General features: G+C 46.4%; 5 protein-coding genes, 1 non-coding gene and 1 pseudogene across 8 annotated transcripts; 4 read left to right on the top strand and 3 right to left on the bottom strand.

Annotated features, from left to right (window-relative positions):
* Positions 1 to 6,087: 6,087 nt before the first annotated feature.
* On the bottom strand, positions 6,088 to 8,150 carry LOC120692210 (cytochrome P450 94A1-like). Its single transcript, XM_039975452.1, has one exon. It carries the CDS (start codon positions 7,935 to 7,937, stop codon positions 6,372 to 6,374), a length of 1,566 nt encoding a protein of 521 aa, XP_039831386.1. The 5' UTR covers positions 7,938 to 8,150; the 3' UTR covers positions 6,088 to 6,371.
* A 6,731-nt stretch (positions 8,151 to 14,881) lies between these two features.
* On the bottom strand, positions 14,882 to 18,035 carry LOC120690807 (glutamine synthetase root isozyme 5). The gene is made up of 11 exons (XM_039973637.1): positions 17,809 to 18,035; positions 17,531 to 17,570; positions 17,324 to 17,427; positions 17,165 to 17,213; positions 16,802 to 16,908; positions 16,410 to 16,497; positions 16,023 to 16,151; positions 15,813 to 15,887; positions 15,674 to 15,727; positions 15,388 to 15,585; positions 14,882 to 15,282 (listed from the first exon to the last, which is right to left on the bottom strand). Exons 1-11 carry the CDS (start codon positions 17,880 to 17,882, stop codon positions 15,127 to 15,129), a joined length of 1,074 nt encoding a protein of 357 aa, XP_039829571.1. The 5' UTR covers positions 17,883 to 18,035; the 3' UTR covers positions 14,882 to 15,126.
* A 7,827-nt stretch (positions 18,036 to 25,862) lies between these two features.
* LOC120693664 lies at positions 25,863 to 26,001 on the top strand. The gene has a single exon (XR_005683120.1). It is a non-coding gene; the product is annotated as a small nucleolar RNA Z247 (small nucleolar RNA).
* An 8,236-nt stretch (positions 26,002 to 34,237) lies between these two features.
* On the bottom strand, positions 34,238 to 47,259 carry LOC120688576 (protein VAC14 homolog). Of its 2 annotated transcripts, none has more exons than XM_039970938.1 (20): positions 46,842 to 47,259; positions 46,636 to 46,749; positions 46,487 to 46,555; positions 45,435 to 45,524; positions 45,245 to 45,364; positions 45,124 to 45,152; positions 44,882 to 45,024; positions 44,714 to 44,808; positions 44,451 to 44,537; positions 44,237 to 44,344; positions 44,022 to 44,113; positions 43,779 to 43,860; positions 43,514 to 43,579; positions 42,054 to 42,169; positions 41,821 to 41,941; positions 41,580 to 41,741; positions 41,375 to 41,503; positions 40,902 to 40,970; positions 35,773 to 36,033; positions 34,238 to 34,726 (listed from the first exon to the last, which is right to left on the bottom strand). In XM_039970938.1, the coding sequence occupies exons 1-20, from the start codon at positions 46,932 to 46,934 to the stop codon at positions 34,637 to 34,639; spliced, it is 2,136 nt and encodes a 711-aa protein (XP_039826872.1). In that variant the 5' UTR covers positions 46,935 to 47,259; the 3' UTR covers positions 34,238 to 34,636. The 2 variants fall into 2 exon arrangements, with proteins under 2 accessions (XP_039826872.1, XP_039826873.1); XM_039970939.1 differs by having other exon boundaries at positions 46,487 to 46,552.
* A 392-nt stretch (positions 47,260 to 47,651) lies between these two features.
* Positions 47,652 to 63,016, top strand: LOC120688577 (phosphoinositide phosphatase SAC7-like). 2 transcript variants are annotated; one of them, XM_039970941.1, is made up of 20 exons: positions 47,652 to 48,810; positions 54,694 to 55,067; positions 55,148 to 55,239; positions 55,422 to 55,479; positions 55,921 to 55,977; positions 56,171 to 56,204; positions 56,326 to 56,406; positions 56,568 to 56,674; positions 56,813 to 56,899; positions 57,090 to 57,167; positions 57,627 to 57,697; positions 57,787 to 57,885; positions 58,594 to 58,693; positions 58,978 to 59,086; positions 59,185 to 59,257; positions 59,799 to 59,892; positions 60,469 to 60,561; positions 60,797 to 60,863; positions 61,719 to 61,879; positions 62,295 to 63,016. In XM_039970941.1, exons 2-19 carry the CDS (start codon positions 54,705 to 54,707, stop codon positions 61,847 to 61,849), a joined length of 1,794 nt encoding a protein of 597 aa, XP_039826875.1. In that variant the 5' UTR covers positions 47,652 to 48,810; positions 54,694 to 54,704; the 3' UTR covers positions 61,850 to 61,879; positions 62,295 to 63,016. The 2 variants fall into 2 exon arrangements, with proteins under 2 accessions (XP_039826875.1, XP_039826874.1); XM_039970940.1 differs by lacking the exon at positions 62,295 to 63,016 and having other exon boundaries at positions 61,719 to 62,225.
* On the top strand, positions 51,285 to 54,255 carry LOC120689344. Its single transcript, XM_039971633.1, has 2 exons — positions 51,285 to 52,833; positions 52,937 to 54,255. Exons 1-2 carry the CDS (start codon positions 51,285 to 51,287, stop codon positions 54,253 to 54,255), a joined length of 2,868 nt encoding a protein of 955 aa, XP_039827567.1.
* Positions 63,017 to 63,365: 349 nt separating the features above from the next.
* On the top strand, positions 63,366 to 63,906 carry LOC120688492 (annotated as a pseudogene).
* Positions 63,907 to 69,665: the final 5,759 nt, after the last annotated feature.

The following is a 69,665-nucleotide window of genomic DNA, read 5'->3' as shown; positions in this document are numbered from 1 at the left end:
GGATCCTTCGGCTCCCGCCCTGCAGTTTCGGGCAACCTCCGGCATCCGAGACGGTGATCCCCAACACACTGAATTCCCTCGCCGCTTCTGTTCCATGGCAGGTGGCTCTGTGTACGTACTTGCTTCTAAACAGTACTAGCTCTGAACTGCATACTAGTGCACAGGTGAAGGGGCCGTTTAGTTCCCAAACAAAAAATTTTTAGGTGTCACGTCAACGGTTTAACCAGATGTCGGGAGGATTTTTCGGACACTAATTAAAAAACTAATTTCAGAACTCACTTGGAAACCGCGAGACGAATCTTTTGAGGCCTCTGACCGCATCATTAACACATGCGGGGGGTACTGTAGCACTTATGGATAATCATGCACTAATTAGGCTCAAAAGATTCGTCTCATCGTGTACATCCAAACTATGTAATTAGTTTTGTTATTTAATTACATTTAAAAAATTTTGGGAACTAAACGCGCCCGAAGTGACCTGGATATGATCTCTGTGCGTCTGGTTCGAGTGAGCTGTGAAGTTCTTGCTCCCTTCATATGAATATGATAGCCGTGGCGGAGTATAATATGCAATCGGTTCGGTTGGCTAGCTAGGGATTGCGATTAAACATATTGCTACAGGTCAAGGAGTAGGGTGGAAGTGATCTGGCTAGTTTAGTATTTTATTGTTAGCTTAATAAGCTAGTTTAGGTATTTTATTAGTGTTAGCTTAAAATGCTTGCAAATTGCAGCTAGTCGTTGGTTTTATTCTTTTTTTTTTTTCTCTCCAGCGTGGATGTTTGGAACGAACAGGAGGATCAGAGCGTGATTTGGGACGCGCTATGTTTTGTGATGGGGAATATAAGACCACCTGGATGGAAAATATGCATGTGAAGGAGAGAGTTGACTGTTGACATCAAGCCGTTGCACACCTGTGTGTCCTGTGTGGAGTGCAGTGGGCTATTTGTTTGGGACAATAAGAAAAAACTACTAATGGGTAGCTTATAGAACATGCAGGTTCTTAATTTTTAAACACAGTTAAGTGTAGCCTAGCGAACGTTACGTTACGTGACTTGTACATACGAACATATATATAGGCACTTGCTTGCGATACTGAACATTATCGTTAGAAGTTTATACTAAGTGCCTCAGCTAGGTTGCCCTGTCAACGAAGCTAACAAGTAAAAACAGTGCCCGTTATTCGATATGCCAAACAAGTTGCGGAGTTAAAAATCCATATTTGCAATAGCATCTGCAAATGAAGAACAAAATTCCATATAGTCAGTTACTCTAGCTCAATTGTTGAATGCTGATCCCTCCTTAACAGAACTATGGTCTCAAGAAATAAAAATTGTACAATCACTACTAACTCATGGGGGTCCAGTCTCACGACATTCAGATAGTTGACTAGCTGATGGTTGCTGTCAGACGAGTACTAGATCTTTGTGCTGCTAACTGAAATGTGCTTGTCAAACTTAAGCGTCGTCAAGTAAAGGCATCTCTCAACGCTCCATTACTTGATCGACCAAGGAAAGGAAATGCGTCGCCTAATAACGAAAGCGATGCATGTCCAAACCCCTAGCTAGTGATCTTGCAGTAATTTGGACTCAAGGTTAGCACTCACAACCACTCCCTAAGATAACAATGTATTTCATTTCCATTTTTTATTTTTGTGCCCCTCCCATGATCAGTTGGGACACTATTCCATGACAGCTCTGACATCTACCCCGTTCTCTAATCCTACACTATAACTTTGCAGTTGGAGAACTAATGATAGACTTTTGAGACAGCTACGATAATTCTAAACAGATATTTAACTCAGAATGTGCGCGGTGATAACTTAGGGCTTTTTGGTTCCAGGGACTTTTTTCAAGTCCCTGGAACTTTTTAGTATTTAGAAGTATTAAATAAAGATTAATTATAAAACTAACTGCAGAACTCTGAGGCTAAATTGCGAGACGAATCTAATGAGGTATAGTAATCTATGATTAGCGGATGGTTACTGTAGCATCACTGTAGTAAATTATGAATTAATTAGGCTCATTAGATTCGTCTCGCGAATTAGCACTCAGCTGTCAAAAAACATTTATAAACAGATTTTATTTAATACTATAAAATAGTAAGATTCCTTTTGATGTGATAGGGACTTTTGAAAAAAGTCTTGGAGCCAAACAAGACCTTATAAATGCCGTAGAAAGTACATGTCAGATGCTTCTGCATCACCTATGCTGCATAGCGTCATGGTCCCAGCATCAGTGCGCTTTCTGCCTGTGCCACAAAAGACAGTGCAGTGTAGGCTTCGGGCAAACGCAAAGCACGGTCAGGTCGTCCTCATCTAGCCGATCAACATCGCTCACGGTTTACCTGCGCTCAGGCAGCAGGCCAAGGCAGGCTGCAGCTTTGTCTCGTTGTCCTTGGACGAGCCCAAATCGACCGGAGGCTTGCAAACAACGCAAAGCCGCACGGGTCTTGCGGTTCTGTTTCGATGGGCACGGGTCGAGAGCAAAGGCGAGCGGACACCGCCTGTGTGTGTTTCTTTGTGGAAAGAATAGAAAGCCGGACGCAAAGCATGAGCAAGAAAGAGAAGGTTAGCTCAGACTTGCTAATCGTATGGTAATCGGGGTTTACTTCATTCACTTGACACGCAAAACTGTAGGCCGGTGAAAAATTGGAGGCAGTTCTTCAGATAGAAGAGTTCTTCTGCTGTCCCTGGAATAGTGGGCAAGTTTTAATCTTCTCATAAATTTATTGTTCGAAAAAAATCTTCTCGTAAATTTTAAGTGCAGGAGCGTGGGATATTTGATTTCAAAGGCCTATGATGTAACACAAATGTATCCCAGACAATGAGCAAAGTGTGTCCTCTAGTTAAGGTCTGCCCATTTGTCACGTGTCGCCGAGTCAGGGTGTCCCAGTTTTGCTTGAAACCAGGTTGAAGAATTGGGGGCCCAAATGCGGACTTCCCCAAATGCTCCCTTGATTAGCCTTGTTTAGTTCCCAAAAAATTACATATAGAACTCATCACATCGAATCTTTGGACATATGCATGGATCATTAAATGCAGTTGAAAAATAACTAATTATGCAGTTTAACTGTAAATAACAAGACGAATCTTTTAAATCTAATTAATTTATGATTGGATATTAATTGTTAAATAATAACAAAAGTGCTACAATACCTAAATCCAAAAAATTTCATGAACTAAACACAGCAAGTTGCTTTGAAGCAAGTTAGAGTAGATTTATATGCGCTCCATTCATCCCCTCTCCAAGAAAAACCTAATCAAGCAAAGCAAACTTAACGCTCCTGGCCGTCCTTTCAGATGACAATGACTGCTTCGAGGTTGTTCAGTGGGCTGTCTTTTGCATCTTGCATCGGGCTCAATTCTATTCCTCTAATAATAATGTGGTAATCTCTTCATTCCAAATTATAAATTATTTTAATATTTTAAAGAGTCAAAATATTTTAAATTTAATCAAACTTATACAATAAAATACTAATATTTATGACATCAAATAAATGTAATTAGATTTTTCGTAGTATATCTATTTGGTGCTATAAATCTTCATAATTATTTCTACGATTTTAACTCTCCAACAAAATTAGAATAAAGTATTCCGTACACACGGCAGAATGGGCACCGGCGGAACTCGGAGGTGCGAGGTTCACAATTCACGACACGAGAACATGATGATGCTCCTGCTGCCGTGCCCATGATGGTTGATGTGATGTCATAACCTGACGATGCTGATGGTGATTAGAAATTCAGAATCAGAGGAGTCGAAGGTTGCAAGCGCAATGCCATAGTTTCCGGCCCAGCACGGCCATTGCAGGCCCAGAATCCGGGCGACGTATGCATGACTAGGAAATTATTTGGGCTCTTCATCTCCACACAAACTATCGTCTGCCCCGGCCCATCGTCTCTTTCTTTTATTTATTAGTTTCTTCCTTTTCCTTTGAGTTTGAACCGACAGGAGCAGAGAATCTGCCTGTGTTATGTCGTTTTAGAAGAATCCGAAAGTTGCAACCGCAGGAGGAAGGGATAAGTTTCCAAGTCGTGTACAACTTTACAAGTTTCAGGAGCAAAGGTGCAAAGGAACAACAGAATATGGGCGCCCACGGAGTTGGGTGAGTGCAGAAGCAGACGGGCACCGTGCCTAAAAGTCTCGACATAGTAGAGCGATAGAACGTATCTTTTGTGACTTGACGAATGATAAACGACAGAGGATGGAGGCAACTGCAGGAGACTAACCAGAAGGCCGAACAATGTCTTCCATTCCACGTAGTGTCAACTGTCAAGGGATGCGACGGTTCCAGCACTGTTCCGTGCTCTAAAGGATTTGGATCAGACGTTTTTCAGAATCTTCATTTTAGTTCATCGATTTTACATTGTAAGGCCCTGTTTAGTTCACACCCCGTAAACACAAAAAAGCCGTAAACGCATTAAAGTGAAAAGGAATCTTGCTAATTTGAAGTACTAAATGAAGTCTATTTATAAAACTTTTTGCATGGTTGGGCTGTAAATCGCGAGACGAATCTAATGAGCCTACTTAATCCATGATTTGCAACATTGATGCTACAGTAACCATCCGCTAATTATTGCTTAATCATGGATTAATTAGCATCATTAGATTCGTCTCGCGATTTACAACCCATCTGTGAAAAAAGTTTTGTAAATAGACTTCATTTAGTACTTCAAATTGTCAAGATTCCCACGCAAAAATTTTTGCGTTTACAGGTAAAACGAACTAAACATGGCCTAGATTTATGGATGGACTGACTCTATAGTCAAAACTCAAAAGAGTATGAATTTACAATTCTAATTAATAACGACCACGATTTTATTGTAAAATATTTCATCTGATTTGGAATCTGTGATTTTAACGAGCATGATTATAGTTACAATCTTTTGGAAGTTGGTGTGCTCATCAGAGAACAATGTTTCACATCGGAAACCAACATAACCCAAAACGAAAAATGTCAGCCAGTGGTTTCCTCGTCTCTTTGTTCATTTTATACAAATCAACTGTGAATCCTAGCAATCGAGGGGGTGCTGTAGGAGAACTTTTTTTTAGATAAAAGATAGATACTATCCGACTTCATCTATACAAGATAGAATCAGTCTACTTATTAGAAACAAGTAAAAGGTTCCACACACTCTCACAAAACAAGTCAAAGCGGGGTAAACAAACTACAACAAATTTCTCTCATGATTAATAGAAACCTAATCAACTCGACGATAAATCGAAGACGCAAAGACTCGAAGTGCTGCCTCCTCGAGATGCTGACATGAGAGGACTAGAGCGTGCTGATGCTCATGGTGCTGCACCAGAGCCCATTGGCATATCCAATACGTTCACCTGAAAAGTATCTGCAAACTACAATTAAGATTTTGGTTTATATTTATCAAAAACAACCTCATTTCTGAAAACCCTAATGGTCTAATAAATAGCCGAGGCTGCAGTTAGTAGCAACAAATTATGTTCGATACCCCCACTTTGCACCATTGATTCATCAGATCATCCATAGAAGATGGTTGTGATATACCAAACAATACATGAACTGTGCGCCACAAAAAACTTCATGTGAGCACAACTAAACAAATGTCGTATAGACTCGGGAACATGACAATAAGCACATGACTTATCTCCATGTCAATTGCGTCTAACTAGATTGTCTTTAGTTAGAATTACCCCTTTTAAAGATACCACATAAATACCTTAATTTTAGTTGGTAATTTTGCACGCCAAATATCTTGTGACAATGTAACCCCATTGTTGATTAACGTAGCATACATAGACTTAACGCAAAATTGACCTGATGAGTGCAGTGACCAATGGAAAAAGTAAATGGTTTTGTTGAACCCTGTTGCATACATAGAACTTTTGGAGAAATAGAAGAGTTACAGGATTTTTGTTCTTGTATGCCATTCGAGATGTTTGCCATTGCCCATCATCTATTTCTTTCATTCTTCTTCTTTCTTTTTTTTTCCTTGGGCTTGATCCGACTCTATGAGGTCTTCCTTGTGCTTTCCAGATAGATTACGGGAGAGGTTCTAGCGTACTAGTTGGCTCTTAAGGCTTCTGGATTTTCTGAAGATCTTCATTCGGGTAACTGAATTTATGGTTCAGATTGAATGGACTGCTTACAGTTCTAGATTTGAATTGTGGCGGCAGAATGTTTTACGCTATTATTGCAGGACTTCGGACCTGACTTGATTTCGACAACCTTGACTCTGGTTACCTTGATTTCGACAGATATCGGAATCTCCTTTTTATTTCTATACAGGGGATTCCAAAACGCAACAGGGTAACGGGCCCAAACGATAGCGAACTACCAACGTAACACCTTGTCATCTGCAACTACTTGTCTGCAGAGACTGATGGGTCGTCAGCTCAGCAGTCTCGTCTCGGCTTCACGGTCACGGGGAGCCCGTCCGCCATCCGCAGCGTCAGCGACGCGACCTTCCGGGGGCGGTACGCGCCGTCGACGGCCACGTCGAGCTCCTCAAGGACGCACGCCACGATGGACTTCATCTGGATGTAGGCCATCTCCTTGCCCAGGCACAGCCTCGGGCCCGCGTGGAACGCCACGAACCGGAACGGGCTGTCCGGCCGGAACGTCCCGTCGGCGGGGTTCAGCCACCGCTCCGGCCGGTACTCCCGCGCGTCGCGGCCCCAGATCGACTCCATCCGCCCCATCCCGTACGAATTGTACGCCACGAACCACCCCGCCTGCAGGGCCGTGCCGTCGGGCAGGACGTCGTCCGTCTCCGCCCGCAGCGTGTTCACCGGCACCGGCGGGTACAGCCGCATCGACTCCGTGATGGCCGCGTGCACGTAGTGCATCTCGCGAAGCTCGTCCAGGTCGAAGCCGACGACGTCGTCGCCCTGAGCGCGCCGGGCGCGCACCGCGGCGACCTCGTCGCGGATGCGGCGCTGCACGTCCGGACGCGGGGAGAGGAGCCAGAAGAACCAGGTGAGCGCCGAGGACGTGGTCTCCCGCCCGGCCAGTAGGAAGCTGATCACGACGTCGCGGAGGGGCACCTCGGACTCGGAGTAGGTCTCGTCCTGGCTCGCCATGAACCGCGACAGGAGGTCGTGCTTCTCGAAGCCGTCCCTCCGCATCTCCTCCCGGCGCGACTGGATGATGCGATCGGCGAAGTCGTGCACCATGGCGATGGACTCGCGCAGCCGCCGCTCGGACCCCACGTTCAGCGCCTTCTTGATCTTCCAGAACCCCGGGACGGCGTACCGGAACCGCCCCGCGCTGAGATTCGCGGCGTCGCGGAACGCGTCGGCGAAGCCGCCGTCCGTCGCGCCGTCCCCGCCGTCCGGCAGCTGGCGCGGGTCGTGGTCGAAGGCGACGCGGCAGATGTTGTCGAACGCGAACCGCTCGAGCACGTCCTGGAGATCGAGGCGGGCGCCGGACGCCGCGGCGCGGCGCAGCAGTGGGAGGAGGCGGCCGTGCAGCTCGGCGTGCACGCAGCGCGCCACGAAGGCGCGGAGCGAGCGCGTGTTGAACTCGTGGCTGGCCACCTTCCGCTGCGCGCGCCAGGCCTCGCCGTCGGCGTTGAAGATGCCCCGGCCGAGGAAGTCGTGGAGCAGCGACGCGAACCGGGGCCCCTTGGGGTAGTTGTCGAAGCTGCCGCGCAGGAAGTGCTCCACGTTCGCCGGGTTCGCGGTGATCGCGCCCCGCACGCCGCCCGGCCGGCGCAGCACGAACGTGCTCGTGGGATGGCGCTCGATCGCCTCGGACATCCAGTCCAGCACGCGGTGCCGGTTCGCCAGGAACTGCGGCAGGTGGCCGATCAGCGGGTACGGCTCCAGCCCCGGCGGGTACGTGTACGCCGCCGCCTTCCCCGCCTTCTTGCCGAGCCCTCGGGCTCTCCATAGGCTCCATGCTTGAAGAACCCAGACTGCACTGACGGCGAGCAGAAGCAGCAACCAGAAATCAGCCATGGATGCTGGACGCTAGCACGTCAGGTGACTAGCAGAGAAGCGTGTCCTGTATCTACCCGATACCAAATGGCTACAGCCTAGTACAGGTTTAGATGGCGGGGGTAAAAGATAAGGGGAGGAGAGAAAGGGTGTGGTGTGTGGTGAGTGAACACGATGCGCTCGCTGCCTGGAGCGTGGAGCCTGCTAGGCCCTTCGCCCCGTGCGATTTTGTTCTGCTGGCTGGCGGTGCTGCCCGTGTCTGTGCGGCCCTAGCGATGCAGTGGCGAAGCTGAGAGGTGCGCTGGTCTTGTCAATTGGGACCTATGCGTAAATTGGGACCGCATGAAGAATCCAGGTTTTGTCTGCTTTCACGATTATATTAGTAATATGGTTTTACTTTTTTACTTCATACCGTCATAGAGAAGCTGTGTTAGTGCAGCAGGCTAGTGTCCTTGGAAAGAGCTAGCGGATCAGGGTTCAAATCCTGGTTTCTCATATTTGCTCAGGTGGGATATTTAATACCTCCTCGTAGACCACAGCATTTTACTTAATCATGCCAATTTTGAAATCTTTACCAACTTACACGTGGAAAACATAATGTTATCCAGGTCAGTTCTTCTTTACAAACGGAATATCTGATTACCAACTTACACGTGGGAAACATAATGTTATCCAGGTCAGTTCTTCTTTACAAACGGAATATCTGAAACAACCCTCCAGTGCCTTTTTTTCGAGTCATCAACCGATTATTTTCTGTCCATTATTAGTCGTTATTTTCTGGTTGTATTTATTTACATGTTTCTGTTTTCAGTTCAATGCAGCCAGGCCCAACTTCGATTGTCTTTTGTTCTGTCTTCATTCGATATCCTTTTCTCTCTATCAGCAGATGATGTTTGGTGTGTGCTGTATTCTTTCTGTTTCTATTTTGATTTTTGGAATATCCTTTTGCCTCAATCAGCAGGTTCAGTGACAATCCAACACGGGTGCTGCACCCAGCAGCAATGGTAGTAAAATTGAACCTGTCAGCCCAAAGCGTGTCTTCGTACCAATTAGACAACAGACACTATCTAAAACTAGGTCCAGAAGATCAAGAAAATCTACTGAAAATTCATATGTTGACCCCGTTATGAATTTAAATACAGCACAACAAATTGATTTGGTAGAACCTGCATACTGTGTTCAAGTAAACATGGTTTGATGTTTCATAAAAAAAAGGTAAACAGGGTTTGATGTATGCAATTAACATACAAGCATTACATTTTTTGTTTTAAAAAAACAAATACAAGCATCTGCAAGATCCAGGTTTACCCAACTCTTGTTACCAATTCTGATATAGGAAAGGGATGTTAAATGGCTCGATCGACACGGTTTCAGGCTTTCAGCGGCGCAGGTTGTGGTGCGGACTGCGGACTGGCCGAGTGCTGCTCAACGGCTCAAGGCTATGCTCATCCCCGTTGAGACCGCAAGTCAAGCAGACTGCAGACAAAGCAGCAGGCGGCGGTTACAGGGAAGCCCGGCCGACGACATGCGCGGGAGCTGCGCGAGTCATGGGCTGAGCACCGGCGAGGCTCCAAGCCGATGCCGCTGGTCCCGGCCGGGCGACAGCTGGCCAATGGCCTTCCTAGTGAACCCCAGGAGCATCGAGGATGCTGGACTGGACGCAGAGGCGCGGAGCCGAGCGCGGGGCAGGAGGACGTGACGCGCGCTCAGGGGCGCGCCGGTAGAGATAGGCCGCGGCTTGCGGTGCCGGGCGACACGGTGGCCGGCCGCGCGCGGGCGGTGGACACTGGCGAGCTTGGCGGCGGCGGCGCGACGCTGGTCAGACTGGCGAGCCATGCCCCCCATGCGCCAAAGGTAATGATGGCGCGCTTCGTCGCGGCGGTGCCATCCGGACAGCGATGTCGGAGGTTCGAGTTCGATTCGATCACACTGTTAATTGACGCGATCGATCCCCGTCTGGCGTCTGCGACTCTGCGAGAGGCCTGCTTTCATTTCCCCAATTTTCTCGTGACATCCAGCGACCTGTATTCGACGGCGAGACGGGCGCCAAGGACCCTTCCCGGGCGAGTGCCAGCGCCGCCGCCGCGCGCGCGGAGGATGTGGATGCCAAGGTAGTTGCTGAGTGCACGGAGACGGACGGCAAGGTGAACGCACGGTGCGCCTTCCACACGGCGGCGTTGCCTCCGGCGACCACCGGGAGCGCGCGGCGGCAGAGTGGGCGCAGGCCGGCGGCCAGGTCGGGGTGGTCGGTATTTCATCTACCGTCCACCCCCGGTCGGTACTTCATTTACCGTCCGGGCTCCGGAGGTCTCCTGGGCCGTTGCGGGTAGATAACGCCACATGAGTCGGCCCAGCCCATAACTTGCACAGCCATAATTCAGACTTGGTTCCTTCAGACTTCTCTGCCGAATACTCGCCTTCTCGGATGGGCCATTTCGCGCCCCGTGGGCCTGCTCGGTTGAGCGGGCTCTTCGTTTGGCCTATATTGTTCAGTTGCTGTGGACTGGAAGAGGATGATCGGTGGCAAGCTGGAAAAAAAAGGCAGGGGAAGGATAATAAACCATAAATGTCAGCGCACATTATTGCTGACTGCCCTGCACGTCGTTGGTACGAGTATTTGGTACCTTGATCTGCCCCAGATAAGGAAGGCTTCTTTTTTTTTTTCCTTTCATGCAAAGGTGAAAGCGGCACACACGTTGGTATTTGGTATTGTCGCAGAAGCTTCTCTATTATCATGCGTGATCTAATTTTTTGAGCCGTGAATACATATTTAGAAGAAGGTCCACACGTCTCGTTTCCCTGCTCATTCGCGAGCCGTGGGAATATCGTTTCCCGGGCGACCATCTAATTTCTTTTTCGAAACTGCTAAGACAGAGACGTCCGAGCTGGGAAGAAAAATTGGAAATCGAATGCTCCAACATATATTTAATATTTGTTTTTCGATGTTGCAACTATTATTTCCACATGTTTCATGGTGAATGTTGTGAAACATGGTGTTCATATTGTGGCGGGAATTTTCGCATCCAAGAGTCAAACGACTTAATTAGTTTTTTCACATATTTTTCAGTGTTGCATCTATATATTTTGCTCTATTTTCAATGTTGCAGATATCTTGTTTTGATGTAACACTACTAGAAAAAGAGCTCTTAGCACCGGTTGGAAACAAGTTTAGGTACCGGTTCTTCAACCGGTGCCCCCAAAGTGAGACCAATGGGATCTGCCTTTGACACCGGGTAAATCGCCCGGTACCTAAAGCCACCTTTCCAACCGGTACCAAAGGCAGCTACGCCCGTAAGGCAGCTACGCACGTTCCCTCTCATCATCTCCCGTTCTGTTGCTTGCACTCTCTCCCATTCCCCTCCCATCCGACAAATCATTCAAAAAATCGTTCGTAAGATAGATACAGTCCATTAATCCCATAAAATAGATACAATCTATAATCCCACATGCATCTCTATTTAAAAAAATAAGAAAAAAAAGAAAAAAAAACAACGGCCGGGGCAGACCCGTGCTGCGGCTGCAGGCGAGTTGCCGGCCGCCCCCTGCTCCGGCCACGGCGCACACCGGCGGAGGAGGCGTGCAGGGGCACGCCATGGCCGCGGGCGGGCGTAGCGGGGGGCGTGTCCGCATGGCGGAGCGGCCACTGCGGGGCGGCCCGCGACCGCGGCACGGCGGGGCGGCCCCCCACCTCCTCCTCCGGTACTCGCCTCCCGCTCCAGCCCCCTTCACCATCCCCGCCTCCCTCCCCTTGCCTAGCGGCGGCCATGGTGGCGGCCACCTCCCTCCTCAGCGCCTCCCTCCCCAGATGCACCCCGCCGCCACCCCCCTTGCTCTGCGTCTCCACCTCCTCGTTGCCGTCAGGGCGGAGCGCGGCCGCAGGAGCATGGACGGCGCGCGCGGGCTGCGCATGGACGCAGCGGCGCCGGGCGCGCGCGGGGTGCGGCCGTAGCGGTGTCGCGCGCGCGGCCGGCCGCCGGCCGCGGGCGGGGGCTGCAGAGGCCGGCCGCGGGCGGGGGCTGCAGAGGCCGGCCGCGGGCGGAGGCTGGCGGCGGGTCCACACCGGCCGCCCCCTCTTCCCTCCTCTCCCTCGCCGGCCGTGGGAGATAAGGTGGGAGAGATGAGAGGCAGAGAATGAGAGATGAGAGAGACGAGAGAATGAGAGATGTGAGAGATCGATGAATGGCCACACGGACTTAAAATATCGCAGAGGCAAAGTGGGCGGCCATGTTTTGGCGCCGGACGATCTTTTCAACCGGTGCCAAAAGATGTATTTTCAATTGCCACCGACCAGTGCTTATATCTAAGGCATGCACTGACACCGGGTTATGGCGTGACCCGGTGCCAATGTCTGCGCCAATAGCACCGGGTCGTGCCTCCACCCGGTGCCATGATGCATCGATCATTTGGTACCGGCTCATGACATTACCCGGTGTCTTTGTCAGTGCATTGGCACCGGTTTGTGCCATGACGCATCTTGCCAGCGCTGGACGCAGGCCAATAGTACCGGCTAGTGTTGCAGCCGGTGCTGATGCCTTACATTAGTACCGGTTCAAACAATAAGTGGTACTTTTGGCCTGGACCTTTGGTCTGTTTTCTAGTAGTGTAATCACTCCATAAAAGTTCTCATCGGACGCCCGTGTGCTAGCAAGCCTGTTTCTTTGTATGCACACGGGTGTACGTTGAACTATTGTAAAAAGTTATTCTACTCCTAGCTTTTGCTCACAAGCAACAAACTAGGATCTACGTGGGTTGCTTTGAACAGGAAGAAAACGATAGCATAACAAAAAAGAATAAAAGAAATAATTGGTAGTCATATATTGCTTCGTGAAAAATAAAGTGAAAAAATCATTGTTTCCAAAACAAACATAAAAAAATAAATTATGATAGCATACGTGTATCTTTTACGTTCAAATCTTTAACTAGATCATATTTACTATGTTTGGATGATATTATTCTGTGGAACAATTTATTTGTGACACTGAAACAATTGTTCCACTTTGACAATCAATTTGTTCTATTTCTACAGTCAAATTTTTCTAGCTAGAGGTGTTCTATGTTTGTATGAAGATTGTTCTAGCTTCATGTGAAATTGTTCTAGCATTACGATTAAATTGCTCTAAGTTATGGAAAAATATTTAATCTTACTTTGCTGCATCAAACCTACGCATACAAAGATTTAAATAATTCTAAGCAGACTTAATAAGAAGGAGGCCACTTAAACCAACTGAAATATAACTCTACACTATCTCGTAACCTGAAAAGCATGTGAACTCAAAAAACTCAATGAGAAAATCATAGATCACCTATATACCGTTGATATCACCTATACACTATCTCGGCATTTCCGTTCACGTCGGGTTGGTCCGCAGGCCGTGGGATATTGGCGCCGGCATCCCGCTCCCTGAAGTGTCGACGTAATCGTTCTGACCCTTTGGCACCTGTGGAATGCAAGGAACGCTGCGATCTTCGACAACGCCAACTCAAGCTCCACCGATGTGCTCGGCCGGGTCGCTAGCAGTGGCGGACCCAGCAGGGTAGCACGGTAGTCCTAGGACTACCCTAAATTTTGTGTTTTCTTTTAGTACTTATTAATAATTTAACAAACTTTTGTATAAAGCATAGGAAATGATACACATGTAGTTGTTAGGACTACCCAAAATTAAAATCTTGGTTCCGCCACTGGTCGCTAGGGATATCGACTCCTGGGCGAGCAGATACAAGAAATTCCAAACGGCGATTTAGGCTTGGCAGGCCTGGCTCTCTCGTTGTATCTCCTCTAATTCTCCTCCAAACCCCCTCATGTAACTCTCTCCTGGTATGCCTGGAGCAATATTTTTGTAAAAACGCTTTTAATTTTAATGGTATGTGGGGATCCCCCCCCACCCGATGTTGCTCGAAAAAAAAAGAAAAAAAATATACCGTTGATAGAAGTTCAGATTAGTAGTATACCATTTTTGTGAGGAATATTTTTCCTTTATAAATAGTATCAACTAAGGTGGCTCGTAAGTCATAAACCATATGTATTTGGAAGAAGCTAAGATGGTATTTTGCAACAATAGGACAACTCTGTATTAAGCATATTTGAAACATATTACAAAAGAAGAATTTTAGAGTATGACTACGGTAGATCTTAATATAGAAGCAACCAGGAGTGAAAGAAAAAAAAAGTAATAATAAAATTTAGCTTTAGAAAAAAAAGAAAAGAAAAGAAAACAAACAAAAGAAAAGGAACATTAGAAAGAGAAAAAGGACAAACTAGAAATATACAAGAACTAAAATGCACTGCAGTGTTTACGAATCTCTCGGAGACGGAGCGGCCGCGACGTGCACATGCAGCTGATAGCTAATGACATGCAGTAGATCCGAAGCAAAATGAATGGGCTAGGAACACATCGCACCTTGCAGCTAAAGAAGTGAGCGTGCCACGGGAAAAAAAAACCCGCTTCCGCGACTGTATCTGTTGCACTCGCACGCGTGACCCTTAAGTATTGCAGCTGTCTATCTTCTCTGCTTCAATGTCAAAGGCGCTATTGTTGCCGTCCACCACATCTCCACGTTCTGAACGTTTGACTCAGGTACAGCTCCCCGGTCCAAATTCTACTTCCCCGGAGAAGCAACAATGCAGGCACCGAGTTATAATCAGGTTACGTGTGATGTCCCTAGGAGCTCTTCCATCCAGCCAGCTGCAGTGCCAGAAGCCCAGAATATGGACAATGGTGCGAGCTCTGAAAAGTTGCCTATCGACCGCCCCACAGGATGGCTGTGTGCCAACCCAAAGCCGATTCTGGCTCTGTCCATGCGAACCAAAGCCATCCCAACCCATCAAGCTCTTTCGGCAGTGTCACCTTCCTCGATTCTCTGCCCATGCCAACCAAAGCCATCCCAATTCCCAACCCATCAAACTCTTTCGGAAGTGACCTCCATGGGCCTGCTCTGCTCCTTTCCACAAAAAAGGTACTACAGTATATTGTTTTCATGAATAATAATTCACTTAAAGTGGTGGCCCCGATCAACGGGAAGAAACATCCAAATATCCAATCCAACATATACCTAGGGCAAAAGCAAATTCAGTACAGCCATTATTCAGAGCACAGGGAAGCCAAGTAACTAAAAAGGACCATCAGAGGCCTTGCCGTTGCCGACGGGAAATCGAAATCCAAAAATCCAAACGGACACCAACGTCGTGCGGTATTATCGAGATCGACTGTCTTCAGTTTCCCTTCCACAGGATGGTGGTCTCGGCGATCATGCCGGTGACGACGTAGGGGTCCATGTTGGAGGCCGGCCTGCGGTCCTCGAAGTAGCCCTTGCCCTCCTTCTCCGTGTCGCGCCCCACGCGGATGGACGCGCCGCGGTTCGCCACGCCCTGCAGCAGCAGAAAAAAAAACGCTTTAATATGTGGGCGCAGAGCTATCGGGCACCCAGACAGAACAGAAGCAAGAAACACCCCTGTCGAGTCGAATGTACGTACCCATTTGAAGGTGTTGATGTCGGCGGTCTCGTGGCGGCCCGTGAGGCGGCGCTCGTTGCCCTCGCCGTAGGCCGCGATGTGCTCCGCGTGCCTCTTCCCCAGCTTCTCGATCGCCTTCTTGATCACCTCGTAGCCGCCGGGCTGCCTCATCGACTTGGTGCTGTAGTTGGTGTGGGCGCCGGCGCCGTTCCAGTCACCCTGCCGACACAGGCACACAGCACGATGTCAGTCATCAGGATCCGAAGCAGTTAAAGCCTTGCCTTGCCCCCTCCTTTTTTTTCTGTACCTGGATTGGCTTCGGGTCGAGGGACAGCACAACTCCGGCCATCTCGGTGATCCTCTGGAACCAACCAATCAGCCAACTGTTAATTTCAGCGTAATAATAACCCAAAGGAGTCATCAATCTGGACGGGAGCAGAATGGACCTCGAGGATGTAGCGGGCAACCCATATCTCGTCGCCGGCAGAGATCCCAACGGATGGGCCAACTTGGAACTCCCACTGTCAGACAGACAGACACGGAACCATCCGGCTCAGAATCACCACGCATCCATCGCATAGATATTCATGTGCCAGGCATGCTGGGCTTGGTCAGAGTGACGGCCTACAACTTGCAGAGTTGCAGGGTTGCTGTACCTGGCCGGGCATGACCTCGCCGTTGATGCCGCTGATGTTGATGCCGGCGTAGATGCAGGCCTTGTAGTGGGCGTCGACGACGTCGCGCCCAAAGGCCTTATCGGCACCGGCAGCGCAGTAGTATGGTCCCTGATAACAAAAAAGAAAAGGGAACGCACTGAAGAGTTGAGAAAGCTTGCAAAGCCTGTTTCTTTTGGGTTGAATTGGTCATCAGAAGCCCAAGTACAGATTCAGTATACTATTCCAGTATTAAAAGCTTCACTATGTCAACTAGTTCAAGGATTAATAAAGAAATCGTATACTAGCTTACATCCAATAGCTTGTTTTATATAACTTGCACAAGACAAAAGCTGATGAAGTGATAATTTTCAAAAGAAGTTTTCTTGCCTGGGGACCAGGGTATCCACCAACAGGCCAGCCAATGGGCCAGTTCACATCCTTCTGAAGGAGGGTGTACTCCTGCTCAATACCGTACCTGTTTGAATTCAGAGATATGTCCTGATGAGAAGCAAGATAAGACAGAAAGGTACTAGATAGAAAGTTGAAAAGTTCCAAATACAGTGGTCCTTGAAAACTTTTCTTTTTCATCATTGCTATTCATACCATCCAAATGTTCTATGCTACTTTGCATACTAAAGTAAAGACAATTTACTTTGTTGGTTATTGCATCTTTTGTCAAATTATACTAGTACTTTTACCCTTTCATCTGATACGGTATAAAAAATTAATGATATTTCTAGGTGGCAAAGCATTGATTTGGATTCAGCCAGTGCTCATACCATGGCACCTCAGCTGCAACATCCGGGTGGCTGAAGATCTTGGCAGCATTGTATCTCTTGTTAGTGGGGATTGGCTCGCCTTGTGGCGTGTAGCAGTCGCACATCACCTATATAGAGTAATCTGAATAAGAACGTAGCAAACCAACCACATAGCTTGCTTGTAAAAAAAAAAACACTTTTACTCACGTATTTCAACCTAAATTTTTTTTCTCAGACAATTCTTTTTTATCTTACTTCTTTTTTAAAAGAAGTACCAGAGCAATATGACCTTATGGTCCCCCTTTTCCTTCCTCCTTTTTTACTTCTGGCCGTGTCTATGGCTTCTAAGCGAAACGTAAAATAATAAGAGAAGCGAAGGCTTACAAGGATGTTGTCACCCCTCCTGAACGGGTCCTTGAAAATGGCTTGAGGGCTTCAGAGTGAAATAAAAAGGCGCAACCGCATAAGCAACAAAAGAACAAAGGTGCTATGCAAGTAAACTGAAAAACATGAGCAGATGCAGCAAGGAGATGAGGATCATACTAGAGGATGACTTCGCTGTCCTCTCCGGGAGCCTGCCCGGTGCTGGAGCCATCGTAGTTCCATTTTGGGAGCTGGCTCGCACTGGTGATGGGGCCTTTCACCGTCTGCTCCAACAACACAACGGTGAGAAATATATCATGGCAATAAACCACAAGAGCTAGTATAGGTCATGATTCAGAAAGACATGGCATGAATGGAGCTACGCACCCTTGCTTTGCTCCTGAGGTCTATGCCGGACCCTCCAATCCTGCACAGAAGAGATGGCATCAGATAGATATTCAGACTTCGATAGTAAAAGTAGAGCGATCGGTAGTAGAGTAGAATCCGGGATATGCTGCGCTTGTAGCCAAACGGTGAAATTTCAGGTTGTGGGATATCATAGACACTGAATGCAACTAGCGACGACGGAAAAAATCGAATACAACACAAACGCGATCTTGAGACAATTCAGATCATTAGCAGTGCAAGAGCAGAGGGAGGCTAACCAGATGTACTCGGCGATGATCTTGTCGGTGCAGTCGCTGAGGTTGAGGTTAACGAGATCGGTGAGGCTGGCCATCGCTCGCAAGCAAAATCAAGAACACGACAGAGCTTAGTAGGCAAAGAAGAAGATGCGATGAGATGTGTAGCACAGGGGATGAGTCCGAAGCTGAGAGACGCGAGGGGTATTTATACAGCGAAGCTGGCTGCGGTTGGAGGATGGAGGGAGTCTGGAAGCAGGGCAGGGCGTTTCATTTAAATGTAGAGATAAAATGTGGTTTGTTTTCCAGTTCCCTGAATAATCTATACCAGCAGTTTAAAAAGATACTGCCCGTCATTTATCTCTCTATTTTTTAGGCCTCTTGTGCAGTTGTGCAAGTCATCATCTCAACTTGGAAGGCGGTTAAAACTTTCTTTTTTTTTTCAGGGAACACAAATAGCAGATCTGACCACTTGACCAGACCCAAGTGATAATTAGTTTGATCGAACGGTTTCAGTGTTTTTTTTTTATGTTGGCTTCAGGATTCTGCATTACCCGGGTAACTTAAGTCGTGTAACGAACATGACACCATTTATGCTATTTCGAGTGATTTTGGTGATCGTATGATAATGCAATTAATTGGACTAATAGTTTTATTAAGTGAACATTTCTAGATCCCAGGGATGAAGTAAAAAGGCCATGCAAAACAATACACGAAGAAAGAACTCAAAAAAACGCTGAATTGGATGAGTTCTGCAGAAAACAGGAGCACCGGAATAACCGATGCATGCAGCATCGGTGCATCCGATGGTTGTCGGGAGTTCCGACACTCTGGCATCGGTGCAAATCTGAGCACCAAATAGAGATCAAGCGAAGACCAAGTCAAGATAGCCAGGTCACCGGTTGAACCGACAGAGTCAAACTAGGCATCTGTGCTTTGGATGTACTATGTTCCAGAGACGATGTCAAGCACGCAGGAGCCAAGCCTTCAGCACCGGTTCAACCGACGGCGCATCGGTGCATACCGTCGGAGCATTGACGTCAGCAGAAGAGAGAGATCCAACGGCTAGTCCAGTTGCTGTTGTGACCGGTTGAACCGACGCCCAAAGCATCAGTTCATCCGATGGTCTCTGGAGTCGCTATAACTGTGTCAGTAAGCTAACGGCTACTTCAGTTGCTGTGAGTGACCGGAAGTTCCGGCGCCTCTTCACCGGAAGTTCCGATGCCTACGCAGAATTCTACCAACAGCTATAAACGGCTAGTTCGACTTGGAGGCCTATATATATGTGCTCCCCCGGCCATTTGAAGATTGCTGGAGTTGCTGGACATCCCACTCACACTCAAGAACACCTCCAAGCCATCCAAGAGTATAAAGATCAAATTCTTAGTCCTTAGCACAAGCTTTGTGAGTGTTAGTGCTAGGTTAGCTCTTGAGTGAGTGATCAAGCAAGGTTTATATCCTTGTGCTGTGGTTCTAGAGTGAACCATCCTTGTATCTTGGTGCGCCGGCCATCCTTGGAGCTTTGGTGACTCGCCGGCAAGTCAACGACCCTCCGGCTTGGTGTGGAACGGCGTCTACGACATTGTGCGGGGGACGAAGACCCCTCCTTCGTGGGCAATCTCCCTTAGTGAAGATCGGGATCAAAGTGACCATGATTGTGTTCACGGAAGAGACTTGATTGCCGGGAAGCGATACTCTTCGTGAGTGCTTCAACAACGTGGACGTAGGGGCACCTTTGTGGCAATCCGAACCACGGGATAAATCCTTGTGTCGAGAGTTCGCTTCCTCTCATCCCTCTCATTAAGCTTTCGTATTTCATATTGCAACTTGTGTGCCTTTACTTTCTTAGTGTAGTTTCTTATTAGGATTGTCTATAGGTTGCAAATTTTTTTTGGAATAAGGGTTTCACACTAAGGTGAATCGTAGTTGCACATCTAGATAGCTTGAATTAGTTTAAATTTTGTGCAAACTAGTTGGAGCCATAGATTTAGATTTTAATAGTGCCTAATTCACCCCCTCCCCCTCTTAGACTAGAGCACCCGATCGCTTTCAAGTCGGATGGAAACTACGAGTCAAAGTTTTACATTATGATCTACAACGTGCCGTATGAATTTGGCATTTGTTTATTGAGAGCCATCTGGCCTTTGGGAGTAGCGTCTCTTGAGAAGGAATGTCCTTCAACTGAATGAATTTGAATGCAAGCCCAGACCTTGTGCCGTGCTGGATGCAGGGTTAACCGAACCGTCGGTAACCGGTCCGGTATGAAACCGGTCAAAATTTAAAATTTAAATTTGAATTCAAAAAAATGAAAAATTCCCAAAAAATTCCTAAAAATATTTCAAGGTGCAAAGAATCTAATGGTGTCAAATTTTCTCAAAAATTCGTTCATTATTATGGTTTGCGGAATTTATAAGTTAAATAAAAAAAGCGTGCATACGAAAGTATACAAATACAATGTAAAAATAGTATAAAAAATGGTTGGAGGGTTCATTTAGACTAAAATATGTTATACAAACATTTATTTAGTATACTTTGCGGGCATTTGAATTTAAACCAAAAAAGAAAAAAATTGAATTTGACCGGTTACCAGTCAAACCGGCCGGTATACCGGTCAAACCGGCCGGTATACCGGTCTAACCGGCCGGTATACCGGTCAGAACCGGTTGAACGTGGAAGTTTGAATTCAAATTTAAATTCCACCGGTTCCGACCGGTAACCGGCCAAACCGGACCGGTATACCGGAACCGGAGGCCGGCGGTTACCGGTCACCGGTCGGATATGTTAACCCTGGCTGGATGAAGCTAAAAAACAGCAAGCACAGTTGGATCTCGGATGGCCACTTATGACTTATCCTGAACCTGAATTGACGGTAATGGTGAACGAAAGCCCACTTTTCGTGGTCTTAGGAATTTCGTGTAAACTGGTCCAATGAACATGGGGCTGCTTTTCATGAGTAGCTTGTCGGTTCTTCTAAACCACTCAAACGAAAAGTGCACCCCTAAAAGAAACCATGCTCTTACTGTTATTTGCGTGACTTGAAGAATCTACCTAAAAGGATGGACTAGAGAAAACGGGTTTTTGTCACCGTTTTTATGCCTGTTTGTAGCAACAGAGGTCGCAAATCATGTATACATCTGTAAAGCAAAATTTATAAGATTGACGGTCAATCGATCGTTATATTGTGATAGTTAATGGATCAGCACAGTTCTAGTCGTATTTGCACTGTCGATAAGCTTTGCTGGAACGGACAGGCAAGGCCCGTCGCATACAAGAACAATGTGCGCGCTGTATTTTCACCGTTCCGCCGCATTCCTGAAACTCCAATGATGATCTGTGCCAACTTGTTAGTTGTTACAGGTCTTCGCTTCAAATCCTCAATCCAAGAAGTATACGACACTGGTTTGTTGTTTGATGGCACAGTGAAAGCTACTTCCAGAATAAACAAGTAGAGCTCTTGCTTAGAGATTCTTCAGAGCGGGACCAGAGCATTATTGTTTTCAGCTCCACCAATCTTATTTTGTTCCTCAGTTTGTCCAATTTGTTCAGCAAATCTGAAAGTATTCGTTGATTCAATAAGATGGTATCTGCAACTGCCATGCTGGAAGAATTAAAAACAGGAAACCAAGGCTTGATGGTGATATTGTTTGCATCTTGTGGCATCTCAAACGTCTTCTATTCACCGCATTGGCTGACTTTGCTTCTACATTATTTTTTTCCTTTCTTAATGTCGTTTCTTTTTCAGACATTGACTTTGTTTGCGTATAATGATGCCATTTGATGTGTGACATATTTTTGACAAATTGGTGTTTGCGCTCATTTTTCTCAGACTTTCACATGTCTCCAATTATTGGAGGATCCAGTTTTCCGATATTGAGATCGAGGAGTATGTTATTTTCTTTTGGGAAAGTCTAGGTGTATATTCTTCTTATTGATTGAAAGGTCCAAGTGTATATTCTTATTGAGATCCTAAATGACATGGGATCTAACAAAATGTAACACCCAGGAACAGCGGACGGTCCGCAGGGGGGCGGCGGACGGTCCGCCCGAGGTGACGCCCAGATATTTACCTCTTTGTGGGACCCGCTTGTCATATCTTCCTCCTCCCTCTACTCACTCCGTCCCGAAATGAGCGGAGCTCGACCGCTCGCCTCGACGTCGCCCCCTCCCCTCGATCTCCCTCCTCCGGCCATCCTACCTCGATTCCTTGCGTGAGTACCTTCCCTAGCCCCTCCTCCACCTTCTCCGGCCCATAGCCCCACTCCTCCCTGGCCGGAATCGTCTCAACCACCGTGGGTCACCATTGGAGCCCCCTTGAAGCTTGCTCCATTGTCGATCCGCCTCTCCAGTCGTCCTCCGCTCCAACCGACCGTGGGAATGGGTTTGTGGTGAGTTGCTTGTGCTCCCTAGCCTCTGTTCCCCTTCTGTTGAGTGCCGCCGGCGTCGGTGAGCGACCGCCGCCGCCGCCGCGCTCGCTGCCGCCTGGTGCGCGGTGTCAAAGATAGGAGTCGTGGACGGTCCGCCCAGGGGGGGGCGGACAGTCCGCAGGCCAAGTTAGGATTTGTCCAGAGACGATGTTGTCTCTGGTGGTTCCGTAAAATAGAACTACGGATGGTCCGCTATTAGAGAGCGGACAGTCCGCCGTAGAGCTCGAAATTTGTCCAGAGACGATGTCGTCTCTGGTGGGTTTGCAGGGTTGAACTGCGGACAGTCCACCGTAGGGTCTAAAAAGTTGTCCAGAAATGTTTTCGTCTCTGGTGGGTTGGCAGGGTGCACGGCGGACGGTCCGCCAAGTACTTTAGCGAGTTAACCTGCGGACGGTCCACTGTTTGAGTGCGGACAGTCCGCCGTATAGGGTTGAGTTTTGTCCAGAGACGTTGGGGGATCTGGTGGGACTGCGTAGTTGAACTGCGGACGGTCCGCCATTTGGTTGCGGACAGTCCGCTGGGCTTTACGTTTTGGGGGTAGTGAGTACATAGTTTGAGTTGCACTCAATCATTTCATATGCATTCGTGTAGCGTCCGCAGCTGAGGGCGTCATGTTTGAGGCGATCGCGACTCCGCAGGAGCAGCCGGAGCAAACCCAGGAGGAGAAGCGTGAGAACCCGGCCCAAGGCCCGCCTAACCCTAGCACTGAGCAGCAAACGCAAGGCAAGCCCCGGTGCATGTCCCATTACTTTTAAATTTATGACACCTACTTATATTTCTAATACTTGTGCAGTAGGTTCAGGAATTGGTTGGAACTCTAGTTGCATGATCCTTAGGTTCCCCTGAGTTATACTAGTATATATATGACGATAGCAGTGCTATGCTTAATGGTTCCCGATAGAAGACTGCTTAATGGTTCCCGATAGAAGACGAGTGATCTCTTGTCACTCGCGAGACATAGGATGTTAGAAGTCGAGTAATTTCCGGTTACTCGCGAGATATAAGATATATATATATATATATATATTATATTATATTATATATATATATATATATTCGTATTGCAGTACATGAGTTATTGTTTTTTATATGGGAATTGAGACCGGACGAGGAATGATGAGAATGTTTAGGGATGGTAGCAGGACAGGGTTTCTGGGTGCCTTAGCCCCATCTGTGTCGTTTAAGGACCGGTCGTTGTGGCAGTGCTTATCGGGGATTGAATTGTACTAACCGCATGCCGGGAGTAGGAGGTAGTCGAAACCGGTAAGCCTAGTACTGCCTTACTTCGAAAGTACAGGACTCCATCTCACCTCCTGGGGTAGTCGAGTAGTCGCAGAAAAATGGGGATGCATGTATTATTTTTGGTGGTCTCATGTTGAGCTCGGCTGACCATATGATGGTGGGGCGGTCCTGTAGTTCGAGGCGGGGAGGGGAAGGGTTGGTGCGTGTGGTCCGACGGGGCTTATGCGTGCCGTGTCGGTTAGGTCCACCTTGCAAGGTTAAATCGGATCGATTCGCCGTGTCTCGCGGATATGAGGGTCTTGATCTCTTTGTCACCTCGTAGCAAATGAGTTAGGATGGTAGAGATATGAAAAAAATGGATATTATTCTGAATCTTAAATTGGGTGCTTCAACATGCGTGTGTAGACAAGCGAACATTAGTGAGAGTCTATCCATATGAAATATGCGGTTAAAACCTTGAAAGTAATGATACACCTCTAGTCGCTACTTCTGCAAAACAAACCACCAGCCAAATGGCGTGCATGTCTAGATATGTGGGCTAAGCTATACCCACTGGTCGGGTAAGCCTTGCTGAGTATTAGTATACTCAGGGTTTGTTACCAACATTATTTCAGGACACGCAGACGTAGACTTGTCCCTGCTGCGTCAAGTTCATCCGCCGGGATGCAGAGGGATGGGAGATTGTGGAGCCAGACGTTTAGTTAGGGATCTCCCTAGGGCACACTTTTGGTAGTTGTATGCCCTCTCCTCTAGTGGGACCCGGATCTCAGCAACGCAAAAGTCTGTAAATTATGTATCTATTCAAACTTGGTTTGTAAAAACTTAAGGTGGAGAAATATGTATACTTGATGTATTTTCAAATTTGTGTCGTGCTTGTACTATCTGCGCCCACCTTCGCGTGGGACTATCGGTGTTGTTTCGATTGGGCTGTGGGTTGAGAAAGGATCGCCAAATTAAGCCGTTAAGCTAATGCGCCCGATGTGTTCAAATGACGGCCATTACGCTTCGGTTCTGTCACACAAAATCCTTCGGACAAGCTCTTTTTTCCTGTTCTGGATAACTCATTTGCAGGCTGGATAATTACCATAATCGTTTGTACTCCCAACCCTTGAGGCGCTCTCCCAACCCTTGAGGCGCTGAAGAGAAGATGACCTGGGGATAATGCCCTTTTGGGCTCATAAAAGTCATGCCAAGGTGTCTGTGACACTGTTCACCCATGAGACTCGGTCAGCTAATTTATGTTTCTCAATTTCCATCTAAGAACTCAAGTTGTAGTTTGCCACCAATTTTCTTTGCAGAATCTTGCATCTTCCTTGCACTTCTGGCTTGTCCCAATTGTCCATGGAATCTGTAGTCAACAATGCTTTATGTCCGTTTACTGGGTGCAAAATTTTTATTTTTTAAGAAGAAAGGTCAACCCAGAACTCATTTCATCCAATCAATCTCCGTCAATGCCATGTAAACTAACCAACCTGCATCTTTCAATATTTTCAACAACTGATGCAATCATCTTTTTTTTTTTAGTACACAACTGATGCAATCATCGCTCTCTAAGAAAATACTAGCTGTAGCTGATGCGGGAACTCCATTTGCTGTCTTCCATCCAACCAGGCCTTTTTTAGATTAAGGCCAAAGATCCAACCAGGCCTACTATCATGAAGCGTTAGAATATCACAAGTAGAATTACTAGGTCAGGAATGTTAGAGAGTCTATCTCGGATCCGTATATTCTATTCTATTTCTTAGCTATATATAGAAACGTATCTTGTGTTGATACGAACATGTAACCGTTCATGATTTGGACTTTATCTCTTGTACGTAATACCTGCATATAAATAGAAACCAGGCCACCCAATCTGGGTAAGGGCGTTCACCGTATTTTACATGGTAATCAGAGCAACCTCTTCCGCAGAGTTCATCAATGGCGTTGTCCTCAACTTCGACTTCGTCAACAACGTCTTCACTCCTCGGTCAATCTGTCTCTGAGAAACTCACCAGAGATAATTTTCTTTTCTGGAAGGCGCAGATCCTTCCTCCTCTCCGAGGCGCACAGCTCGACGGGCTCCTTGATGGGTCGCGCGCAGCTCCGACCAAGACCATTGATGTCGAGGCGACCGACAAATCGATCAAAAAGGTCGATAATCCTGAGTACGCCCTATGGGTGGCTCAAGATCAGCAAGTTCTTGGGTATCTCCTCAATTCTTTGTCCAAGGACGTGTTGATCCAAGTGCTTGAAGCCAAGACGGCGGCACAGGCATGGACAGCCATCACGTCTCTCTTCTCCGCGCACTCCAAGGCGCGGGTCACGAACCTGAAGATGCTGTTGTCGACCACAAGGAAGGGCGGCATGACTGCAGCCGCATATTACGCCAAGATGAAGACTATTCGCGACGAACTCGTGGCGACCGGCAAGGGCCCTGACGATGAGGAGTTCATCTCGTTCGTCCTCAACGGGCTTAACTTCGACTACAACTCCCTCGTCTCCTCTGTTTTGGGATGTATTGGCACCATCACCATCAACGACTTCTATGCTGAATTACTTTCCTTTGAGATGCGTCTTGCAATGCCCAAGGAAACTCTTGATGGTGAGGGTCAGTTTCAGTCCTCCGTCAATGCTGCTTCGCGAGGGCGTAGCGGTGGCTATCGAGGGGGTCGTGGTCTTCCCAACCGTGGCCGCACAACAGGAGGTCGTGGTCCAGGAGGTCGTGGATCGGGAGGTCGCACTGGTGGTGGCAAGAAGAAGGAATCATGCCAGATTCGCGGCAAAGGCGGACATGAAGCGCTTCGTTGCTGGTACAGATGGGATGAAAGCTATCAGGCTGAAGATGAGAAGAGTGCCAATGCTGTGGCATCATATGGCGTTGATACAAATTGGTACACGGACAGTGGTGCGACAGATCATGTCACGTCCGAGCTCGAGAAGCTAACAACGCGTGACAAGTACCACGGGCAGGACAAGGTGCACACGGCCAGCGGATCAGGTATGATTATTAGTCATGTTGGTAATGCATCTATTCATACCCCTATGCATAATCATGATCTGATTCTTAAAGATGTCCTTTGTGTTCCTAGCGCCCATAAAAACCTTATTTCCGTGCATCGTTTAGCCAAAGATAACAAATAGGCCTGCTAATGGGTTGGGTTGAAATGGGTTTTATGGGGTGGGTTTTGAAATGGGGTGTGTTTGGATGTGTTAAAATGGGTTGTATTAATTAATGGGGTGGGTCGGGGCGGGTTCTATATAAATGCGGGTTGAGGCGGGTTGGGGTGGGTTGAAATGGATACTTTTTACAAAATAGTATAACTATATATAAATGTGGGTCCCACATGAGAGCTGTACTCTGAAATTAAAACCACGTGTTTATATCAGAAAATTTTATCGAAATTGACTGAATTTTGTTGAAGATGATTCAGTATGACTGGCAACTATTTTGTGCAAATCAGTGTGGCTAGAACTACCTGTGGGCCCCACATGAAGAGCCGAACCCTGGAATTAAAACCTCGCGTTCACACTATAAAATTTTATCGAAATTGACTGAAATTTATTGGAGATGACTCAGTACGACTGGTAGCTACTCTGTGCAAAGCAGCGTGGTTAGAACTACACGTGGGCTCCACATCAAGAGACAGACCCTATAATTAAAATCTCGCGTTCACACTATAAAATTTTATCGAAATTGACTAAATTTTTTAGAGATGAGTCAATATGACTGACAGATGCTCTGTGCAAAGTAGTGTGGCTAGACATATATGTGGTCCCCACATTAAGTGTAGAACCACTAAATTCCTATTATAGTAGAACCCATGGGTTTTTATGTGTTACCCGTTTATAATGGGGCGGGTTGGTTATAGTTGAGAAATTAGCTAATTGGGTTGGGTGGGGTTGGGTATCTAAATATGTTAATTTTGGGTGGGGTTGGGTATGGTGCGGGTTCCAACCCATTACCAGGGCTAATAACAAAGCTTTTCTTGAATTTCACCCATCCTTCTTTCTCATTAAGGATCAGGTGTCGAAGAGAGTCATCCTCCACGGCAGGTGTGAAGGGGGACTCTATCCCTTGCCAGCACCAAATATAAAAGCGCATGATAAGCTCATCCTTGGAGTCCAACGTCCATCCTCTGAAGTCTGGCATAGCAGATAAGGTCATCCAGCTTTTCCTATAGTTAGGCATATTGTTAAGAGTCGTAATCTTCCATGTTTAGCAGAGTCTAAGTCCCAGTCAGTTTGTGATTCATGTCAACGTGCAAAAAGCCATCAGCTTCCCTATGGAGTTTTCACTAGTGTGTCTACTGTTCCTTTTGAGCTTGTTTTCTCAGATGTTTGGGGACCAGCTCCCACGTCAGTTGGTAGACATGAATATTATGTAAGCTTCATTGATGATTTTAGCAAATATGTTTGGATATATCTCCTTAAGAAGTCTGATGTTTATCAAGTCTTTCTTAATTTTCAAAATTTTGTTGAAAGACAATTCTAGTGCAAAATAAAAACTATGCAAACTGACTGGGGTGGTGAATATGAAAAAATTGAACTCTTTTTTCCAGAAAGTTGGCATTGTTCACCATGTTTCTTGTCCTCATGCTCATCAACAAAACGGCTCTGCAGAAAGAAAGCATCGCCACATAGTTGAAGTTGGTCTTGCCCTCCTTGCAAATGCATCTATGCCATTAAAATTCTGGGATGAAGCTTTTCTCACTGCCACCTATCTCATAAATATCTTGCCAAGCAAAGTTCTTGATTTTGATACCCCCACTAAAATCCTTCATGGTCATGATCCTAATTATTCCATGCTCCGCATTTTTGGTTGCGCTTGTTGGCCCAATTTGCGTCCGTACAACACAAGAAAACTTGCCTTTCGTTCTACTAGGTGTGTCTTTCTTGGCTATAGTCCTCTTCATAAAGGATACAAGTGTCTCGATCCTAGCACTGGCCGTGTTTATATTTCTCGTGATGTTATTTTTGATGAATCAATTTTCCCTTTTTCTGAGCTTCATGGGAATGCCGGTGCTCGTCTTCGAAAAGAAATTCTTTTGCTTCCTGAATTCTTACGCAATGGGGATCATGATATTTGCATTACTGATGTGACTAATGATCATAATCAGTGTGCTTCTAGCTGTCTTGATGGGTTGCAGGTTTCTCAGTTGAATCGGCCTGAACATTTGGACAACAATGGTGCAATTCCTGCTCAAAACGGTGCTGGTGACGTGCAATATGGTGTCCAGCAGCCTGGTGCGGCAATTGAGGATGAGATCCTCGTACCAGGGACACCTGCGCGCGCTGCCCTCTTCGATTCCGAGGATTCTGTCGGGCGATGCGGTGGCAGCCCTGACAACGGCCGATGTGGCGCGAACTCGGCTAGCCCTGACACGCAATGTGGCGCGGGCACACGCGGCGCTGGTGTGGTCTCGGCTGGCCTGGACGCGGGTAATGTTGGCGCAGCAATCGACACTGATGGCGAGACCTTTTTGCATGGTGACGCGTCCGCTGTTGTTGCACTTGGACCCGTGGCCCCTACTCCTGCTACGTCTTCAACACAAGGCCCTGCTGCGTCCTCAACACAAGCTGGCCCAGTCACCAGGCTTAAAAAGGGAATTAGTAAACCTAAAAAATATACTGATGGGACTGTTCGGTATGGCCTTTCATGTTCTGCAGAACCATCAAGTGTCAGCGACGCCTTGGTAAATAAACATTGGAAGTCCGGAATGGATGACGAATATTTTGCTCTTTTGAAGAATGGCACCTGGCATCTTGTGCCGTCATCTCAAGAAAAAAATGTTATAGACTGCAGATGGGTCTATAGGATCAAAACAAAGGCAGATGGCACATTAGACAGATACAAGGCACATCTAGTAGCCAAAGGGTTCAAACAGAGGTATGGAATTGATTATGAAGATACCTTTAGTCTAGTTGTTAAAATTACTACAGTACGACTTGTTTTATCTGTTGCTGTGACTAAGGGGTGGAAATTGAGGCAACTTGATGTTCAGAACGCGTTTTTGCATGGTGTTCTGGAAGAGGAGGTTTATATGAAGCAACCACCTAGGTATGAAAGTTTGGAATTTCCAAATTATGTGTGCAAACTTGATAAAGATATCTATGGATTAAAACAGACCCCGAGAGCTTGGTATTCAAGGTTAAGTGCAAAACTTCTCAAGCTTGGTTTTGTTGCATCAAAGTCAGATACTTCATTGTTTATTTACAAACATTCTGGAGTTACCTTGTATATGCTAGTTTATGTTGATGACATTATTGTCACTGGATCCTGTGATAAAACTATCTCTACACTATTGAAGGAGTTGAGATCTGAATTTGCACTCAAAGAGTTAGGTGATCTGCATTTCTTTCTGGGAATAGAAGTGAATCAAACTTCAGATGGAATTTCCTTGTCTCAAGAAAAATATGCTTTGGATCTCCTGCAACGAGTTGGCATGAAGAATTGTAAGGCGGCGCCTACTCCACTGTCGTCATCTGAGAAACTTTCAGCATTCAAAGGTGAACCACTGATAGCAGAAGATTGTACAAGGTACATGAGTATTGTTGGAGGATTGCAGTACTTAACTATTACTCGACCTGATATATCTTTTTCAGTCAATAAGATTTGTCAGTATCTACATGCTCCAACGATGGCTCACTGGTCAGCAGCTAAAAGAATTTTGAGATTCGTGAAAGGAACATTGAAATTTCGGTTGCATTTGTCCAAATTTGCGTCAATGCATCTACATGCATTCTCAGATGCCGACTGGGGAGGAGATTTGGACGATCGGCGCTCAACTGGAGGCTTTGCTATTTTTCTTAGTCAGAATTTGGTTTCATGGAGTGCTAGAAAACAGGCAACGGTCTCACGGTCAAGTACAGAAGCAGAGTATAAAGCTGTTGCTAATGCAACTGCCGAATTGATATGGATGCACTCATTGCTGGGTGAGCTTGGCATTCATCTCAAAGAACCACCATCAATGTGGTGTGATAATTTAGGAGCCACATATCTGTCAGCCAATCCGGTCTTTCATGCTAGAACAAAACATATAGAAATTGACTATCATTTTGTGCGAGAAAGAGTAGCACGAAAGGAGCTTCTTATCAGGTTTATTTCTTCTAAGGATCAGGTGGCGGATGGCTTTACTAAAGCATTGTCAATCCAAAGTCTCAAGGAGTTTCAACGCAATCTAAATCTTCGTGGCTAGTGGAAGTTTAGATTGAGGGAGGATGTTAGAGAGTCTATCTCGGAGTCTATTCCGTATATTCTATTCTATCTCTTAGCTATGTATAGAAACGTATCCTGTGTTGATACGAACATGTAACCATTCATGATTTGGACTTTATCTCTTGTACGTAATACCTGCATATAAATAGAAACCAGGCCACCCAATCTGGGTAAGGGCGTTCACCATATTTTACAAGGAAAGCTAAAGTTAGAATAAACCAGAACAGTTGCTATCATGTTGTTGTCGGTCAAAACCCACCGGCGAGTAGCGACAGTCAACACGAAGAGCCGGGAGGTCGCCGGGGCGCTGGCAGGCACTGCTTCCTCGGACAACAGCCCGCAATCCGGCACACGCCAAAGATTCCGGAGAATGTAAGGCGTGTCACCTGACCTATACCTGATCAGGAAGGTGCGAACGTGCTTTAAATGATTTGCCTGCATGCACAAACACGTGTAAACATTAGTCTGAGCCGTGGTCGGCTCCCCAGGACGACTCTTGCATCGGCTTTCAAAGAACCGATCAAGTCCCGGTGTCAGATTGGATCTGCATCTATCCGGATATTGATGAATAAAGCAAATAATTATGAAAAAACTTGCTTCAATTAAATCTAGCTGATCCGATCCACAACAGTAAAAGCTTCACCGCTAGATCGGAACGTCCTACACGTAATTAGGCCTAGCGAACATAACAGATAACTAAACCATAACAAAAAACAGAGGCCTAAGAACTAGCAAGAGCCGATTCCCGGAACAATCCCTATTAAGGCTAAAATAAAGCATCTATTACATCACCGGAACATCCAATCCGTTTGCAGGGCCTAACCTAGCAGATATTGAGCTAATCCTTATAAAATAAGAACAAATCATAACAGATTGGATCTACTGGATAGAAAAGAAGCAAGATGTTAACTCTACGCAACTAACCCTCTGCAATAAGAATTAGCTTAAGATCAAGCATGAATGCATAGAGAGAACATGATATTCGTAGATGGTAAGCAATAAAAAACATAATAGATCTACTAAAAATCATGCTACGAACATCAAGATAACTAGCACTACTCGCCATCAAAAATGCTTCAGTACGAGTAATACCAAGGTAAAGGCAAGAACAATGCTGCCCTGATCGCAAGAAGACGATCATAGCAGCATGACGCTTACTTGGATGAAACCCTAGAATTAGGGGCGGCGTTGCGCCAAGGTGTTGTTGAAAAACGTGATGACGTTCTCTCTTTTACGAATATCATAGGGTACATATTTATAGTCCGGAGACTTGGGAAACAATCTAAACTAATGTGTCCATATCAGACTCTATCTCTAACTCAATCTGAACTAAATCTAAGGATACATGGCCCACATGGCCCAAATGGTCACGTATGATCCGATTCATAAGCCTTCTTCAATTTCTTCATTAAGCCCAACTCACTCGCGGCCCATTAATTAACCCTGTTAATTTATGGCGATAACACATGTTCAATATCACATTTTCGATACTTGTGTGCAAAATAGCTGAGGTAGCGGTGGATTCATACATATTTAGTATATTGAGTGTCTCGAGCAAAACCATCAACGCCCTGCTGCATCCTGTGGTCTGTGGAACCATACCACTGCGACGGCAAACTATGGTGAGTTCACGTGAAAACATTGCCACCACAGCTACTTGTAATGTGGCTTCATAGCCCAGCCGATCAGTCCGTTTGTTGGCACTTGCCGTTATCTTCTCCCAGCGACACATTCGCTCGTCTGCGAAATTGACGAGTGCGGCGTCGAGGATGGGACTCAGCAGTGACAATGTGCTGGTACTGTCTGGGTGGGAAGTTGTTTTGGCGCCTCTGGCGCCTGTAATCTCTACTCTTCTTATTAATGAATGCTGGATATGTCAATGTCCAGGTCTTTCAAAAAAAAAAAAACAATGTGCGGGTAACCAAAGGAATGTCGTCCTCCCTTTTTACTTTCCTGGGACGGCATCGGAGGAAGCGAGCAAGAATCATCAGATTTTGCCGTGCATGCTCGTTGGACACGATTGCGAGATAGAAATATGCCTTGCGGATGAATGTGCGTCGGTCATGGCAGATCTTCATCTTCTTGAGCTTTTGGCAAATGATGCTCCGAATCTATACTCAAGATGGCTGGATCTATTCCCTGAGAATCGACAGATCAGTTGCCACTGCAACAAGCTGCTCGGCTGCCTAGTCCCAAGCCCTCTGCAGTCTACACAAGTTCTATTCCTATTCTAGTATAATAGAAGAAAAGTCGATTATAGTAATTTAGAATTTCTATTCTACTAGAAGTGGCGAATAAAAAGAAAGTTCTATAGATAAGGAAATGAAACTTTCTTTTCTTACACGAAGCTATTCACAACATATCACACATTTTCCATTTATACTATTTTCTTATTCTTAGAAATTTTTTTATGTTCTTTTTTTTGAAGGATCTCGATTGAAGCATCTCGCGCCATTTTTAAGCATGAAAGATTCGTAGGTTTTTTACTTTTTTCTTTTACTATATTCTATTCGCGTATTATTTTTCTCCCCTACGTGGAGGGGGTGAAAAAGGCAGTTGATTAGACTACTATTTAAATCTACTAATAGATTCTATGTAGATTCAAGATAATATAATAGAAAGAATCTAAAGTGCGGTAGAAAGAACTACTCGCCAAAATGCCCGAAAGATGAATCCATTTGGATAAGAGAAAAATATTGCATGCAACTTATTTTATCTCACGTGGGTAATGCTCCTTTTTTTTAAAAAAAAGTCAAGGTTCACAAATTCTCCATTTATAACAACAACCAGGTAACCCAGGTGCACTTTGTTTACATGATTAGGAATTCAGGATATTGATTACACGTTAAGGAAGAAATGGGACATGCGATGCTGGAGGCCCTTAAACCAAACCACAGTCCAACATCTCGACAACAAGTTCAGATTAGAGAAAAATTATGCTACTGTCTAGAAAAAAAATTCCTAGTGTTCAAAAAGTAGAAACAGTGGCAGAAAGAATTACTCCCTCCATCCTAAAATGTAAGCAATTTTCTTTGTCTTAAATCAAAGTAGTCTAAATTTGATGAAATTTATATAAAAGAATATTAGCATCAAACACATCAAATAAATAAATTATAAAAATATATTTAATATTAGTTCTAATTATTCTCATTTGATAGTCAAAGTATGATCCCTCTTTTTTATAAATTTAGTCAAACTTAAAATAGTTTAACTTAAGACAAACCATGAGCTACCATGATAATGGGGTTCTTGGTTAGAGGAACTACCATGAGCTACTCCATCATGGAGTCATGCAGTGAAGTTTGGTGAGACAACTCATTCCTCATTACTAACCAAACCATGTACTTGTGGGGGATGAGGTAATGATGGATCAACGAATTCCATTACACAAACACAAATAAACATGCGGATGGTGGACCACTCCATACTTCACCAAACACCCCTAGGTTTATAGAAACATGGCATACCGAATTCTACCATGATAGATGACAGAATGTAGCAAAACAAATCAGGTGGCTTTTAATGCTCCTATTGACTCAAAAATCCAAATTTGCATGCAGCAATTTCACATTATGCTGATATGATGAGATATGAAAGGGCAAAGGCCAGGATGTCATATAACATATAATAAGAGCCAGGAACTAGAATTTACATTGCATTAATTTATTGGAGATCGATAAGCAGAACATTAGTAACATATCTCCAAATACTACTTTGCTCATTTGGCCTTCAATTGAAAAATTACAGAAACCAGATGAGCAGTGAAACAGCTAGGAAAAAAATAAGAATGACTAGAGAGCGGAAACGAGCTTTCTCCAACAAATAATTGCCATTCCTTGACAAAATCTAGGAATGAAACAAAAAAGATTACACTCTATTTACCCTATGCAACCTCCTTTGAAAAAATCAAGGAGACTAACAAAAGCCCCAACAGATTTGTGATGATGCGTCCGGCAAATATATCATACATCCCGAGCAACCAAATGCATCATGAAATGCCTTTGGGTGGTGCTCCTGATGGGAGCCTGCTAATCTCTGATAGCGAAGAGGAATGTGCTTCTTCATATCTTTGTATCTCCTATATGTGATTCAGGAAGGTTAGATACCAATCTTCTGTTTAGGCAATAAGCATCTTGACATTTAAAAAAATATTTAACCAAGTTACAGTCATATTGTTAAAGAAAGCTAACAGCACAAGTGCAAGTCTGTGGTCTGCTACCAAAGGACAAATTGACGTCTCTGGCAGTGATAAGTTGCTATCTCTGGGGATTTTCAGCCAGCAATATGTTTTCCAGATGAAAAGCACCTCATAGCCAGAACAGAACTCCCAACAGGAATAATCATAGGCTCAAGAGGAGTTTTAAAGTTACAAGGCAAATTTCGTTTCATTAAGTGAAGGCTTTTGCCAACAATCACTCTATTATAACAATATTTTTTGTCACGAAGTTGATATTAAAAAATACTTCAGTATACTTTTGTATCACATAAATAGAACATTAACAGAGAAACTCTTGGTTTGTCCTAACGAAACAAACTACACCGTAATTTCAAACTGTGGTGGTGTTATGCAAACTTATACTAGAGTGAAATGCACCATAGTTCCTTAAAACAATTCTCGCATCTTCATCTGGGTCCATGAACTCTCAAACATGATTATCTGGGTCCTTCAACTTTCTATGTATTTCATTACAAGTGTGAATCCAGGTCCATGATTGGACCCGAGTGAACTGAAGAATGAACCACTTTGAAAAGTTGAAGGACCTAGATAATCACTGAGCGTTTATGGACCCAGATGACACGGAATAGTTAGGGGTAGTTAGGGGCCTATGGTGTGTTCCGCTCCTTATTAATATTCATAGAGGTGCAAATCCAGGCAGACCTAAAGGTCAAACCAGAAATGAAACAACAGAATATAGACTACTAGATGCTTGACAGGTAGGAAACCTAAATACTAGTCCATGTGGAACAGGAGCACACAACCAGAAATTTCAACCACAACTGCAAAAATTTCAAAATATATGTGGAATTGGAGGGAGGGCACAACTGTTTCTTCTGTGAAACAATACCTACTTGATGTCTTGATCAAATATAGCATGATCAAATATGTGAGAAAAAGGAAAAGACCTGCGATAATGTTGCAGCTGAAGCAGATTTGCGGGATTGCAGTTGATCCTTCAAATGGTTTCGGTGCTGCTGCTGCATGTTCTCGAATTGAAGAAGAAGGGATGGGAAATTGATTGCACTATCTGTCACTTGGTTTCGATTGCCGTCTTCTGTCACTTGCAGAATCTGAGAGTACGGATTTGCTGAAGATGTGCGCTTAATATTTTCACTGAACGGCACAGTTTTCAGCCGAGTCCTCAAGATCTTGAAGGCCGCACTTTGCTGCATAAAATAGTTGATAAAGGTATGAAGCCCAAGTTCTTATACTTTAAGGGGTGCCAACTTCCCTTTAGTAAATGTTCAAGAGGGCACATGCGCATGTTGTGTAACCTCTCCAACAGAATCTGGTTACAGAAGTTAGACCTCATAGGAGGAACACTGAACTACAGTTCAATTCATTTTAACAAAAAGGATATATTCTAGAAACTAGAAAGATCACATCCCACATGCAAAGTGGAGAACCACAACAAGGTGGATGCAAGCAGAACATGAGGACCATGGAAATACAATTTTGTACATCAGTTTCAATGTCCGATTGCAGTGTCTCTCCTGTAGCGGACCCTCTTAACAATTAGTACCAAGCATCAAACAACCGTTATACTAGGAAACTAATCATTAGTTTGGGAAAATAGATATTCTTATTGGGAGGAAGAAGGATGGAATATCCAAGACTATTTCATTATTCCAACCAAAATAAAAATACAATTTCAAAAGGGGAAGTCCATTCAAGAGATACATATCTTAAAAATGAAAACTTGACCTGCCGGGGGAAAGACCGCCCCCACGGCATTGTATTAAGAAGAAGACCTTCTCACATAGGTCAAGAGAATCCCTGAATCCCAGCCCCACCTGTACATAGTGGCCTATCGCCTGTGAGAAAGGCCGGACCCCTAAGGGTTAATTTGGATGTCCAAAATCCCGCCGGTATCCCGGCATTTTCCCAGGGGCAGAAGCCCGCGTGGTAATTTACCACAGGCTAAATTCTCCCGTCGTTTGGAAGCCCGCAGCACGGGGGCGACTAACCCGACCCACCCAATTTCCCCGGGGCGAGCCCTCCCCACCTCTCGGGTCCGGTCGCCGCATCCCCGAGCGGCGTCGCGTGCGAGACGAGAAGCCACGCGCCGCCGCTCGCTCCACCTCCGTGTCCTCCTCCGCCTCCAGGCGGCGCCGCCCCTCCTCCTCGGCGTCCAGGCGCCGCCGGCCCTCCTCCGCCGCCGCTCCATCCTCGTCGTTGGCCCTCCCCGTCGTGCATCGTCCGCCTCCCCCAACTGCCGGCCGGTCCTCTGCCTCCCCGTCAAGATCCGGCACCACGCCGCCGTACTCCGTCGCCTCCGCCTCCCGTCCAAGATCCAAGAAGGTATTCCTCTCCTCCTCCTACCCTTGTGCTAGGGTTTGTTGTGGATTCCTCCTCCCCATCCCCAATGGCCCGATCTAGAGACCTCAAACCTGTTCTTGGCTCTTGCTTTCTTCTGTAGATGGCTACATCTAGCAGTGCTAGTGCTATATTGCGGATCTTGTGAAATGTGTTCCGGCCACGGGCCTCCGGCCACCCAAGGACTGAAACGTAAGCAATTAGGCCAAAATTACACAAGGACCGAATGCTCCAACTGTTCGCATGGTCTTTTTTATTATTCATAAGCTCAGAGCAAATGTTATTGTGGCAATAGGTAGAAAATAGTAAGGATTGTTCAGAACACTAGCATTCTGATAACCATAGGCTAAAGTGACTGAAAGTCTTAAAAAAAACTCTGTTCAGAGCTTCTTGAGATGTGCATTTGGATGAATGGCCTGGTGGGCACAAAATACAAAATAATTCAGATTTGTTTGAAATATCATAGCATGCAGAATATAAAATATATTCTCTCTTTTCGAACACATTTCACATGGACAGAGTGTTGTTTATATCCATTGACTCATTATTTGGTTAAAATTGCTCTTGAAAAGGTTTTCATTTATCCATCCAGATTTTGAACATCTCACCACAGTTATGAGAAGCATATATGCATGGTTTACATGGCTTATAATAGCCGACAGTTTGGATGGTGGTTGGTTCTCTTGACGTCTATTTCCATTATCACATGGCTCCTAAAATATTTTTCCACAATATTCTGCTGGTATACATTCCAAGTGTCATAGCTATAGCTGTCATGCATGATTCGATGATGCTATCACCTACTCTCATCTTTGTTTCATCTCCCTTTGACCAGGTATGGACTTGCCATCATGCCCATGCACATGTTTAGAATTCAGACTTCACATTGCTCTCGTGGTCCTTTGCCCTGCCGACAGTCTATAAACACTTCTACTGAATATCTGAACCTTGAGTCCGCGCTATGCAGCACGGATGGCCAGCTGCTCAGCATCTCTCGTCGCAATGTTTTTCGAATCAACGAGTGTGAAATTGTCACTGCAATATCTGTCCTATTGACCATAGTGTGAAATTGTTAAGTGGAAAGCAGTATGAAACAAAATGTTTTTACTTCACTGCTAGTCCTAGTTATGATCAGTAGTAATAGTAAATGTTAATTTGTTTTGTCCTGTTGTACCATGATCAAAATCTGAAGTTTAGTGATGTACATTGATGCAAAATTCAGGCGTCTGCAATTTAACTTTGCTTACTTATAATTTAAATTTTATCCTCCATTTGTTTGTATGTTACATAATACTAGTCACCTATATTGAAATTAGACTGAAAATATAATGGCATTTGATTAATCTTTTACTGAATCAGCTTGAATCAGCTAGCTTTTCCACCAGTCGAAATCTTGGTGAGGGGCCTTTTTCTTTTTTATTAGACCAAGGGTTTGAGCCCTGGTCGGCTGGTACCACAACTGGGTGATGGACTATGGATAAAAGCCCCCACCCCTCCCACTATAAGACCTGGGTTTTATGGTCGGGTTGGCTAGGTGGGGCGCGCTAACATGGTATCAAAGCCGAGGTCCCGGGTTCGAACCCACCCGGCCACGCATTTCCGCTGCGCGATTTCCCCTGCGCCTCTCGTGTGCTGAGACCTACTGCGGGCTACGCCGGGCACTAGAACCTGCTGCGGGCTACGCCGGGCTCGCACGCCGTATGGGGAATGATGGACTATGGATAAAATCCCCCACCCCTCCCACTATAAGACCTGGGTTTTATGGTCGGGTTGGCTAGGTGGGGCGCGCTAACACTGGGTATACAGCCACTGCACTGTTTATGCCTTTTTCAATTTGTGTTACAGATAGCATTATTCTACGTAGATTAAAGGATTTGAGGATTTAAGTTTCTTTAGAATTCCAAAGATTGCAGGTACAGGTAGCATTATTCTGGATAGATTAAAGGATTTTGTGTTACACATTTGTCCTTCTTGAATCTATTATGCAGCAGAGTTGCCTCTATGCTAGCAAATTTGCTTGTGATTGCTCTTAAGAACAGAATCAACTGATTAGTACTCCATATGGACAATGATGGGAATAGTGTGCATGCATGCTCATCAGTCATCACTCATGGTAGCTAATGCAAAATCTTTTTAGGCAGTGTCTGATCTTACAGCTTTGAGCCATGACATACACTCTGTCAAGACTAGCAAATTAACTGGTATGTCTTGCTCAAAAGTTTTCATGCTACCAGCTGATTCCAGCTCAAGATAGCATCTTAATTTTCTAAGATAGCATCTATATTTTTCTGATGCATTTCCTACATGCTTGTAGATAACAGTAGGAGCTCTGAACTTTGATAAGAGCTAGTTTATAATGTCTATTCTGCCATTTTTGTTCACTATTTTTTTTTTTTTTGAAAACAGAGCTCTGAACTCTGCAATCATGTTTGTCAGGACAGAATGGACCTTGCATCAAAAGGTTTGACAGCACAACAGCAGAAGGCAACAATCACTCTTGTATTATCTTGGAGAGAGCCCTGGTGTTTATCTCAGTTACATAATCTATAAATGTTCTGTGTATAGAATACGTTAGTTCTGTTTTGGATTAAGCTATTGGTGAGCCATTGATCGATTTGTTCTTCTCAAAGCCCGGAAATGATTTCACTTTGTTGTTCAATGTAAGCTTGCGATGAATGTGTGCTCTTCTTGGTCTGGCAACACTCTTTCTATTGCTGGGCAAACTGCATGTCTGTCTTGCATGGTAAACAAAAATAAAATATCGGATTGATTTTGGATTTTGTCTATAGTGCAGTGGTCGCTATTAACAAGGGCAAACTGCATGTCTGTCTTGCATGTACAGGTGCTTGCTTCTAGCAGCAGGCAAGCAGGCTGCATGAGGCCCGCAAAATTGGTTAGCGACCACCGGGGGTTTGCGGCTGCCAAATAGTGCCCGGGATGGCACTGATGGACTATGGATAAAAGCCCCCACCCCTCCCACTATAACACCTGGGTTTTATGGTCGGGTTGGCTAGGTGGGGCGCGCTAACATGGTACCAAAGCCGAGGTCCCGGGTTCGAACCCACCCGGCCACGCATTTTCGCTGCGCGATTTCCCCTGCGCCTCTCGTGTGCTGAGACCTGCTGCGGGCTACGCCGGGCACTAGAACCTGCTGTGGGCTACGCCGGGCTCGCACGCCGTAGGGGGAATGATGGACTATGGATAAAAGCCCCCACCCCTCCCACTATAACACCTGGGTTTTATGGTCGGGTTGGCTAGGTGGGGCGCGCTAACAGGCACCACCGGGGGAGAGCGCACCCCCAGGGTCTGATCGTGCAGGGGGCTCCCCCGTCGGGGAGCGATGCCCCAGGGATTAGCCCCCTGGCTTTTCCAAACTAGCCCTAACTATGCTTTGGACATGGGACAAGAGAGGGGATTTATTTCGTGCAAGCTGGGAGTTGAACTACCGAGCTGCTGGTTCCCCATCACAGGCTTCCACCAGCTGGGCTAAAGCCCACTTGCAAGAGATACATATCTTAATGCAAGACTACAACTATTTGGTGTTTCGCCTATGAACTGGAATAAAACTGTTCTAGAAAATGTGCTAGAAGCTCAATTATTACAGGGCTCGAGCATGCACCATGAACTTTTTGTCTAGCTCATGTTACCCAAACATTCATTAAACATTAAGCAAAGAAAGACTGTAGGAACCGCAGTGGAGGAGAGATATTGAACATACCTGAGGCAACAGCATCAGGAGACCATAAAGAGTTTTCAGAAGCCAGGTGTGTTTTCCAGGCTCTAGAAGCTGCATTTTTTATAAAGTATGTTATGGAGCTCCCATGCCAAAATGATTAGTAAGAAAGAACAGTGTAACAGCTAAATCTTTGTGCCAGACAAACAAAAAGAATTTGCACAGCATACATGTTATCACAGTTTCCATAACATGTTGCACCACATAAAACCATCATGTTTGCAGCATCCAGAATGTCAAAGCATTAAGGGATGGCAAATATTTTGAGAGAACCTTATACCAAAAGGGCAGCTGGCATATAGTAAATGTACAGATGAACATCAGGGTACAGAGATTGATTCATAACGATCATGTCATGGATCACGTAGAACTAGAAATCGAATTAAATCAGAATTCAATGGCACAAGAGAAACAGAAACATAACCTTGCAGGAAGGGATGATCATAAGAACAAGTTACCTGTAAACGCAAGTAAGCAAATACTGGAGTCTCCAAGAGACGGATCAATTTATCTAATTGAACCAAAAATTTAACGTTTATGTCTTCTTCTCCCAGAGACTGAATAACACAGCTTGCGTGACTGTATGCCTTCACACATTAGAAAGCACATCCAAAGATCAAATGGAGTCCTTGTAAGCAACACAACTTGCAAATCAATCATTACCTGAGCAAGCAAACACAAGCTAATCGTAGCCATCGGAGAGTGGCGCCATGAAGCATATAAAGATTGAAACAAGTCCTTGCCACAGGAATCCACCAATGACTTCTTAAGAAGAGAGCGGAGCTCACCAAGTTCAGTTGATGTGAGCAAAATCAAATTCAAAGCCTGCAGGTAGTTAAAAAATAATACACAAATCTCACAATCACATTTGGCAGTAGAAGAATGTTGTAAAAGTAGCACACACCTGAACCATGATGGATGCAAAATCAAGGTCAATTTCATTCTCAAGAATAGTGGAGAACTCCCGATATACTTTTTCAGCACCCAGAAGAACACAGAGTCGACGGACTATCAAAGCACCACGCCTGTAGAAGTACCTCAAATCATTATTATCTAGGATGCTCACCAAATATTGAATCACGCATCCTAAAACCAAGAGATATGATTGAAAAAGCAGAGTAAGCTTTAGTTACATACTTCTCGAGCAGAACATGATTGTTGTGGAAGGTGCGGATTAGGTAAGATACAAGATGATGGAAGTGGTGAGACTCTTCAGCTATACATGCATGAACTTCCAATACTAATAGGACGACCTGCACAAGTACAATGCTGTGATAAACAACCACCATGCTCAAAACTACATTGGCAGAATGTATTAATGGTGGTTAAACCCATATAAATATTCTACAGCAGAAAGTAGTCTGTCATGGCTCACTGCGTAGCTACCATAGACTCCTGCTAAAATAAAATACACCTGATCTGAGGTTTTCCTCAGAGAACATCAGATTTTCAGCCTTGAGCAACATAGTGGATCTATAATAGCTAACAGCACAACAATTGGAATAATATTCAAATCAGTGATTACAAATTTGGCTGGTGATATGTTCAGATAACTGGCAGCATCACCCTCATCCTCTCAATTCACGAGGAGCAATTGAGTAGATACAAGTTACTCCGAGCCTGCCCTCCAGGAGCAGGGTGGAGATGAAAATGCCCTCCAGGCAAACCTTGGGGCTTTGTTTATTTCTTTCTTTCTTTCTTGCCTCAACTCTAGTATTCATGGCTGCCTTCATAGTCATAGCCCATAGACCCCTACTAAAGAAAGTAACAAATCACCTAACAAATCTTATCTAACCAAACCGAATCACCATATCTTAACTAACTTAGCACTCATCTTTAAGAAGCTAACTTATCATCTAAGCAAATTAGCAAACTAATATATTGGTGGTGCTGGGGTGGGTGCTACAGTGCCAGACCACACCACAGCAACCTGTGCCCTCCAAATGGATCCAACCCTGGCTCGAATTATCAAATATCAAATACTACCTCCTGTTAGGTTTCATGCACCAACCAGATGAACCCAAAAGCTTAAGCTATTGGGAAGAGGTGGGCAATCCACTAATACTTCGCAACACTCCCACTCACATGTAGCCGGAACAAGGCGCAAATGTGGAAATAAAGAAGGGAGCGGAGGACTTAAGAGATGCCTCTACCAAGACTCGAACTCGAGACCTCTGGCTTTGATACCATGTTAGGTTTCATGGCAACACCTCCATCCAAGAATATAGCTATTTTTAGGATTTCTCCAAATCAAACCTTTTAAACTTTGACTGTAAATGGTAAAAAAAACCATAGAGATTGACAACATAAAAATGATATTAGTTTATTCATAATGAAACCAACTATCTTAATAGGTAACCTTTTCTATTTAAAAGTAATTATTTTTGGAGATATTATTGGTCAAAGATGAAAATGTTTGACTTTGACCCAAGTCTAAAAGTTGCTATATTTTGAGATGGAGGTAGTAGTAGTACTTAACTATAAATCACCACATATACATATAACAATATAAGATCGGCCAACCAACAGCCCACAACATGTAGTTTCAAATATTCAAAACAAACATGGCAGTTTGGAAGGCTTAACAAAAAACTCACCGCATCTGAAGGATCAGAAAGTGCATTTAGAAGTGGATCAAAAATATCGTTCAGGTACGCCAAGAACTGTTCCAGAAAATATGTAAATAAATAATAGGACTCTTGATTATTTTCTTAATCAAAATGAATTGCAACTCTTATATGTCCAATTCAAAGTTGACAAATTAAAACCAGGACAATGTCAAAGCTTGAAAAACATGCAGGTCGTAACTTATTGATGTTTATTGGAAATGCAGTCCAAAAAAGCATCGTAGTCTTTCAGTACCTCGGCACGGTATCGAACCAGTAGAGTGGAGAACCAATGTAATGCTTCAATTCGAGTGGCCTCATGTTCACTGTTCAATTCTCTGAAAAGAAGGGGAGAAAATGTAAATGCCATATCACAAACGCCATGTCAATATAATTCTCAAATTACTTGCACAGGTAGGGTATAAACAATTCAAATTACCACAAAGAAGGTGCCTGACAGCTAAACTTAATTTCATATCCAAGGGATTGAGTAGAGAACCTTTTTCCAATAGAAAGAATTGCTCCGATATCAAATCCCTCAGCTGGATCAGCTTTGATAGCACGAAGCTCCTCATTTGTTTCGCGTGCAACCTTGCAAACAGAGAAGTCAATAAATAGAAAAAAAAATTAAGTTTAGCACTGAACAGGCACACCACACAGTTTACATCTGCAGCAATTATATGAATGAATCAAAAGCATAACACAGGAAAGTACCACTCGGATTTTCTCCTCCTCATCAGATATGCATGGTAAGATGGCGCCCAATATATCGGCGTAGTAAGGAACAAGTTGTTCCCCACCAAGCTTAACAAACTCGTTGATCTGCACTTTAAAGGATAAACCATCAGACAACCATTTTTGCAAGTATCCAAATAGCCTCTATGCAGTCTAAGATAACAGAAAAAAAAAACATAAAAGACAAATTTACCCATGTGATAGACGTCAACCGAGTGAATTCATCAGTAGAGCCTGCCCTCCGAACGAGTATTTCAGCCATACGACCATAATCTACATTCTTTTCATTTAAGGTAAAATAATTAGCATTGAATGAAAGCATAAAACATGAAAGAACCTAACACAAAGACAAAAGGATAATTGGAGGAATATGAATCGACAAAATGTCTTTTATGTCTATGATGTTAAAAGATTTGACACGGGTATACAGAGCAAGTTTCAGGAGAGCAGCCTTACTGGTGAGTTCTTTATCTCCTGCAGAAACTCAGAAAGTGCTGCATCAGCTTGCTGCCTTATCTCATGACTGGAATCACTCAGCATATTGAATAAACCTGCAGGGATAGTGATAGAAAGTTGCTGAACAGTCAATAGAAGTAATGCACTTGGAGAAAAGGGAGGGATTACCATCGAGAAAATCAGGAAGGAAACCAAGCATGTCAATATCAGGAACACTGTCCAACACTGTTATCCAACCCACCAAAAATTGTCTCACATAAGGGTTCAACACATTCATGCGCTCTCTCAAGAGCGGTATGAATTCTTCAATGCTAAAGAGCAAAAGCAAGATAAGGGTAAATCAGAAATCAACACTAGCATTAAGATAAGCATATAACAAATATTGAAAAGGCAAATCATAAGCGGCATACCTGAACTGATCACTCTCAGTTACAATATCCTGGTTGATAAATAATTATCTTATCAGGGGCAATTAAGAAGAGAACAAGGGACAGGTTTTAGGATATGTGCATAAAGTCCAGACGACTATACCTTGACAAGCCTGTCAAGAAGATGAGCTGCACTCTGCACATTAGCATCGGAATCTGCAGAAAGCTTGCATAACGCATCGAAAATCTTGTTGAAGTAGATGATGAAATCCCCTCTTACAACCTACAGATAGAAATTCATTTAGTGTAAAGAAACATACCATTCATGTTTTAGCAATGAACTAAATCCTTACCTTTGCTATGTTGTATAGTGCTTCACAAGCATAGTAGCGCACTCTGCTATCTTGGTCCAAGAAAGAACTAAGCACAGGAGGCACAATTTGCTGGAAGCACAACACAACAATCTTACTGTACAATCAAATTGACAAAACAGAATATTTGCACAACCAGTTTAATGTAGACATTAAAATGATTCGTGTTAATGGTGCTTCTCTGCTGGGTGGACATGTAAGCGTCACAATAACAGTTTATGGTACATGTAACAGCAACTGTGAAATAAATGATTTGAACATGACCACACAATGTCATCTAACAATTTTGTCTCCGTGCCCAAAATCTAACCACATGACGAGAAAATTATGTACAACCTTGCAATATTTCACATCAATATCTCCTCGTGATCCATCATAACAATTTCAATAGATGGCAGTAACATGCCTCCATAAAATCCTACGAGTTCACGGTATGAAGAACACCATACAGAACTAATATTTCCAATCCTCAAATGCAATTTTTTTAAGAGAATGCAAGAAAGGAAGTAGCTGAAAGTGGAAAGACATCACAGAAGTTAACTAGTTTCATGGTGAATCAGCAAGCATAATTTCCTTAAGCACTAATAGAATGGACCATATACAATTCATACCTAAGCCTCAGCTCAATAGATGTAAAAGGAAAGCTAAAATACTTGAGAGTTAAGACCAGTAGAAATGAAGTCATTGACTTCCTGTTTCATCTACTAATTAGACTCCAGCGTTTAGTATCCTTGACTAATAGACACTATTCAACACGTTTTACACCAATAGAGCAATGCATGATCCAATGGTGGTGCTTGATAAGACAAGTCGATGCTACCATTGACAATTCAGCCCCATAGTTACCAATTTCCCATTTAAGGATTACGCAAGAGCTCATAAAAATCAGGCATGCAGGTTTAAAGCCAAACAGTCATCCGATTTCGGATTTCCTTTACCCGTACAGATTCCACCAGACATAGGATGACATTGCATGAACTTGAATATGAATAGACCAAATAGGATTTAAGAGTTAAACGTTAGCGGTAGCAAACCTCGAGATGCTGAGCTGCCTCACTGGTGAGTCCGACGGTAACTGCTGCGAGGCCAATCAACCCACCCTGCTAACATCAAAGCACCACAGAACTCAACAAATCTGACCCTGTCAACACCAGAAGCATGAACCACAACGGTCTAAGCAAACCTTCCGATGGTTCGCTTGTGGCGAGTAGGTGAAATCGCTGATGAGCAGCGAGATGACCGCTGAAATCTTCTCATGCTCCCCAGCCGTCGCGAGCTGCTTCACGATCCCCTCAATCTGTACAAGACCAGACGGCAACAAAAATTACACCTCAAATCCCCGGTGATTGCTCGAAAACCATGGCCCCGCGAGGAATCGAAACCCCTCACCTCAAGCGCGGCGTTCTTCCGCTTCTCGTAGAGCTTGTCGGAGAGGTTCCGCAGCACGGCGCCCGGGATGATGGAGAGCGCGTCCGCGGCCATCCCCGGAGAATCACCCCGGAAGATCCCCCTCCCCCGCCGCTGCTACAGCCTCCCGATCGCCGGCGATCGCCGCATCGGCCGCACCCCCACCCCCACGGACCACGCAGCCGCGAGCCAACCCTAACCAGACGGGCCAAGCCCCAAGGCGATGAGAACAGGGAGCCTGAGAGGCGAAACCCTACAGCCCTGAACCCAACCCGAGCTTGCTCGCAGCAACAGCACCAGCCTAGGAATGGATTTGGAGGCGGAGGCGACGGTGGTGTGATCTGGAGGCGAGGGGGGAGGGGGGAGGGGATCCGGCGCCGCTGCTATTTTCCTCCTTCCCAGGGGTAACGTTTACCGTTGCGGCGGCCATTAACGGCGCCCGTTCCCCGTGGGTGCGGGTCCAGGGCGGAGGCCAGCCTGGCAAGTGGGGCCGAGCTCGTGACCTGGACTGCGGTGTACGAGGCTCGGTCCAGGCGTGTCCCGGGTGGTGGACTAGCTGTCTTCCTGCTGCAATTGGATATCGCAGCGCTGATGCATGAGCTAGGTCCGGGTGGTCCATATGGCGGATGCCGGATAAATGGGAGGACAGGAGAGCATGCTGCGTGGACCAGGTCTATGTGATGCACGGGTGGGTTCGCGGTCGTGTCCATAAACGGCCCCGTTCGCTTCAGATTATTGTGCAGCTGCACAGACCAGCCAAGCAGCTGTTCGGCTGCTGCAAAAATTCGAAGTCCACACACGTTTTAAAAAGTCCATCAGCTGCAGCTAATAAGTCTACCTTCAATTCTGTTCTCCTCCACACCGTTCCTCTTCCTCGACGACGCGAGTGGCGGGTCGAGAGCAGCAGCGGAGGGTTTGGGTGCCGGTCGTCTCCGCCCTCCGGCCAGGCCGCTGGAGCTAGGACTGTGTTGGGTGTACGACTGTATCTGTATGTCCGCCCCTCCTCGCTTTGTTTCCTCCGCCACCGTATTTCGTTCCGAGTACCGTGCCGGAGATCTGCGCAGGCCTAGGCGAGCACTGCAGGAAAAGCAATCACGACAGCGAGTAGGAGATAAGAGGCGAGCATGGCGGCGGAGGCTCTGGAGAGCGCTGTAGCCAGCTGCGCTCACCAAGCTGGGAGATTGAGGAACCTGTGGCTGTGAGCACGGCGGCGGAGGCTTTCGACAGCACTGTATACAACAAGCGCAGCGGCGAGCACGGACACCGAGCCACCACAACCTCCGGCGGCCGCTCGTCCTTGGCCGTGTTTGGTTCGGCCATTCTTTCTTGTATCTCCAGAGCGCACGTTTTCTAAAAGAAAATTTATATGCATAGAATATTAAATAAAATTTATTTATAAAATGTTTTTAGAAATGAGTGTAATTTTTCATGACGAATTTAATAACGGTAATTAATTGATGATTGGCTACAGTAATACTACAGTACCATCATTTAATCGCGCGGTCCAAGGTCTCATTATATTCTTCAGGGTTCCTAGCATGACAGTTCTAAAGTTAATTTTATAAACTAATTTTATTTGATACCGTAATTAATGGTCAAACCTCGTTCTAAAATCTCTGTAATACAAACCAAACAAGTCCTTGTCTCCACCGGCGCGCAAAACAGCAGCGAGTGGCGCCCACGACGCTCGGGCATCTGACAGGTGGGGTCCATTCATTTTTTAGTCTCCAGGTATCGTCTCTTGGCGGGGCCGCATTCAGAAAGACGAGATAGATCGTGGGGCGGGCGCAACTTCCGTGTCTGTGCCTCTGTGGGCCCCCGTCCAGCTCCGCTTCGCCCGCCTCAAACGAAGAGTCGCCGCCCCGCTCCGGCGACCTGTACAGCGGCGAACCTCCCAGCGATCCGGGGTGACCGGCTAGCCGCAGCAGGGGGGGACCTTCTCATTGCCGCGGTATGGCTCGTTTCTCCTTCAACCTGACTGAATGCGTCGCTTAAGAATCGGGGGGCATGGGGAAGGGGTTTTCGACGACACCGCGGGTCGCCCGGCCGTAGGAGATTCGATTTGGGCGGCGCGGGCGCCACGCTGCTTAATTTATACAGGAATTGCTGTTGCTTGGTCCGCGAGTGTTCTGTCGATCCCTGTGATCGTTCGGAACTTCGGACACCGTGGGTTTCTCCTCTCCTTTTTGTGCCTGCGAGTGATGCCAGCTCGGGGGTTCGGATTAAAGCGAGCAGCGCGTGTTTTTGCGGGGGGTCTTTGACCAGTTAGTTACTTTCTTGATTCTCAGCTCAGCCGATCCTGATCTGTCTCCTCCAACAACCTATATATGATAAGACAAGCACCCAAATTTCTTATGGCCCAAGATCTCCGACGCTAGATATCTGGCTATGGGCCAATGGCCAGCGGTGCTGCTCTAGTTACAGGATGCATTCTTCCAGCCAGCCCGCCTCGCACGAATCATGTTCGTAGCAAGACACGGGGCTGTAGATCTCTTCGGTCTCATCGCAATCGTGCTGGACCTCATCTTCCCTTCTCAGATACACGCCGCTTGTTTGGCTGTGCGCCTGCTCGTGGCCATCTTAAAGTTGCCAATGCTGAAGGTTCGACTCGTCAATTTATTTTTCCGTTGCGGATGGTGGTTGGAGCCATAATACTGTTGTGGACACCTTTGTAGGCATCCAGTACCGGCGCCGGAACAAGGGCAGTTCGGCTGGCCCTTCATCTAGCGGCTAGAGTTTGTTACTATTTTTAGTAGATTTGTTTCAGAAATTACTAGAGTTTGTTATGGAAAATTGTAATCTCCGTGCTATATAAGAGACACGGCTAGACTCTTGAGGGTTTAGGCAATAAAATAGATTCAATCTACTCAGAGCCTCCAAGGGAGGGCGAGTTATCGAGTCTTATAGTTGCCAATCGATCTGCTACACCATCTGGTATCAATCCTCTTGATCCTGCGCCTACTTCTTTCCTGTGTTCCTCCACGCTTTCCCACCGCCCGCCGCCTTCCTCCTCGCTGTGCACCTATGCATCGCCATCGCCATCGCCACCTCGACGATGGGCGACCCCCTTTCCGCCACCGACTTCAAGTCCAGCATGGACAAGATCTTGGCCGAGATCACTTCGGTCCGGGATGAAATCACCACGATCAAGGGCGAACAGAGCCGTCTCACCGTCGCCGTCCATTGTCTGCAGTCCGACAAGCACGAGTCTGGACCTTCCGGCGAGAACGACGACGACAAAGACGCCGACACGCAGAAGCCTCCACCTCTTCCACCGCCGCCTCCGCCAACCCACAAGCTGCGCTTTCCTAAGTACGACGGCGCCGAGGATCCGATCGGATGGCTTCATAAGTGTGAGCAATTCTTCCGGGCGCACCGCACGACGGAGGATGAGAAGGTCCTCACGGCCTCCTACTACATGGAAGGCACGGCTCAACAGTGGTACTACCGCCTCGAGCGCAACCGCGGCGTGCCGACCTGGCCACAGTTCGTCGACTTCGTCAACCGTCGCTTTGGGCCGCCTGTGCGCAGCAACCCCTTGGGCGAGCTGGCGCACCTCCACCGCACGGGCTCGGTCTCGGAGTACCAGGACCAGTTCCTGCTTCTGCTCGCCCGTTGTGACAATGTCTCCGAGCGCCAACAAGTCGATCTCTTCACCGCCGGCCTCCGCAATCCACTGTGCATGGACGTCGAGTTGCAGCGGCCGGAGACTTTGGAGGACGCCATGAGTCTCGCCCGCTCCTTCGAACGCCGGCTACAGATCGACGACGACGACGTCCAGGAGGCTACGCGGGCACCAGCGCGTTCAGCGCCCCCGCCGCGGTCTCCCTCGACGCCCTCCCCCGCGTTGCGCGCCTCCGGCACCAACGGCCCGCGCCCTCCACCGACGACGCCGTCCGCTCCCGCGCGGCCGCCACCGAAGCCCGGCGCTCGCTTCACGCACCTGACGCCGCAGGAGATGGCTCAGCGGCGCATCGACGGCATTTGCTTCAACTGCCCCGAGAAGTTCACCCCGGGCCACATCGACAAGTGCACCATGAAGGGCATCTACCTCATGGAACTTGATGATAGCGCGCCAGTGGACGCCGCCGCGTCGGACAAAGACCTCGGAATCTCCCTGCACGCGCTCACGGGCATCAAGACGGCGGACACAATGCACCTCGCTACCACGCTCGCCGGCTCCACCGTGCGTGCCCTGGTCGACTCGGGCTCCACGCACTCCTTCATCTCCACCAAGGTGGCCGACCGGCTCGGCATCAGCTACTCGTCGCGCCCGGCCCATCGGTCGGTGTGGCTAACGGCGACCGCGTCCAGTGCGCCGGCATCTGCTCTGCGGTGACCCTCTCCATCGGGCACGAGCGCTTCGTCGTCGACCTGTACGTCCTTCCGCTCGAGGAGTACGATGTCGTGCTCGGGTGCCAGTGGATGAGGACTCTCGGTCCTATTCTCTGGGACTTCGAGCGCCGCTCCATGACGTTCTGGCGCGACGGCCAGCGCGTCCAGTGGCTGGGCTCGTCCCCGACACTACTGCCGCGCGTGACCGCGCTGTCCCCCGTCGACCTCCTGGCGCTCCTCATCGCCGAGTTCGCCGACGTCTTCGAGGAACCTATGCAGCTTCCACCGCAGCGCCGCCTGGACCACCGGATTCACCTCCTGCCGGGAACGGCTCCGGTGGCCGTGCGTCCATACCGCTACCCCCAGCTCCTCAAGGACGAGATCGAGCGTCAATGCGCTGAGATGCTCAAGCAGGGCATCATCCGCCCGAGCACCTCCGCATTCTCCTTGCCGGTACTCCTCGTCCGCAAGAGGGGCGGCTCTTGGCGCTTCTGCATCGACTACAGGGCGTTGAATGCGAGCACCGTCCGCGACATGTTCCCGATCCCCATCGTCGACGAGCTGCTGGACGAGCTCAAGGGGGCGATGTTCTTCACCAAGCTCGATCTGCGTAGCGGCTATCATCAAGTCCACATGCACGTCGACGACATCCACAAGACGGCGTTCCGCACTCACCATGGCCACTTCGAATTCCTGGTGATGGCGTTCGGGCACACGAACGCTCCGTCGACATTCCAGGCGTTGATGAACGAGGTTCTGAGTCCGTTCCTTCGTCAATTTGTGCTTGTGTTTTTTGATGATATTTTGATCTACAGTCGCACATGGGCTGAGCACTTGAGCCACATCCCCCAGGTCCTCGCTGTACTGCGCGAGCACTCCCTCTTCCTCAAGAAATCCAAGTGCTGCTTTGCAGAACGCAGCGTGGCATATCTCGGCCACATCATATCCTCCACGGGTGTCGCCATGGACCCCTCCAAGATCGAAGCTGTCCAGGCCTGGCCTCAGCCACGCTCGATCAAGGCGCTGCGCGGCTTCCTCGGCCTCACCGGCTACTACCGGCGCTTCATCAAGAACTACGGCACCATCGCTGCTCCATTGATGGCCTTGCTCAAGCGCGAGACCTTTTTGTGGTCGCCGGCCGCTACTGAGGCGTTCCTGGCGCTCAAGACGGCCCTCACCTCTGGGCCAACCCTGGAGCTGCCGGACTTCTCCGCCCCGTTCATCGTTGACTGCGATGCATCCGACACAGGTGTCGGTGCAGTTCTTCACCAAGGCGCCGGCCCGATCGCCTTCTTCAGCCGCGCCATGGCGCCCCACCACGCCAAGTTGGCCGCCTACGAGCGCGAGCTGATCGGCCTCGTCAAGGCGGTCAAGCATTGGCGCCCCTACCTTTGGGTGCGCCCGTTCACCGTCCGCACGGACCACTTCGCGCTGAAGTATCTGCTGGATCAACAGCTATCGACCATCCCGCAGCACACTTGGGTCAGCAAGCTCTTCGGCTATGACTTTGCGGTGGAGTTCAAGCCGGGGCGCCAGAACGCTGCCGCCGACGCACTCTCGCATTGTGACGAGTCGGTGGTGTTCCCGGCCGCCTGCGCCATCTCCCGGCCGGATATCGAGCTCTTCGAGGACTTCAGACGTGAGGCGTCTACCTTGCCGGAGATCGTCGCCAAGCGTGCGGAAATCGAACGTGGCGACGCGGGTGCTTCCTGGAGCATGACCGATGGCTTCGTCATGCACAGAGGGACATGAGGGTGTTCAGAAGACCCTGCACCGGCTGCGCGCCTCGTTCTACAACCCCGGCGCCAATCGTCTGGTGCGCGACTACATCCACGGCTGCGCCACCTGCCAGCGCAACAAGACCGAACATCTACATCCCGCCGGTCTCCTCCAGCCTCTTCCGGTGCCCACAGCGGTATGGCAAGATATCGCACTCGACTTCGTGGAAGGATTCCCTCGCGTCGGTGGCAAGTCGGCCGTCCTCACCGTCGTCGACAGGTTCTCCAAATATGCGCACTTCATCGCCCTCGGCCACCCCTACTCGGCGACCTCGGTGGCGCGTGCCTTCTTCGACCAGATCGTGCGCCTACACGGCATCCCATGTTCCATCGTCAGCAATCGGGACCCTATCTTCACCAGTGCATTCTGGACGGAGCTGTTCAACCTCTCTGGCGTCGAGCTTCACCTCAGCTCTGCATTCCACCCGCAGACTGATGGGCAGTCCGAGGTGACCAACCGCATCTTGGGCGTGTACCTTCGCTGTTTGGCGGGCGATCGGCCGCGTTCTTGGCTTTGCTGGCTTCCCTGGACGGAATTCTGCTACAACTCTTCGTACCAGACAGCGCTGAGGGCGACACCGTTTGAGGTCGTCTATGGTCGCCCCCTGCCGACCATGGCCTCGTATCAGCCAGGAGTGGCCCGCGTCACTGCCTTGGACAAGCAGCTCAAGGAGCGGGACGTGTTCCTGCAGGAGATCCGGGATCGTCTCCTCGCCGCCCAAGCCACCATGAAGCAATACTATGACAAAGGGCATCGTGACGTTGCCTTGCAGGTTGGTGATTGGGCCTGGTTGCGTCTTCATCACCGTTCTGCAGCCGGCATCACCGACAAGTCTTCTGGCAAGCTGGCCCCGAAATACTACGGGCCATACTTGGTGCTTGAGCGCATAGGCGATGTTGCTTACCGCCTGCAGCTCCCTCCCCGGTCCAAGATCCACAACGTTTTCCATGTGGTCTTTCTCAAGAAGCATCAAGGTGATCCTCCTCCAGCAATCGTGCCCTTGCCGCCGGTGATTCATGGACGTGTCGTGCCTACACCAGCATCGGTCAAGCGAGCTTGCCTTAACCGTGGCGTTTGGAAGCTCTGTGTTCGCTGGGTCGGTCGAGACGCGTCGGATTCTACTTGGGAGAAGCTTGAAGAATTCAGGGAGACGTACCCAGAATTTCAGCTCGAGGACGAGCTGTTTCGCGAGGAGGGAGGAAATGTTGTGGACGCCTTTGTAGGCATCCAGTACCGGCGCTGGAACAAGGGCAGTTCGGCTGGCCCTTCATCTAGTGGCTAGAGTTTGTTACTATTTTTAGTAGATTTGTTTCAGAAATTACTAGAGTTTGTTATGGAAAATTGTAATCTCCGTGCTATATAAGAGACACGGCTGGACTCTTGAGGGTTTAGGCAATAAAATAGATTCAATCTACTCAGAGCCTCCAAGGGAGGGCGAGTTATCGAGTCTTATAGTTGCCAATCGATCTGCTACACCAATACACATGTTTGTGTCACAAAATTCCGGTAGGACTTTGCTATGATGATTAACAGTACAGCCCTGGCATTTCAGTTGTTACTGTTTAATTAAGAGGAATTCCAGTTCATAGTCTCCCTGGCAACCTGTTCTGTGCTAACTACCTCCCCACAAGTGTTTTTAAATAAATTTGACTAGTACTGTAAATGAAAATCTGCGTGTGATTGTTACTCTTACCACCATCAGTAACGCCAATTATTTCAGGTTATCCCGCCATGGATGGGACAAATGATGGAAGCCCTTCATCTAAACTTCATACAAGACTGAGGCTTTGGGAGTTTCCTGACTGTTATATATTTGAACCAATTGATGGCCTTGCTGACTTGTTCTTGTCAGTTAGCCGAGCCAATGCAACAATGAATCTGGTTGAAGCACTGCCGCCACGTGGATCATCGACACCTAAAGTTCAAACAGTTTATGGTGTGATAGGAGTGCTCAAGCTTGCAGTTGGATCATATTTTCTGGTGATCACAGACCGTGATTGCGTGGGGTCCTACTTGGGGCACGCCATTTTTAAAGTGACAGGACTAAAAGTTCTTCCCTGCAACAATGCACTTAACACAACTTCTGCCGAGCAGGTGTGACATTGCTTCTTCTGTACCCTGTTAAGTTGTTGCTATCAATATTCCCTTTGAACATTTAAATATACTGTTGGCAGAAAAAAATGGAAAGTGAATTCTCGGAACTCCTGGATGCTGCAGAGAGGACTATCGGCCTTCACTTCTCCTATGATATCAACCTTACTCTCTCGTGAGTATCTTATTAAACATTTTAGTTACATTCTTGAGTTCCATCCTTGAAGCATTTAGCTTTTGAATGCAGAAAGAAAGTTATTAAGGAATATGCATGGTCTCAATTAATTTAGTACTATGAACTTTCCCTGTATTATTTGTTGTAATCCACAGGCTTATCTTTTGTCTGTTCTAATCCAGTGCACAAAGGCTACATGAACATGGTGATGAATATAAATCACTTCCCCTGTGGAGACAGGTTTGCTTCCATCTCCATTTCTAAATCACAGTATCTCTGTCCACTATATCTTGTCATATGAAGCCTCTGCTGCTTAGCCTTACTGGTTGCCTTTGCTAGTTGCTACTGTTAGTATTACATAGAGTGCCATGTAATCTGACTATTCTATGGCAACAAAGTTTGCACTGTCTCTTTGTGCTTAGTCTCAAAGTTTGCCATTCTGCTATTGGTAATCACAAGATAATTCTGGGTAATCACATCCTTCAACGTGGAAAATGTGCATGTTAATGTTTGGTAGAACTTTTATAGTGTGGGAACAGAGAAAACAGTCTTACTTGAGTTAAACTTGGTAAAATAGGTTTTCAAGCTTTTTCACAATAGCGTTTCAGCATCAGTGCTTAGTATTACTATCTTGTGCTTTTCTAACTGCTATTACTGATCAAATAACATAACTCTTTTCAGGCAGAACCAAGATTTCTATGGAACAGTTACTTGTTGGAACCTCTAATTGAGAACAAGGTAAGATCAATAAATCTTTTGGTGGCCTTTTTGGATAGCAGGGATTGGTGTACAGATCCTTAGTATTTAGTTCAAATTCAAACTTAATCCGTAAAAATCCTTTTCCTTTCCAGACAGGCCCTTAGTTCATTTCACTTTAGATTTCAAGGCAGCTGATCCAGTATTCTGATTTTTTTTCTTTCTCCCTTGACAGCTGAACCAGTACTTATTGCCAGTAATTCAAGGCAGTATCCTTGTCATATCATGACATTTCAACTAGCGATATAAGATGTGTTCTATTAAAATGTTGATTTAACTTTTGTTTGGTCATGTTTTATTGTGAATTTATGGAACTTAACTGAACATCAGGTTTTCAAAACATACATGCAGAAGTGGGGTCAGAAAAGGTAAATGTGACCCTTATTGCACGTAGGTGTACGCGGAGGATAGGTGAGCGTTCTTAGGCCTCAAAATAAGTTTTTGACATTTCTTACTTTCATTAATATTTTAGTTAAATATGTTATTACTGTGCATGTCAGTTTTAACTGCATCATGTCTTCTCATTTTTGCGAAACAAAATGTTTATGATTTCTTCATGAGTTTTTCTAAAGGTACTCGGATGTGGAGACGAGGAGCTGATGCAGAGGGTTATGCTGCAAACTTTGTTGAAACAGAGCAGATAATGCAGTCAAAAGGATTTACAGCATCGTATGTACAAGTAGGTTTCTTCTCACAATTTGAAATCAAAACTTAATATTGCTTTTTGGTTGCCTCATTAATATGTTGTGCTTCAGTCTTAATTAGTTTTCTGTTATATACATATTCCAAATACCTTGACAAATTATATGTTTTGCAGGTTCGAGGTTCTATGCCATTCTTGTGGGAGCAGATTGTTGATTTGACATATAAACCTAGCTTTGACATTGTTAGACAGGAGGAGGCGGTTAGCTTTCTCATATAATTTCTTATATCATTCCTTGTTTAGTCCTTTACCTTGTTGCTACAATGGCACTATATCTTGCCATAAAATTGGATGATATCCTTACTTAGATTAGCTGGTAGAATGCAAGTACGCAAATTGTGTTCATTATTTTGTTTTATTTTATAACTCAATCTTGCTTTCTATTGTTCAGCCTCGTGTGCTTGAGCGGCACTTTCATGATTTGCGAAAGAAATATGGAGCTGTCTTGGCTGTAGATCTTGTCAATACGGTAAGTACACTGAACTTGAACTTCGGACTAACATTAGTGCTATTGGGTTTCCAAAATTAAGAAAGTCAGGAGTATTTACTCCATGTAAAACCATTATGTGTGGGCTCTGATCCTCAGTAAGATGTCTGGTTTCCCGAATCAAACAGTTCTTCATATTTAGGATTGACCTCAGATATGGGTCCTGCATACTTGCATTATTTTCTTCCCAAGTGGACATATTACAACGTGTACTACAGCTATTCCTTCCTGCTTACTCCCTCCATCCCGCTTTAACGGTCCCTAGAAAAACGTGCCTGTGAGGAGAATCACTGTTCCTGGGCGACAATTAAATCGGGACAGAGGGTGTATGTTGCATGTAGTAGTATAATGGTTTGTTCACATTGGTCATTTTGATTGCATATACATACTTTTGCATCTACCCTTATGTGATGTTCACCTTGTTTGATTTCTGATATTCAGGGTGGCGGTGAAGGTCGCCTCCGTGAAAGATATGCAAAATCTATTGAACCTATTCTCAGTGAAGATGTAAGGTAACAATTTCCTTCTCTGCTGTGGATTGCTTACTGCTACTATGGTGTAGTGTTGTGGCTAAACATGTATGCATGCCTATGCCTTGCAGATATGTGCACTTTGACTTCCACAGAGTTTGTGGTCATATTCACTTTGAACGCCTTTCTCAGCTGTATGAGCAGATCAAAGACTATCTTAAGAAACATAGGTATGTTAAGTAACTGATATAGTGTTACTTCAGCCTCCAAAGGAACATTGTTATATGGGGGCCAAATCAGCCGCCAAATATACTTTTTTGGTCTAACAGTCAACCACCAGTTGCACATCAAATCTGCGTACAAGACGAACTGCATAGGACTTGGCTTGAGGGGGTTATTAGTTCTTTAATCTAGTGGTCTATGGCTGAATTCGTGCTAATCAGTCTGATGCAGAATGAACTGTTCTAGCAAAAGCTATCAAATCTTGCTTGTTGCCACATAAGATATTACCTTGAACCTTGAGGAGTGCTAGTACAGATGCGTTAATGACCTACTTTGTAGATTTTGTTTTTGGTATTCGAGTTCCTGTCTGAAGTGTGGGCCTGGCATTAGTGATAGTCTCTCCACTTGTGCCCTGGAGGTCCCAGATTCGAATGAGCCTCCTCGCAAAATGAAGGTAAGGCTGCCTATGAATTCCCTTCCCAGATCCCACTTTATGTGGGAGCTTTCAGCACTGGGTATGCCATATTCGAGATTCTGGCTAAGCAGGAAAAGTGAAGTGCATTCAGTCACAATGTGTTAGCCATTCTATTTTTGGCTTATTATCATCATCTATACTGAGGTTTTCTGTATATCTTAGTGATATATTCCTTTATATTTTGTCTCCAAAGACTCATGTACCCTTTCCAACTTAGTTTTCTAATACACTTGTCTGATAGGTACTTCCTTATAAATGATAAAGGTGAGAAAATTGAGGAGCAGACTGGCACTGTCAGAACAAATTGTATAGACTGTTTGGATCGCACCAATGTGACTCAGGTGCATACTTCCAAGCTTTATCACATTCACATTTTCTTCTGCAGTTATTCTTAATAAAATAAAATAATATGCCTATTCAATACCATTTCAGCCATCCAATTACCTAGCAGTAAGAATCCCATGCCTTCACTTCATAGACTCATAGTTGCTAATCCTTGTGCTATTTGTTGGTACATCCTCCTATGACAGACAATTACTATTGCTCTTTTTTGGGTTTTAGTTCTCTTTTGGTTCTTCAACTTTCACTTATATATCTGAATTGAATTCTAACAATACCTACACAGAGCATGATTGGGAGAAAAATTCTGGAGAGCCAACTCCAACAGATAGAAGTTCTTGGTGTTAATGATACAATAAGCAATCATCCAGCCTTTGATACAAATTACAAAGTTTGTGAGTATTATCTTCGCCATTTAATTAATCTGGGTTCTTGTATTTTCCATTCCTTTTTATAAGCAATGTTGTTGAAGTAAATTGAGTCCTGTTTTCAGTGTGGGCAAACCATGGAGATGCAATAAGCATTCAGTACTCTGGAACTCCTGCTCTGAAGGGAGATTTTGTTCGGTAATTTGTAGAACAAATTTCTACTTTACTTCTAAAGTGTTTTTTGTTGTATTTGTAGTCCCTTCCCTATGTTTTTCTTAGAAGAACAGGACCTAGTTCCAATTTTACATTAAATAAGAACATTAGCCATCTTTATCACCTCAAATGTATTTAAACCTAAGAACTTATAGTTATGAGACACTTTTGGGGTTATGAAGTATTGAAGACCCCATATCCACTGTTGATGTGAATCTCTATATCAGCATAACCCAGATAATGGGTTACAGTAAAGCTGATGTGTTTTACTAGTCATCGGGTGGAAAGTCTACATCATACCAGTAAATGTCAGTGCAGAACATAAGATGGTCCCAGAATAATAATTAGACTGATCGAGGACATACTAAGTACTATAGTTCTTTCTGTATATATCATAGATTACTGATGGTTAATTTACGTTCATTCTGTTTTGTAGTTGGGTATTTTAAAATGAAAGACAGCTATGATATTGTATTATTTATTCTAGGCTACTTTCAGAATATTTACATTTGTTTTCGTCTCTTAGGTATGGGAAGCGAACTACTCAGGGAATTGTGAATGATTTGCGGAATGCGCTTGCAAGATACTACTTGAATAACTTTGTTGATGGGACTAAGCAGGTAAACATTGATTTTGTTGATGATGCCCCGAATGTCAACTCTCTATGACTTCACTTATTAGAATTTTCATGTTAACGATATATTAGTATTAGATGTATATAGCTGAATTTGACTTGTATAAGTCTTGTCACTGACTTTACTTTACTCCAAGCCTATACGGCCTATATATACAAGAGGTCCCCCCCCCCTCCTTGGGTGTGTGGTGTTTACCCTAATCATACCTCTCTACATGGTATCACGAGTCCGGGCCCTCTCCTAGCCGGCCGTGCGACCCTAATCATACCTCTCTACAATTAGCACCAGTGCGATTCTTGCAGGGGGGCCTAGCCTAAGTGATAAATTACTGAAATTTATGCTGAGTTATGGCAGCTTACATGATGTTGTATAGTTGATTGTGTGGTAACAGACAATGCATCCTCTATAAAACTTCTTGTTAACATCTCGACCGTCCACAATCTAACAAATATCATGCAAGCTACATATTGAACTCAGTTTGTTCCAATTACCTTCAATTAAAATATCTGCCACGGGTGTTTAGTAGGCAGGGCATTAATATTTATTTATTATCTTCCATAGGATGCCATGGACCTTCTTCAAGGACATTACATGACATCTGTTAGTCGAGACATGGCGGTGCCAAGAAAAGGAGGACTTCTAGAGAATTATGCGGTGGGTACAATTCGCCGTAGCTTAAACTTTCTCTTTGCATACAAAGTTATCACATTTTGAATTGCTAATGGGAATTCCTCTGAAATAATTCACATTTAAATGTTTTTCTGGGTGTTTTTTTTGACTAGGCACATGTACATACACAATCTCGAACACTCACTTGATAATATTTATTTACGGGAAACAGCTGATTCAACTTCTGGAACTTGTCTCTTATGCATTTTTTCCTTTACAGTCCTTCCGCCTTGCTTTTGCATTGGTTATGGGAGCTCTGATGTTCATGATGATGTCACTAAGACATGGTAAGGATTCTGGCTCTGCTGAAAGAGATATTTTTTTAGTATTCTGTTATAAATTTGTGCGGATCAGTACTCTCCTGTAATTTGGCAGAAAGCAGCATTTACTGTCTGTTTTCTATCCACATTCAATCCATGCATTAAATAAAGGAACAGATTCATAAAGTCTTCCATTTAGGCTCATCCCTTTGGAAAAGAGATTTACTGCTCAATGTGCTACCTTGATGTTTTGTTTATGCAGTGCATTGAGTATTTAAATTTAAGTGCAATCAATGGAACAAAAAAATCCACATATATTTTGAAGGAGATAATTTTCAGTATATTCCTCCAAACCCTAGAAGGGTGGGCTATATAGTAGCTATACATGGGCCTCTAGATAGGCCAAATACATGGGCTCACATATACACCAACATATTTTTCTTCCTTCTCTCATTTTTTATGGATTAATTTGTGCTACCATTTAACTTAATGGGTGTGTGGTCAAGTTGATTACGTGCCAGTTAACATTAGAAAATTGATTGTGTTTGTGAGACTACACATTTAGCGCCCACGAAATCAGCCTTGAGATGTGATTTGCACTGGTTTTGGCATTTTGGAGATGTGAAGTAAACGGCTGAAGTTGAGGATAAAAAATTAGACTGCATCAATATTTTAAGAACCAACATGAGATTTTTGTTTTGTTTCGTTGTATATATAATTAATGTTTGAAGAATTGAAATTTGTAAAAGTCAAAATCTATCAATGTTGTTTAAGTTCGCTATCCTAATATGCACTGACCTGTAAGTATGGAGCCAGACTATTCAGGTTGATCAAAATTGTAATTCCATGTACACCGATAACATTCCTCAATTACCTTTGCAGCCCGGAATGACGTTCGCCATTTGTTGCTGTCACTTCTGTGGGCTGGTCTTTGTATTGGCATCACACATTTTGTCAGAGCCAATGGTCAAACATTCACTAATCGACCTCGGTTTCACCAGTCACGCCATTGATAGGTGCAAAGCAATCATTTGGCTCATCAAGTGAGTTGCCTCTTATATTGTCATCATTCATCATTTGTGGACGCATTGGTTTGTGAAGAATATGTATTGCATTTTTTTGCACGCAAACCCTTTGTAATAAGTTTTCTTCCATTTTGTAACAAGCTTCTGTTTCCTTCTCTTAACTTTTAATTTCTGTAGTCCTGGGTGTCATGATCTGCTTGATAGGATCCATTTGTTAAAAAAAAAACAAGGGAACATGCCTTTTGCAAACAGTGTATTTATGATTTGACACACTTGGGAGTTCTTGACAGTTTCACCAGCAATGACTGGGTTTAGACTGAGGGAGCTGTACCTACGCTCACTTTAATAAAGTATTCAGACAAAATCGCTGCCCGTACATGTCTAGTAAGTTATGTTGTCAGTTCATCACCTGAACCTTTCTGTTCTATAACAGTTTCAGGCGTGGAAATGCATTACCTGTTTGTCCATTCAACGCCTGCAAACTGTCGTAAATTTCGTTGGCTTTCTTGAAGTCCTGCTGAAGCATTTGCCAGAGTGGTTGCTGTCTAAAAGAAATGCATTTTATCTGCCAAACTAGTGTCTGATCGAGTATGCCAACTGCATCTGTATTGCATTTGTACTGTGCCTTGTCAGCTCTTTCTGCCCCAGCAACTTGTCCGGCCTGCACTTGTAAAAGCTCGTGTGCCTTTGTTGGCAAGTCCCCTTCTTCCCCTCTACCTGATTTTACTTGACCATGACACAAGGCCTGTATTCTCCTGCTTCGCTCCTGGTTGGTGTTTGAAGTAGAAGCCAAGACAGCCCGGGAACCATGTCTACTTTAACGTCATTTGCATTGGGTTCCCATCAGTGATCGCGGCCTCACCTGCAGTGGCAGCACGTTCACCCCATAGTCACATGATTCGGGGTTGATGCCTCGTCCCACGACTCGGGAACGCCGTTCTGATTCGAAGAAGGTCAGTGTCCTATTTAAGGTTGGATCGCGTCCCAATTTAAGAGGGGTCGCAGTCCCATTGCTAGCAGATTTAATTGGGATAAGAAGGTTATCGATAGCGGATTGGGGTGGTTTTTGTTAGATAATGAGCTGAATACATGTAGTATGGTCTAAATGTACTCTTTTCTACATTTCTTATATGCTTGTGCAGATTAGTTTTTTCATTAGTAGCACATATATATATTTTTTGTCTTTTTAAAGACGCATCGATAGCGTATTGGGGTGGTTTTTGTTAGATAATGAGCTGAGTACATGTAGTATGGTCTAAATGTACTCTTTTCTACATTATATGCTTGTGCAGATTATTTTTTTTCATTAGTAGCACATATATATAATTTTTGTCTTTTTAAAGACGCATCGACCCGAAGATATCGATCCGAATGAATAAGAGTCGCACTCCATATAATAATTTGTCGTTCCATAGAAGTATACCACATTCGTACTATAATTTTATAAAGTGACGACCCTCGATCCAGACGACCCAGTAACTTTGTGACTATGGTTCAGCCATGGTCGTCATGGAGGCAACTGCCGCGAGCCGCGCCGAGGTCGACACCTCCCGGCCGTTCCGGTCGGTCCGGCAGGCCGTCGAGGTCTTCGGAGAGAGGTACGCCGGTGGTGGCAACGGCAGCAGCTCCAATGCGAGCAGCGAGTCTGAGCGCGCAGTTCAGCAGGGGCGTGGCCACTTCTCCGGCCTCGGCAAGGGGAAGGAGGTGGCCGTCGTCGGTGCGCCCGCTACGGCCGTTGGAGAAGACGAGTACAGCGGCCACGGCTGCGTCCGCAGCGAGCCAGCGACAGGTGGGACGAGAGCCGGGCTGAGGAGTGGATGACGAGCCTGGAGTACATGCCGAGCCTGTCGGAGGCGCTGGCCATCAAGATGATCGAGGACGACCTGGGGGGTGCGGACGGACGGGAAGGGGAGGAATGCCAAGAACAACAAGAACAAGGCCGCCCGGAAGAAGCAGAGTGGGATCTCATTGGACGGGGGCATGTTCTACTCCAAGAAAAACAAGTCCAAGTGATCTAAAGCCAGGCCGGCCGGGACAATACATATTTAGAGCAAGGTTAATAATTTAGCCAACTGTTGGCTATAAGGATTTTTGTAGTCTATCTCCCAGCCTACTCATACAGTGGTTTAGTCATTTATTATTAATATATGTCTCATCTGTTTTTCTCACAAAGTTTAATAAATCCGCCCGCTACCGGCTGCAAGGCAGAGTGACGTGGAGCATGGTGTGACAGACCCACCAACATTTATTGTTTTGCAGTACCGGTCAGCCAATAGCAGCGGCTCTAGCACTTGCCCGCTTGAGCGGGGCGTCACGGAACGCCCGCCCGGTTCTCCCTCCTCGTTTCTCTCATCTCCATGTAGACATCCGTCCGCTTCCAGTCAACTACTATACTTCTCTTACGACCCACTTTTTTTCTCTCTTCTCTTCTCTCATCCACCTCATTATTTAACTTGCTTACAGCCTGCTATAATACTTGCTCTTATACAAGATATTTTTTTCTATATATTTCCCACCTTAATTTCTGCTGAAGAATACAGTCCGCCTCATAAGCTGCATTGCGCAGCAGTTGCCGGTCTGGAACATGGGAATTTCGCAAGGATTTTATGGGAGCAATGCTGCATGGAGCGATTTGTTTGGCTCTTGTAGAAAGAAATCCTGCGAAATTCCCGGTTGTTCTTGATGGGGGAGCTGGCCCAAGGGACTTTTGAAGTTGATGCTGCCTTGTAATACCAAGTTGATGTTTGTTCTTTGTAGTCCTCCAGCCAAGATGAATTCCACCGGCAGAGATGGTAAGAATGACCCGACACGAATGATGTGTCATGCGGTAGTGGACATACAAAAAGTTCGTTGAGTTGACCAAGTCCGATCATCGAAGATGTTCGGTCATTTTTTAGATATGGAAGGATGGTAATGGCCATGATCCTGATGCTCTTTCCACAATCTAATTCGATTTTTAATTTTTTTAGTTTAAAATTGAATAAAATTAGAGACTGGCTCTTAGATTATCTAGACTAAAAATTAAAAGTTTTTACCACCTCTAGATATGGTTCGACATGAGCTCCACGAAGTGTATGAGATGTATGGTGTCTTATCCTATCCGAGACTACTTTTGTATCTTAAGGGTCGTTATTTCATTAAGTCAAAATTCTCTAACTTCGATAAGTTTAATATCCACAAATGTGCTCGCTTCAGCTTTTTTCCGTCGCTGCGGCTGCGGCTGTGCATAGCCACTGCAGCTGAGCCGACCGGCTGCTTGGTGTTTTTGGTCAAGTCCGTTTGTGATGGCGCGCTGTTGGTTGGAACTCGGAGGAGTGACGTGAAAGTGCTTCCTCCTGGCTGCTAGAGTGCTAGTGCCATGTCAGGAAGAGGAGATTGGAGTGCGGAAACAATACAAGCTCGACAGAATCTCTTTATTTTATTTTTAAAGGTAAAACATATGAACAGTGTCAGTGAATTTTGAAAATACATATTTGTCATTAAAATTTGAAAATATATGTTACGCCTAGAGTTCCTAAATACACTTGTGATTAATGATATGGTATGTCAATGTGGGGATGATACAAGTCAAAATTATAAGTGTGCCTTCATCGCTTTAAACATAGATGATACATTTCAACAAGTTTGCAATCCCTTATTTAAGTTCTTGGATTTAATTGATATTTCGTGATAATTTTGAGAACTGTTTGCACATTTCATTTCCTAAATTAAGTGCAGTTTTTTCTACATAAAAGATAGACCTTCTAGAAGAACTTAGATTAACTTTATATCTAAAAAATGAGATTGATCTTAATTGTTACATATCTTTTATTCTACGTAGCATATAAGTTTTTAATGTATAGTATTAGGTTTAGCATGCATCAGAAAACCGATAATGGCGGATTGTTATAAAATTAACCCTCACACATGCCGCAGCCACGCGAATGAGCAAAAGGAGCAAGATCTTTATTACATTACTAATACGTTTTTAAAGTACACGGTGTTTAGAACAAACAAATTAATTGAAGGAGAAATCGCCTATTTACATAAGCAATGCAAATTGATGTTCTACTCATAATTATGGACAAAAATATTAGAATTCAAAACAGTGAGCCATACTTCTCCAATAAATATTCTATAAACTTCGGTCAACTAAGAACTTACATATATTCTCCGAAGATTCAAACATGAATAATAATATTTCAGATCTAAGGATCTAAGCTCATAGTGTTATCTACTACTTATCCTCTTTCATTCTCAGTAACACATTTTTATTTTTGAAAGTTAACGCAACATGGTTTAAATCTTGTGATACAGGGCGTGTTTAGTTTGTGAAATTTTTTGGGTTTGGCTATTGTAGCACTTTTATTTTTATTTGGTAATTAGTGTCCAATCATGTACTAATTAGACTCAAAAGATTCATCTCATCATTTTCAGCTAAACAGTGCAATTAGTTATGTTTTAAAACTACATTTAATACCTCATGCATGTATCCAAAAATTCAATGCGATGGAAAATCTTGAAATTTTTTGGGAAACAGAGTCTCAACTGACATCAACCAACTTCTTAGGGCCTGTTTGGCAGGGCTCCGGCTCTTCCAAAAACAGCTCCGGCTCTGGCTCCTCAGATGGAGCGGCTTCTCTGGTGGAGTTGGAGCCATTTTAGAAAATGTTTGGCAAAACAGTTTCACTTGTTAGATTGATGTGTAAGCTGCGTGAAGCCACAGCCGGGTGGCGGAAGGCACCCGCCCTAGCCCAGAGGGTGTGTACTCGGGGGGTTAGCTAGTCCTAGTTCGATCTAGCTCAAGAACACGATGAACACCAATGATTTAGAGTGGTTCGGGCCGCCGGAGCGTAATACCCTACGTCCACTATGAATTGTATTGCCTTGCCTCGAGAGAGAGTCTGTGAGTGCCTGGGCGAGCATGTGTCTGTGTGTCCGGAGAGCGTCCGGAGGGTGTCCCTGTGCACAGCGAGCGCCCCCCCTTTTATATCTCAAAGGGGGGCGCGTACATGGCTGTTGGGTCCCCGACAGGTGGGCCCAATGATGTAGTATAAAAATAATATACTGTTCATACATTATGGCGTCGCAGGCAAAGGAGATCTCTCTTCTGGATTCCTTTGCCCCACTCCCTCCTCCTGACGTCCATCTTCGTACATTTGTGCGAGATGTTCGTGGGAGTGCGGCCCTGCGTCATCCTCTTCCGCTACTTCTTCATTCTGGTGAAGTCCGGGAAGAGCAAGGACGAAGTGGGGGGGGTACTACTTCCAGGTGAGGAGTGACTTGCCGACGCCCTACATTCCCGGCCTTACTGGCGGGAAGTGGGAGGAGTGGCGCAGGGACTGGGTGATCGCCACTACCGACGCCAACGAGCGCCTCGCCTTGCCAACCGTGGGTCCCGCCACAAACCGAGCATCCTGGAGGGCCAAGCCGCCCCTGCAGCCGGAGTTCAACTCCGTGCTGGACAAGATCAGGTCGCTGGCGGAGAGCGGCCTCACCTCGTGGCACGTGCTCGGAGACTTCGTGAAGCGCCGGATCGCCCCCCTGAAGCAGCGGCCGCGCCCTGCTTTGAGCTTCGCTGGCCTCAACGACTGCAGCAGGACCTACCACGGAGAAGGGAGCGACCTGACCCAGGAGGCCCTGGAGGTTCTGGTGCGGAACGTGACGGGAGACGCCTTCATCCCAGAGAACTTGATTCTTCCTCAGGGCATCGTCCCCCTCTGCGAGGATTCCGCGAGGGTGGCGGTGCTGGCTACCCTGCCAACTCTGGACGATGGGGGACTGGCCCCACGCCAGACTGGAGGCGACCCAAACCGCGGGCTCCGGATCCCTGGCGCGTCCGGGGATCAAGCTACACTGAGCGCCGCGGGGTCCGGCGCCACCACGAAGGGGAAGCAGGCCGCGGCCAGCAGCGCCGCCACAGCCGGTTCCAGCCAGGCACAGAGCAGCTTCGGTGCACCGTCGGGGGGTGCAGGCCGGCGCAGGCTACTTAGGGGCGACGGGACCCTAGTCTCGGAGCCCGCTGTGAAGCGTCAGAGGACCTCTGAGGACGCGGGCCAGGGTAGCTCCCGGGCTGCCAGCCCTCGCGGGTCCTCTGGGGCGACTGCACCACCACCATCGCCGCCGAGGGATTCCTCCCGCCGGCAGCAACAGCAGCAGCAGCAGCAGCAGCCGCAGGAGCAGCTGCAGCGGGCGCGAGAGCGGCAACATCAGCAACAGGTGCAACCCCGGGTCGCGCCCGCGCCGCAGCCACGGGAACAGCAGCAGCATCAGGAGCAAGGCCGGGTTGCGCCTGCATCGCAGCTGCAGGAGCAGCAGCAGCAACAGCAGCAGCCGCAGGAGCGGAGGCCGGGCCTCCGAGGACGCTGGGTACCCGACACTTCTGGGTTAGTGTTATCCTGCTCTCTTCCCTTGTGCCAGGAGCCCCGCTTTTCGCTGAAGGCTTCTCCACTTTGTTGCCAGGGGTCGTCGCCCCAGCAGTTCTTCCACCATCGCCGGCTCGTTGGCTGGTACCCAGGCGTCCGCAGCCTCGGCGTCGACAGCAACGGCGACGGCGGGTGCGGGATCCACAGGTACAGCAACCTCTGCCAGCCCGGTGGTGCGCGATGCGATGCTGACAGGCGTGTCATTTCCAGGCTCAGCAGCATACAACGCTGTGGCGGCGGGGGCACCTGTGGCGGGCGCAGCAAACGCAGCGGCGGCGGAGGCACCGGTGCTGAGCACAGCCGCACCCGACACAGCGATGGCAGAGGCGCAGGCGCTGGGGGCATCCGCGCCTGACGCTGCAGCGGCTGAGATGCCGGCCCTGGGCGGTGCTGCCCCTGACGCTGCGGCGGCGGAGGCGCCGGTGCTGCGCGCGGCCGCACCCACCACGGCGGCGGCAGAGGCGCCGGTGCTGGGCACAGCCGCTCCCGACGCGGCGGCGGCGGAGGCGCCGGTGCTGGGCACAGCCGCTCCCGACGCTGCGGCGGCGGAGGCTCCGGTGCTAGGCGCAGCCGCACCCGACACATCGGCGGTGGAGGCGCCGGTGCTGGGCACAGCCGCACCCGCCACGGTGGCAGCGGAGGCGCCGGAGACAAGTGCGGCAGTGGAAACCCCCACCTCCAGCTCCGGTCCTATTGCAGAGGAGGAGTTGGAGGTGGTCTTTGCCTGGCGACTCCTGCAGCTCCAACTCCCGGAGGAGGATGTGACTCCCCTCCCCAGGTGCTGTTTCAGGTCCGGCGGTCGATCGAGGAGGCAACTTCCTCCGCCGAGGCGGCCTTCCGGCGGGAGTGGTATGCTCTGGAGAGCGAGCGTCAGCGCCTCTCCGACTGGCACACCCGCCTGGAAGCGCACACGAAGGCTGAAGCCTCCCGCGCTGCGGAAGCTCGGTCAAAGCTCAAGGCGGACCAAGAGGCCTACCGAGCCAACCTTAAGAAGGTGTTTGACCGGGAGTTCGCAGTGTCGAACTGAGAGGAAACCCTGGCGCAGCGGGAGAAGGATTTCGCCCTGGAGGTTGTTGGCTTCGCGACTCAGCGGTCCGACCTTGAGACTCGCCTCGCGGCTCAGCAGTCCGAGCTGGAGACTCGCAGCGAGGGCCTCGAGGTCCGGAGGCAGGAGCTCGATGTCTTCTCTGCTACTCTGCAGGGATTGCGCGAGCAACTGCAGGAGAGAGCAGGTAAGCTGACTGATGCCGAGGCGGAGCTGGAGGAGGCCCGGAAGTCCCTCTATACAGGGAGGCCCGCGTCACCGACATAGAGAAGGAACTTGGCCGCCGGCTAGACTCGCTCAAGAAGCTGGAGGAGTCGGCGGAGCGGATGGAGGCCAAGCTCGAGGAGAGGTCCCG

Source organism: Panicum virgatum, chromosome 9N (genome assembly GCF_016808335.1).
Source record: "Panicum virgatum strain AP13 chromosome 9N, P.virgatum_v5, whole genome shotgun sequence".
Lineage (NCBI taxonomy): Eukaryota > Viridiplantae > Streptophyta > Magnoliopsida > Poales > Poaceae > Panicum > Panicum virgatum.
Note: the sequence above shows the minus strand (reverse complement) of the source record. Positions and strands in the feature narration are given on the sequence as shown.

What these genes read in the sequence shown, in the direction of transcription:
- LOC120692210 (XM_039975452.1), bottom strand. Translation starts at nt 7,937, where the DNA reads ATGGCTGATTTCTGGTTGCTGCTTCTGCTCGCCGTCAGTGCAGTCTGG.
- LOC120688577 (XM_039970941.1), top strand. Translation starts at nt 54,705, where the DNA reads ATGGATGGGACAAATGATGGAAGCCCTTCATCTAAACTTCATACAAGA. An exon ending in AACCTCTAATTGAGAACAAG is followed by an intron (nt 55,978 to 56,170) that starts GTAAGATCAATA and finishes CTCCCTTGACAG; the next exon opens with CTGAACCAGTACTTATTGCC. An exon ending in GACTATCTTAAGAAACATAG is followed by an intron (nt 57,886 to 58,593) that starts GTATGTTAAGTA and finishes CTTGTCTGATAG; the next exon opens with GTACTTCCTTATAAATGATA.
- LOC120688576 (XM_039970938.1), bottom strand. Translation starts at nt 46,934, where the DNA reads ATGGCCGCGGACGCGCTCTCCATCATCCCGGGCGCCGTGCTGCGGAAC. An exon ending in TTGCATCCATCATGGTTCAG is followed by an intron (nt 41,742 to 41,820) that starts GTGTGTGCTACT and finishes AACTACCTGCAG; the next exon opens with GCTTTGAATTTGATTTTGCT. An exon ending in TCCTGATGCTGTTGCCTCAG is followed by an intron (nt 36,034 to 40,901) that starts GTATGTTCAATA and finishes TATTTTATGCAG; the next exon opens with CAAAGTGCGGCCTTCAAGAT.
- LOC120689344 (XM_039971633.1), top strand. Translation starts at nt 51,285, where the DNA reads ATGAGGACTCTCGGTCCTATTCTCTGGGACTTCGAGCGCCGCTCCATG. An exon ending in GCTCTTCGAGGACTTCAGAC is followed by an intron (nt 52,834 to 52,936) that starts GTGAGGCGTCTA and finishes CGTCATGCACAG; the next exon opens with AGGGACATGAGGGTGTTCAG.
- LOC120690807 (XM_039973637.1), bottom strand. Translation starts at nt 17,882, where the DNA reads ATGGCCAGCCTCACCGATCTCGTTAACCTCAACCTCAGCGACTGCACC. An exon ending in TTGCCCGCTACATCCTCGAG is followed by an intron (nt 15,728 to 15,812) that starts GTCCATTCTGCT and finishes GGTTGGTTCCAG; the next exon opens with AGGATCACCGAGATGGCCGG. An exon ending in ACATCAACACCTTCAAATGG is followed by an intron (nt 15,283 to 15,387) that starts GTACGTACATTC and finishes CTGCTGCTGCAG; the next exon opens with GGCGTGGCGAACCGCGGCGC.